Genomic DNA, 72089 nt, shown 5'->3' on the forward strand with positions numbered 1-72089 from the left:
ACGTGACACATATAGGGCTCCAATGAGGGGTTCTGGGTGGATTCTCAATCCTTGTAACCTGTGGTGATATCAAGTATTTGTCATAGTGATACTGTGCAACGTATCATTCTATTTTCTCCCAAGATTGCAAAACAATTCATGTTGATGTAGTGCCCATCGTTTATGAATGTTTCAATCTCTGTGTTAAGAAGTCATGTTTTTACCCTCAGTTTCTGGTTTCCAAACTACACTAAACATGAGCTTTAGTGTTTCTGACACCACAGAAAATGACCCTGAGTCTGTTCTAACCAGGGGAGAACTACTGCCATCTCTCATTGAAGTTGTTAGCAGAGAACAGCATCCCCCCTTATAGTGAATGGAAAAATGGCAATCTTTATGGTCAATCAGCGTGTAAATCAAAACATTTTTTGCAGACAATCATGATACCAATAATTGCTTCGAATACACCAGATGTGCTGAACCAGTCAAACGTTTGGACACACCTACTAAATCCAGGGTTTTTCTTAATTTTTACTATTTTATATACTGTAGAATAATAGTGAAGACATCAAAACTATGAAATAACACATATGGAATCATGTAGTGACCGAAAAAGTGTTAAACAGATCTAAATATATTTTATATTTGAGATTCTTCAAATTAGCCACCCGTTGCCTTGATGACAGCTTTGCACACTCTTAGCATTCTCTCAACCAGCTTCATGAGAGTCACCTGGAATGCATTTAAATTAACACGTGTGCTTTGTTCAAGTTAATTTGTAGAATTTCTTTCCTTGTTAATGCGTTTGAGCCAATAAGTTGTGTAGGGGTGGTTAACAGAAGATAGCCCTATTTGTTAAAAGACCAAGTCCATATTATGGCAAGAACAGTTAAAATAAGCAAAGAGAAACAACAGTCCATCATTACTTTAAGACATGGAGGTCAGCCAATCCGGAAAAGCACAGTGGCAAAAACCATCGAGCACTATGATGAAACTAGTTCTCATGAAGACCGCCACAGGAAAGGAAGACCCAGAGTTACCTCTGCTGGAGAGGATAAGTTCATTAGTGTTAACTGAACCTCAGATTGCAGCCCAAATAAATGCTTCACAGAGTTCCAGTAACAGACACATCTCATCATCAACTGCTCCGAGGAGACTGCGTCAATCAGGCCTTCATTGTCAAATTGCTGCAAAGAAACCACTACTAAAGGACACCAATAATAATAAGATATTTGCTTTGGCCAAGAAAGACGAGCAATGGACATTAGACCCGTGGCAATCTGTCCTTTGGTCTGAGGAGTCCAAATTTGAGATGTTTGGTTCCAACCACCGTGTATTTTGAGACACATAGTAAGTGAATGGATGATCTCCGCATGAGGAATGGAGGATGAGGGGTAATGGTGTGGGGGTGCTTTGCTAGTGACACTGTCTGTGATTTATTTAGAATTCTAGGCACACTCAACCATCATGGCTACCATCTGGCTACTATCAATTGTTTATCAACAGGACAATGACTCAAAACACACCTCCAGGCTGTGTAAGAGCTATTTGACCAAGAAGGAGAGTGATGGAATGCTGCATCAGATGACCTGGCCTCCACAATCACCCGACCTCAACCCTATTGAGATGGTTTGGGATGAGTAGGACCACAGAGTGAAGGAAAAGCAGCCAACAAGTGCTCAGCATATGTGGGATCTCCTTCAAGAGTGGTGGAACAGCATTCCTCGTGAAGAAGGTTGAGAGAATGTGCAAAGCTGCCATCAAGGCAAAGGGAGGCTACTTTGAAGAATCTAAAATCTAAAATATATTGTATGGGGTCAGCTGTGTATGGTAACTTCTCTAGCAAACAGAAATTGGAAACGCAGCACCTCGTCTAACCAACAACTGCCATGTTCCTCAATTATTTCCAAGTAATGAGTCCAGTGGTCATGTCACAGGTTTGTACTACTGACTAAACCTATTTCTTCCCTAACAGGTTCTACAATCCCCCAGGCCACAACCGCACAGACACCAGAGAGTCAGAGGTATGTACAAAATTACGTTAATTTTAAGTGGAAAATACAAGGTAAAATATATTTTAAAAGAGTACTGGCCAGTACGTAAATGACAACAAACAAAAAACAATAATGATAAAATGTTCCCAATGTTCTAGGGCAAAATTGTTCTGTTCCACCAAACTACACAATCAAATAAATGTATGCATACTCAAAAGTAGTGCAAGTAGTCCAGTGTGCGCTGTCCCAGGACCATATCTGCCAAAGTGTGGGAGTGGGGTAGGGTCACACTTGATTTGAATAGTCTGCATAGTCCATCTGTAGATTCTCTACAGATGGTCATACTATCAACAAACTACTTGTTGATGAGCTACTGCTTGCAAAGTTTACCGTCAAGCAGAGGTGGCACTTAAGGTTCAAAAGTGGCGTGGTAAAATTTGTACTTGTGTTTTCTGGAACCTGGAGTTTTTCCTGAACTCTGGCTCTTAGCCATAGGTTATTATTAATAATGATAGCTTCCTTTTTCATCTGTGCTATAGCAATATATAATATTTGTAATTAATGGTTCACCACAGAGACTTTTGTACATAAGTAAACATTTAGAACCACGTGAGCAGCATGTTGTTGGAATGTGTATGCTAAAAATGAGTTCCGGAACCATAACCTCGGAAAGAGGCCCAATCGGAGCCCTAGGGCAGTACCCTGACCACAAGGCAGTAGAGTCACTGTTTACCAACAGACAGTGGCAATCCCTGCTTTTTGTGGGTCTTTGTGACTCTTTCCCATGACTCACTGACAGTCAGTCAGAACTCTGCCTGAGGGGAAGGGATGACGCCATCTATGAGGCCAACATTTGAGGATGTGGCATGCCAGCATCGCACACCCCTCACTTCTCTCTCCTCATGCCTCACTGCACATCCATCTCCTACAGATGTGCTCAAATTTGTCGGTACCCTTACAGCTCATTGAAATAATACGTAATTCCTCCTGAAAGTGATGAAATTAAAAGCTATTTTATCATGTATACTTGCATGCCTTTGTATGTCATAGAATACAGCAAAGAAGCTGTGAAAATAGATTGCTTATTCTACAAAGATATTCTAAAATGGTCTGGACACATTTGATTATAGTGATTATAGTTTATAGATGATAGTTTATTTAATTAGTATCACACATGTCTCCAGTCTTGTAATCCGTTATTCAGACTATTTAAATGGAGAAAAGTGGTCACTGTGCTGTTTGGTATCATTGTGTGCACCACACTGAACATGGACCAGAGTAAAGTAGTCACTGTGCTGTTTGGTATCATTGTGTGCACCACACTGAACATGGACCAGAGAAAGCAAAGGAGAGATTTGTCTGAGGAGATCAGAAAGTAAATAATGGACAAGCATGGTAAAGATAAAGGCTACAAGACCATCTCCAAGCAGATTGATGTTCATGTGACAACAGTTGCAAATATTTTAAGAAGATTAAGATCCAGGAAACTGTACCCAACCTCCTTGGGCGCGGCCGCAAGAGGAAAATCGACCCCAGATTGAACAGAAGGACAGTGTGAATGGTAGAAAAAGAACCAAGGATAACTGCCAAAGAGATGCAAGCTGAACACCAAGGTGAAGGTACATCAGTTTCTGATCAGACCAGTTGTCACTTTTAAAGCGAAAGTGGGCTCCATGGAAGAAGACCCAGGAGGACTCCACTTTTAAAAAGAAAAACATAAAAAAGCCAGACTGGAATTTGCTAAAATGCATATTGATTAATCCTTCTGGGGGAATGCCCTTTGGACAGATGAGTCAAAACTGGAACTTTTTGTCAAGTCACATCAACTCTATGTTCATAGACGAAAAGTGAAACATGGAGGAGGCTCGGTTATGTTTTGGGGCTGCTTTGCTGAGCCTGGAACAGGGTGTCTTGAATCTGTGCAGTGCACAATGAAATCTCAAGACTATCAAGACATTCTGGAGCAAAACGTACTGCCCAGTGTCAGAAAGCTCTGTCTCAGTCGCAGGTCATGGGTCCTCAAATGGGATAATGAACCAAAAAACACACAGCTAAAAGCACCCAAGAATAGATAAGAACAAAACATTGGACTATTCTGAAGTGGCCTTCTATGAGTCCTGATCTGAATCCTATCGAACATCTATGGAAAGAGCTGAAGCTTGCAGTCTGGAGAAGGCACCTATTGAACCTGAAACACCTGGAGCAGTTTGATCAGGAAGAGTGGGCCAACCTACCTGTTAACAGGTGCAGAAGTCTCATTGAGAGCTACAGAAAAAGTTTGATTGCAGTGATTGCCTCTAAAAGTTGGCAAACAAAATATTAGGTTTAGGGTCCCATCATTAGTTTTATTATTTACAATATTACACTAAATAAAAATAAATAAAAAGCAAAGTCTGATTTCTATTAAATATGGAATTAACAATGGTGGATGCCAACTACTTGTGCATTCTTCATTTCTTGTTTGAGGACGTCTGCATCTACACTCCCTGGGGAGTGTGGCCTTGCCCTATCTGCTTCACACACCACCACCAACACTACCCACCAGCAGATGTCCAAGGGTTGTGTGTGTGTGTGTGCATGTGTCAGGCTTCTCTCAGTATTCTCTCACATTATGCCCTGCAAACCCACTAGATGACCAACAGTACTGAAGTTGACATAGAGTGAAACTGCTCTATTGACCTTTGCAATATCGCACAGTAAACCACAATAGAAAAAAATGATAGCTTACAGAGTAACGTGTCGTAGCAACATTAATTATACGATTCAATATTTTCTTGTCTTTTTTTCCCTTTTTGCATGCTGTTCACAGAACATGCTGCAATGACTGTTGCATGAAATGAAAAGCTCAATGACAAAACCCAAGTTAGACTGGTGTTGAAGAACAAACACAGATTGCAGTAGATAGAATATCTATCATCTAAACATCGCTGCAGAGAATGATAATCCTCCCTCACCACAGAGAGCTGTTCTGTGAAATACAAAATTAAAAGATAAACCAATACTAGGAGAAGGCTGCGATAAGATAGCTATTGATTCAATATAAAGCCAGATTTATAACATCACAGGAATATGAATAAGTAAACCTTAAGGGGACTTGTTATAATTGAATTGTATTATCAAGGCATATCAAGGTAATTCGCTTATAAATCAACTTCTGTTAGGCCAAATCACTTCACGAAAGTTGTACCTGATAGCTTGCTTCCCTGCTTCAAAGCAGTGTGCCTCAAATGACTCTGGAGTATCGGATTACATATCCACAGCCATTGGACGCTCATGAGTCCCACCTTAACGCTCATTCGCTGATTGGATTGTCCGTCAATTTGTGGCGGACCACCCCATACTTCGCTGCATAGCTCTGCAAAGTAGAGAGTCTACCGCAATGATAGGAAGTAGTCCCACAGATCTTTGACAAATACACATCGATTTACAGTGCATTCGGAAAGTATTTAGACACCTTGACTTTCTCCACATTTTGTTACGTTACAGCCTTATTCTAAAATTGTTTAAATGTTTTTTTCCCCCAAACAATCAACATACGATACCCCATAATGATAAAACAAAAACAGCTATTTCGATATATTTTTTAAAAATGTATAAAAACTTAAATATCACATTAACAGTACATAAGTATTCAGACCCTTTACTCAGCACTTTGTTGAAGCCCCTTTGGCAGTGATTATAGCCTTGAGTCTTCTTGGGTATGATGCTACAAGCTTGGCACACCTGTATTTTGGGAGTTTCTCCCATTCTTCTCTGCATATCCTCACAAGCTCTGTCAGGTTGTATGGGGAACGTCGCTGCACAGCTATTTTCAAGTCTCTCCAGAGATGTTCGATCGGGTTCAAGTCCGGGCTCTGGCTGAGCCACTCAAGGACATCCAGAGACTTGTCCCAAAGCCAATAGCGGGAGATAATCAAGCCTAGAGTGGAAAGGTTCAAAACAAGGAAACAATAAATCTGTAATATTGTATTCTTGGCTGTGTGTTTAGGGTCGTTGTCCTGTTAGAAGGTGAACCTTAGCCCCAGTCTGAGGTCCTGAGCGCTTTGAAGCAGGTTTTCATCAAGGATCTCTGTACTTTGCTCCATTCATCTTTCCCTCGATCCTGACTAGTCTCCCAGTCCCTGCAGCTGAAAAACATCCCCACAGCATGATGCTGCCACCACCATGCTTCATCGTGGGGAGGGTGCCAGGTTTCCTCCAGACGTGATGCTTGGCATTCAGGCCAAATAATTCAATTTTGGTTTCATCAGACCAGCGACTCTTGATTCACATGGTCTGCGAGTCCTTTAGGTGCATTTTGGCAAACTGTAAATGGGCTGACATTTGCCTTTTATTGAGGAGTAGCTTCCGTCTGATCACTACCATAAAGGCCTGATTGGTGGAGTGCTGCAGAGATGGTTGTCTTTCTGGAAGGTTCTCCCATCCCCACCGAGGAACTCTGGAGCTCTCTTAGAGTGACCATCGGGTTCTTGGTCATCTCCCCGACCCGACCAAGGTCCTTCTCCCCTGATTGCTCAGTTTGTCTGGGCAGACAGCTTAGTGGTTCCAAACTTCTTCAATTTAAGAATGATGGAGGCCACTGTGTTATTGGGGACCTTCAATGCTGCAGAATTATTTTGGACCCTTCCCCAGATCTGTGCCTCGACACAATCCTGTCTCTGAGCTCTACAGACAGTTCCTTGAAATGCACCATCAACTGTGGGACCATATATAGACAGGTGTGTGCTTTTCCAAATCATGTCCAATCAATTGAATTTTCCACAGGTGGACTCCAATCAGGTTTTGGAAACATCTCAAGGATGATCAACGTAAACAGGATGAACCTGAGCTCAAATTCGAGTCTCATGGTATAGGGAAGGGTCTAAATACTTATGGAAATAAAGTTTTTCTATTTTTAATTTTTAATACATTTGCAAAAATGTCTATAAAACCTGTTTTCACTTTGCCATAATGGGGTAGATTAATGATGAATGTTTAATTTAATCCATTTTAGAACAAGGCTTTAACTTAACAAAATGTGGGAAAAGGGAAGGGGTCTGAATAATTTCCGAATGCACTGTAAAGTCATTGTTTTTCAAAGTTGCCAAAATGCCATGTGTGTCCACTTATGTCAGTGCATTCGTAACAACCTAACCATTACGGAACATCTATCTGATCAAATAAGCCTCACGTAGCAAATTAACTCATATATTTCCATTGACTAAATTCGACACTCTCTTTGACCTCCATACAAAATACATTTTGGGTGGAGGGAAACCTCACTTCACCTCTTACTCTCTGACTCTTTGGTACATTGATAGAGACAGCAATGAATGAGAGCAGTGCACCAGTAATTGAGATGGATTTTCCCTGACAAATAATTATATAGAAAATTATTACAGTATTAAGGCAGCTAAAATCTTATAGCATGTCAATTGTAAAGTTGATTGTGAGTATAGGTAGACTATCAAAAAAGAAATGCAAGCCTTATTCCCCTATTTGTCATGAATAGGTTGTTCATAGCATATGACATTTGAAAATGAAATCTACAATGTACTATTTTTCTTACTAATACCTATAGCAGTGCATACTAGAGGAAAAAGTGCATACAAATCATTAAAAAAGTCTAAAATCAGAGCTTGATAACAGTATAAGGTATTACTATGTACTGTTCATGGCCCTCTCATGAAAATATGTTGTATACTGCCATCCACTTAACATTAACATTCAGCAGGTTAATATTGCTTTTTGGTAGCCTTCTGAACATATTTCATTCAGGTCTCTGGCCCCACAATTCTATTGGCCATTTGTAAATTGAATGGAACGTAGTTGGGTGTGAAAAGAAAACCTAAGATTGATCCATCTCTTATTTATGAGCTCCACAGTTCTTCTACAGCGGAATCACAAACATGCACCATTCTGCTCAACTATAGTTCCCACAGTCCCCTCTCTCTCTCATGCACACATATGCAAGCCTGCACACACTGCACAGATTGCACGCGCTTGCATGCGCGCAGGCAGGCATGTTCATTCAGTACACGCACACATGCACGCTCAGACACGCACACACGCATGCTCAGACACACATGCATGCACAAGCATGCACACACACACACTCTTTTCACTGTTGGCAGCAGAATATAAGATGACAAGCCTGTGGGCAGACGAAAGAAATTAGAATTAAGTCAGTCTGTAGCGTGACAATGACTGATCTCAAACAAAAAAGTATATAGATTGACATTTTTCTTGCAAGATCCATTGACGAACAAATGTTATTAACATTCATCTACCCATATCTATATGGGAGCACTACAACTGAGTGGCTGCCCCTTCCATTGCCTATCAGATATTCAATTCTGTCAGATTTTTTTTTTTTTCAATTGTACAAGCTTACATTGCCTATATGATATATAGTGGGGAAATGGGCTGGAGACTGCTCTGCTACAGTCTCTTCACACTACTCTGATATTTATCTCACTCTGCCCATTGATTCTGTTTATTTGATTTATGGATTTTACCCTGTGGGTATGAGATGGGCCGTTGTATGGATTCAAGCTATAACATTTATTTGTGTGATAGCCAAGGAATTGGCTTGAATTTCTGGGCTCATTTACGTAAAGGTAAAGAAATTGCACTGAAAACCTCATTATAAGCACACTTATTTTGGACATTTCCATGGAGCTGAGACCAGAGCTGGTATAGGGTGTCTGTCTGCTGATGGTTGGACCATTTTAGTATGAGACAACAACTTGGCAGTCCTTTATGAAAACACACACGTTGCTTGGCTGTTGATATTCTTTCAAAGAGATCCAGACTTCAGTGTGTAACACACCACTTTGCAATGTGAGCTGGAGGCAGTATGCATTTTGAAAACATATACTTAATTGTTTGAAACCTGAAAGTTTTACTTTGTATTATGAGGCATGTCTTACCTTGCCATAGGAACGTGGAGTCAACTTTTTTATAAAGACTCCCATATGCCATTGAAACCAGGAACCTATTTCTTGCATGTTCTATTGGTTTTCAAATCAACTTTCTTTCATTGTCCTGTAGACAAATGCATAATCCTAGTCATATTAACCACCCATGCTAGATGTTTAATCTTTAGATCTCGCCTCTTTTTACATTTCTAAGTGATATTTTCATCTATGACATGAAACCGCTTTCATGTGCAGTGCGCTTTTGACAAAGGTGTTTCCCACAAATTGTATTATGGAATTAATTTGAGCGTAGCCTACAGTCGTGTGCTCATTGCTGCACTTATAATGTGAATAAATAATAGTTTATCAACATATTAAGCTAAACGTTCTTATCTGTTGCATCATTCAATTACTGTTTATTTTTATGTACAGACCCAGAGTCTGTTTGGAATATTTCACTCTCGCACAGAACAACAAGTTTGCCAATAGAATAGGTAAACTTTTCTACTATGGGGGACAGTAGATTGACAGGCTACCAAAAAATTGGGCTGAGGAAAAGTGCACGTGGACAGATATTCTAACATCTTCAAAGTGTGAATCGGAATTCGGAAAGAAGGACGCATGCTGCTGCTTCCTTGAGTTACATGTTTCATTAACATGAATTACCATAATCGAATTGGGATTTCTGTCATTCTGAGCACTGTGGGTGGATTCCCTAATCAGGTTACCACCCAATGAATATAGGTCCGGTACATTTTTCAAATGTAAATTAAAATGCTGCCGTTCAAATGTCCGGAGGCCACATTTTCCTAATGGAAACCCTAAAGGGCAACTGGACATTTTTATAAATGATGAGATGTAAATTGCTTAATTAACTTTGAAACCACATCTGTGTGGAAGCACCTGCATCAATATAGGCTACTTTGTATTCCTCATTTACTCAAGTGTTTCCTTTATTTTGGCAGTTACCTGTAAATTAGATGCTAAATATTGCATTGGGTGTTTAATAGTAAACATTTATTTGATTAAATCCATTATAATGAAACACCACATTTCTATCGCTTACAGAGTTGCCATTAACTTCTAATTACAAACATTAAGATCCCAGATATGCATTTAAGGGTCTGCATTGCTATAGTCTGTGTTGGCAAAGAGCAGTGTATCATTCGGGATATAACAGACACCGTTCAGACAACCGACAGATGGATGGAAACTGACAACGATTAAGCCTACATAGAGCTGCTAGTCTATCAGTAATCACCAACAGTCAGTGGAGGCCATTTTTTTTAGCAATGTGCTAATTCCAGAACGTGTCTAATGAGCTGTGACAAAAACCTGAAAATAAGTCTTAAAAAATCACTCAGGGAAAGATGGGGGTAATCAAGAAAAAATTAGTTTGTCACTTAATCACAAACCAGACCTAGTCTAGTGACGGACATCACACTGTCTTAATTACAATGTTACATAGCATCCTGAGAGAGTGGTGAGGGAGGGAGGAGGAGTCATGTAACTTATAGTGCAACAAGTTAAAATTGTCATGGCCGTACTCTCTAAACCAAATAGTGTGGGCTTATTCAATTTGATTCTAAGCTCTTAGACCAAATATAATTTCCCCAGTATTTCCCATCCATATCACACTGGGTCATTCTGTGCAATATTTGTTTTACAGTATAGTGTTCCAATGCTTGTCCTTGACTCAGCAAAACAAATGATTAAGAGATTTCATGTGTCACACCCAAACACAGACCAATTTGCGCTCTTGGTCTTTTGAGATTCAGCCAGGCTAAAACTCAGTTAATTAGAAATGAACAAAAAGAAGGAAGTGGAGAGAGAAAAACAGTGACGTGGAGTGTGTTTCATATCCAGACAGAGATTAATCATTATGGTAATCTGTAGATTTCAACACTCTGAACTGTGTGGAGAGGCCAGAGTAGAAGAGCTCCAGACAGGTCAACTATGAACTCTTGAACATCTTGAAAAAGGATCTGGCTTTAATGGACACATGTACTCTTAAATCTCTACCCGATACAGCTGAAATAGGATTGTCCACCCCTAAGTGCCTGGTTTCTTTCTAGGTTCCTGCCTTTTAGGGAGATTTTCATAGCTACTGTGCTTCTGCATCTGCATTGCTTGCTCTTTGGGGTTTTAGGCTGGGTATCTGTATAGCACGTTGTGACAAGTGCAAATGTAAAAAAGCTTTACAAAATACATTTCATTTATTGATTGAATGAACTTGACAAAGATATAAGATGTCAATTGTTCAGCAACAACACTGAAGTAGATAGATACAGTAACATATTTGAGGTAAAGTGCAAAATCATTTTAAAAAACATGAATGAATTCCAGTACTTTGGACAGAGCACACAGGCACATCAACAATTCTATTATCAGTTTAGTGCACGGTGAAAAACTCCTTTGGCAGCATCATGGACAGCTGGCTCCTACGCATTGAAGGCTGCATTGCCGTAACATTGTCTGTGCAGAATATATGTTTTTGTGTGAATACTGCAGGCAGCGTAGAACGTTTTGAGAGATAGCAACAGATTTCACCCCTTTTCAACCTATTACATGATTTCACCCTGAAGTTTCATACAAAAATCCAACCTAAGGCCCAGTCAAACCAAAACTATTTTTGAAAACAGATCTCCCTTAACAGTGAATGTACAAAAAGGTGACTGGGATGTCAGAACGAATACTTGTACACTTTGATCATCTTCATCATCCCATCGATCAGCTACTACAGCTCATCCTGTGGTAGCTGATCTCTTGGGAAAAGCCTTGTCAAAAACAAAAACAGTGTTTTAACTTTTGCCCATAACTATTGTGTTGCCTATGCATATTTGTTAACTAAACCATTCAATTACATCACTTGACCTGAACATAAATTCAGTGGTCATCATCTATGTGCTGTTGTGACTGCGATGAAGTTCACACATATACCTTGATTTGATTTTATGCACTGCCATTTATCACCCTAGCTTGCTCCATCCAGTAATGTGCTGTTCTGTGGACAATGAGGGAGCTCGAACAAATCATATTTATTATCTTTTAACTCATTTAAATTCACTGAGCTTTAGATATCAGCTTAAGAGATGTTTAGAGTGCTACAGTCATATTTAGACTGTAAATGTGCTGGCTTGCAGTTATGTTTCAATTTATGGCTCCACCAGCCCTTTAAGACTCCTACTTGGTCCATCTTAATACTTTAAAAGCTTCATGGTGAAAGATGGGAAAGTTTATCAAGTTTATTAAGTCTGCCTCACTTCATAACATAGTCTAACTCCCACATGGTTTACTACAGTGATGGGTGGCGTGAAGCAGAGTGGATGTGAAATGTGGGCACAAGCTGTGGCCGATATCCACTTCCTGTGTCTCCATTGGAGATGACAGGGAGACAAGAAGGCCTGCTGCACATTAGAACATCACTAATTCAAGATGGTATCTGGAGTCAGAGTTCCTGGTAACTTGTGATAATGTTTGTGAGGAGGACGAAATGTCTGTTTGGAACATCTTTAAGAGGCACTCTGTATCATTTTTGGCTTGATGTGGCATTGTCCTCTACCATCTGTCCCCTCTGTGGTGATAGAGTATTACTTTACTAATGTTTACCACTTTAAAAATATTATTGTGGACCAGCATATCTAAACTTATTTGCCTTGGGATGCATAATTTACTCCCTGATTAATGTTTATTTTGCAAGTCTGTAACACCAGGATAGATCTCTAGAAATGTGGAGCCATTGTAATACAGACAGGACCAGGATTAGCCGGATATGCATAATTTACTCCTTTGATGAGCTCGGCACTTGCAGAAATTACAAACAGAGGCTGCCACCAATATTACCATGAATTCATTGAGCAAATGGACTAGAGCAAATGGAGTCAGTCTTATACTGAGTCTGGTTGAGTCAGTGTATGAGAACAACTTAACACTTTATAATAACCATGCAATAAAGCATTTATAATGGATTAGTAAATAGTTTTACTCATCATTTATTAACCATTACACCTTTCATAAAGATGTTTAATATAGGTCCTAATAAACCATTTACTAATAATTAGTTAAGTATTTTTGTGTGGCCTAATCTAAAGTTTGAGCTATTTATACTTTATAAATACTTTTCAAAATGTTTTGGGGGACCAGTGTAATTTCTTACAAAAATATGGTGTCATGACTGGCCTGTTCTGGTCAGGTTACCATGGACCACACTCCTACAGAGACATCGCTCACACCCACCAGAGGGGGAGAGATCGAGACGTATGGAAGTTGGGGGGGTTTAATGACACTTCACACCCATTGTAAATCTTAAAGCAGCAGACAAAATCCCTTTGTTCTCTCACTGTGGAGGAATGCCTATGGAGAACCTACCTCAGAACAGTAACATGCTATAAATGGACTTTGGGACAATATGTTTTGTCAGCCAAAATGGTGGTAATGACAATAGATGGAATATGAAAATTAATGTTATTTTTTGTTATGTTATTAAAAGTTAAATGACGACTTATAGCAAAAACATTGTAACTTGAAGAGTTTTCACAATATGGATTTGATGTTTGCATACTGTACGTTGTGTGGAAAATGTCCAGATCAAATAGAATGTTTTTGTAAAGATGAAATGTGAAGTTGGTGGTCTAAATTGGACCTTGTAAAATCCAGACCTTGCCTCGTAACTAGTGATGCCCAGAGAACTTGCCATAAAGACGGAAACACACCTTTCTGACCCAAGGTTATAAAACATGTGAGTTAAGAATTAACATATCAGACTAGGTGACCCCATGCTGCAGCCAAGGTCCGATTAGTCGCAAACCCAAAACGCAACACGAGGTTGAAGAAGACAAGGGAACCTTTTAACAATCTATGCTACGGATGAGTAGCTGTGTCTAAGAGGGTGAACTCAAGCAGGACCACCCAGTTACCACTCTCTAAGGAATCGTGTGTCTACACTGATTTCATTCCTACGCTGGAGCCCTGAGCTACACGGCTGACCATACTCAGAAGACCCCCTTTCAGCACAAGGGTGAGGAAACAGACCACTATGAGAAAGGACACTGACATAGTGTGGACAATCAGAGAGTTACATGCGGTAACCAAAGAAGTGCCGTCATCAGAGGAGAAGGCAAACTCGGTCCACGAGGAGATACCCCATCAGAGACCTTCGACACATAATTACATCATTATTTTCTGAGCCATAAGAGCGGAGGTTCGGGGCAAGGTTAGGGCTAAACTAAGCAAACTAAGCAAGTGTGCTTTTCTCTCGTGCATTCTTTCTCTCTCTTTTAAATCCCCATGTTGTGTAACGCTTGTCATATTGTGTTGGCTCGCTAGGGACCTGTTTCATTGTACTAAGTGCTAATCAATAGCCTAGACTGTGTGTTTCTGTAAGTGTATCTTATTGTATCATTTTAGCTTGTTAGTAAATAAATAATCAACTCAATTGATGTGGTACGGACTTATTTAATGGGACTCAGGTTTGTGCAGATTCCCGGATTATGCGACGTTCAGGATGAGACTGCAGAGGAAATTAATTAATTAGCGACTGTTAAATAAATATTAATTTGGGAAATATAACATTTCCCATGGTGCCCCAGGTTACTGAGTCAATAATTACCTGATTAATTTAATCACGTAATCATAAACAGTTAATCATTTGATGAACTGCAGCTATCACATTAATCAATACAACGTCACGACAATGGACATGCCAATGGTAGACATTCCAGCAGGACCTATTGCTCCTTAAGGTCTCAAAATAGCTTAGAACATATAAATGGTAAAATAATAAGCATACAACACAGTATGTTAATGGAAATATGAAGAGTTTGATTCCCCTTGGATTCCCATCTGAAATTCCCTTTGTATGTGCATGAACTGTGGCTGTTCTCATGCTTTTAAAACATTTACTTTAGATGAGTTTTCAAGTGTGTTTTTTTTTCAAAACTCTATATCTAACACATTGTTTCATACAAAAATTGGCTATATCCAGAGTTATGTGTTTAGAGAGTTGGGCCCATAGAGATCCTATTAAATTAACCCAAAGTATTGTCATATAATTATAAATATTTATTTTTTATACATTTTGTTGGAATAAATAGCATCAAAAATATATGTAAACAGACTAAATGCCTAAATTTGTGTTTTCTTGGAAAGCTGTGAGTACTATTGTCACGAGCTCCGCCGAGGTCAGTCCCTCTCCTTGTTCGGGCAACGTTCGGCGGTCGACGTCACCGGCCTTCTAGCCATCGCTGATCCACTTTTCCTTTTCCATTTGTTTTGTCTTTGTCTTACACACCTGGTATCAATTCCCCAATTACTTGTTCATTGTTTAACCCTCTGTTCCCGTGTTTGTTTGTGAGTAATTATTTATTGTATTGCTGTCCGTATTTGTGGCCTTGTATGTATACAATGTGTGTTGTTATATTATTGAGAAAAATTGCTTTCATTACTCATATCTGCTGTCCTGCACCTGACTCATCTCACCAGCTACACACAGACGCATTACAACTATTATATGGCATAATATCAGTACTTGTTACATTAAGTCCTATCATCAACTGATTTCAGCTACTGTATGGCTGTGGACTGACTGCATTTTTCAAATGTAATGTTTGCAGACTGGCAGTTAATTAGAAAAAATCTGGAAAATTCCTCAAACTGTCTGGCTATGTAGCTAAAAACATACAGCGCAGATACATTCTTAAAATTATTTATTTTACACAATACTTAATTTGGCAAACCATGGTTGACCAACTCCCTGACCAAAATGGCTGACCTTTAGCCCATCACTATGGTTGGGCCATAGTCCCAGTCGATATTCATGTAATAATAAGGAATTGCCCTCGACCACGCACACAGATTGGGAAAAACCAACATTCTTTCCTATTGACCCCCATTGTAAAAGAGGCAACTTCGTCATTGAAATAACAAAACATGCTGAAAAGCTGCTGTGTTGTTCAATGTACATGTACACTGTACATGTAGCAGTGATGCTGATATCGGTTTGCTATATTGTTCCGGCTATATCGGTGCACTAATACTGGATACTTTTTTTACTATTCTTAAATGTAGTTTTGGAATCGACTAATTAATACATGCAGACAACAAGAAAATTGCGTTTGAAAATTGTCCATTTTTTACTGTGAGTCAATTGAGTAACCTTGGTAACCACTGGTTGTTTTCCCCACAGGCGGACAGGGTCACTACTTTCTATCTAATACCGACTGGATCTATTAAGGGTTTCTGCATTATGAAATCTTTACATGCCACTGCAACATTCTATGGCAGCCATGTTAGCAGCCGTTAACATTACAAAGTGAATATAATGTCTAGAATGAGCATTATGTAAGAGATAATCAACAAGGGGCTAAGCATTGTATAGAAAAATGTAAACATGGTGGAAGGTGTTCCGTGGAGTGGACCTAACCTTCCACAGAGTTCCACAGAGTTTCCGGAGAACGCATAGAGCCCCAAGTTGATTATCTCTTTTATACCAGGGCTATAATTAAACATTTTTTCAATAGAAATGTGTTCATTTACCTGTAGAAATGTGTTCAACATCCACAGAAGTAGCTAGCAAGTTTACTAGATACAGTAGTTGCCTTGGTAACCAAACAAACATACTTGCTAGCTTAGCTAACCAAACCATCAACCCTTGCTACGCTGAACAAAAATATAAAAGCAACATTTAAGGTGTTGGTCCCATGTTTCATGAGCTGAAATAAAAGATCCCTGAAATCTTACACCCACAATAAAAGCTAATTTATATCAAATGTTTTGCACAACCCTGTTAGTTAGGATTTGTCCTTTGCCAAGATAGTCGATCCACCTGAGAGGTGTGGCATATCAAGAAGCTGATTCAACAGCATGATCATTAGACAGGTGCACTCTGTGCTGTGGACAATAAAAGGCCATTCTAAAATGTGCAGTTTTGTTACACAACGCAATGCCACAGATGTCTCAAATTTTGAGGGCGCGTGTGATTGGCATGCTAACTGCAAGGATGTCCACCAGAGCTGTTGCCAGATAACATTAAATTAAGTTCTATACACCAATGTCATTTTATAGAATTCGGCAGTACGTCAAACAGGCCTCACAACCACAGACCACGTGTAACCACGCCAGCCCAGGACCTCCACATCCGCATTCTTCACCTGCGGGATCATCTGAGACCAGCCACCCGAACAGCTGATGAAACTATGGGTTTGCATAACTGAATAATTTCTGCACAAACCTCAGGGAAGCTTGTCATCCTCACCAGGTCTTGACCTGACTGCAGTAATTAACTTATTTAAATGGACTGATTTACTTATATGAACTATAACTCAGTAAAACCTTTGTTGCATGTTGCTTTTATATTTGTGTTCATTGTATTATGAAAACCGTCTGCAACATTGCCAATAGTGTTTTAAATTCAAAGCAGCTCAAACATAGAACATGTAAAAATGAACTTCATATACATTGAATTATATCATGCATTATAGGGAAATAATGCATGCTCTAATGCCCTTCAATCTTTAAGTCATACCACAGATTCTCAATTGGATTGAGTTCTGGGTTTTGACTAGGGCCAAAAAGCTCAATTTTAGTCTCATCTGACCAGAGTACCTTCTTCCATATGTTTGGGGAGTCTTCCACATGCCTTTTGGCGAACACCAAATGTGTTTGCTATTTTTTTTCTGGCCACTCTTCTGTCAAGCCCATCTCTATGGAGTGTATGGCTTAAAGTGGTCCTATGGACAGATACTCCAATCTCGGCTGTGGAGCTTTGCAGAACCTTCAGGGTTATTAATACACCACTCTTAGACCTCTCCTTATTTCCATCTCTCCTGCTATGAATGTACTTGTCTTTGCTTGTCTCCTGACTTTAAAAGTCTGTCGTTTCAAATCAAATCAAATTATATTCATAGTTGAATGCTTACTTAAGGGCCCTTCCCAACAATGCAGAGAGAAAAAAAAATGGAAAAATTATAAAAAAAGTCACACAAAAAAGAAGAACATACACAATGAGTAACGATAACTTGTATATATACAAGGGGTACCAGTACCGAATCAATGTGCAGGGGTACAAGGTAATTGAGGTAGATATGTACATATAACTAGGAATAAAACGACAGATAGTAAATAGTAGCAGCGGCGTATGTGATGAGTAAAAAAAGTTAGTGCAATAAGTGTCAATGCAAGATAGTCCGGGTAGCTATTTAACTAACAATTTAGCAGTCTTATGGCTTGGGGGTAGAGGTTATTCTGGGTCTTGTTGGTTCCAGACTTTATGCATCGCTACCGCTTGCCGTGCTGTAGCAGAGAGAACAGTCTATGACTTGGGTGGCTGGAGTTTTTAACAATTTGTAGGGCCTTCCTCTGACACCGCCTATTATAGAGGTTCTGGATGGCAGGGAGCTCGTCCCCAGTGATGTACTGGGCTGTCTGCTCTACCCTCTGTAGCGTATTGGGATCTAATGCCAAGAAGTTGCCACCCGGTGATGCAACCAGTCAAGCTGCTCTCAATGGTGCAGATGTAGAACTTTTTGAGGATCTGAGGGCCCATACCAAATCGTTTAAGCCTCCCGAAGGGGAAGAGGCCATGATAGATCCTTAGTGATGTTGACACAGAGGAACTTAAAGCTCTTGACCCACTCCACTACAGCCCCGTCGATGTGAATGAGGGCATGCTCGGCCCTCCGTTTCCTGAAGTTCACGATCAGCTTCTTTGTCTTGCTGACATTGGGGGAGAGGTTGTTGTACTCTACTGACACCAAATCAAATTTTATTTGAAAGGTGTGCCAAATAGTCTTTACTGTGAAATGCTTACTTAAGAGCCTCAAGAGCCCTTTCCCAACAATGCAGAATAAAAATTAACAATAACATAAAAATATACAAGGAGTTCCGGTACTGAGTCAATGTGCAGGGGTATGAGGTACAGTGGGGCAAAAAAGTATTTAGTCAGCCACCAATTGTGCAAGTTCTCCCACTTAAAAAGATGAGAGAGGCCTGAAATTTTCATCATAGGTACACTTCAACTATGACAGACAAAATGGGAGAAAAATAAATCCAGAAAATCACATTGTAGGATTTTTAATGAATTTATTTGCAAATTATGGTGGAAAATAAGTATTTGGTCACCTACAAACAAGCAAGATTTCTGGCTGTCACAGACCTGTAACTTCTTCTTTGAGAGGCTCCTCTGTCCTCCACTCGTTACCTGTATTAATGACACCTGTTTGAACTTGTTATCAGTATAAAAGACACCTGTCCACAACCTCAAACAGTCACACTCCAAACTCCACTATGGCCAAGACCAAAGAGCTGTCAAAGGACACCAGAAACAAAATTGTAGACCTGCACCAGGCTGGGAAGACAGAATCTGCAATAGGTAAGCAGCTTGGTTTGAACCAGAACCACACGGGGGGACCTAGTGAATGACCCGCAGAGAGCTGGGACCAAAGTAACAAAGCCTACCATCAGCAACACACTACGCCGCCAGGGACTCAAATCCAGCAGTGCCAGACGTGTCCCCCTGCTTAAGCCAGTACATGTCCAGGCCCGTCTGAAGTTTGCAAGAGAGCATTTGGATGATCCAGAAGAAGATTGGGAAGATATCATATGGTCAGATGAAACCAAAATATAACTTTTTGGTAAAAACTCAACTCGTCGTGTTTGGAGGACAAAGAATGCTGAGTTGCATCCAAAGAACACCAATACCTACTGTGAAGCATGGGGGTGGAAACATTATGCTTTGGGGCTGTTTTTCTGCAAAGGGACCAGGACGACTGATCTGTGTAAAGGAAAGAATGAATGGGGCCATGTATCGTGAGATTTTGAGTGACAACCTCCTTCCATCAGCAAGGGCATTGAAGATGAAACGTGGCTGGGTCTTTCAGCATGACAATGATCCCAAACACACCACCCGGGCAACGAAGGAGTGGCTTCGAAAGAAGCATTTCAAGGTCCTGGAGTGGCCTAGCCAGTCTCCAGATCTCAACCCCATAGAAAATCTTTGGAGGGAGTTGAAAGTCTGTGTTGCCCAGCAACAGCCCCGAAACATCACTGCTCTAGAGGAGATGTGCATGGAGGAATGGGCCAAAATACCAGCAACAGTGTGTGAAAACCTTGTGAAGACTTACAGAAAACGTTTGACCTCTGTCATTGCCAACAAAGGGTATATATAACAAAGTATTGAGATAAACTTTTGTTATTGACCAATTACTTATTTTCCACCATAATTTGCAAATAAATTCATAAAAAATGCTACAATGTCATTTTCTGGATTTTTTTCTCATTTTGTCTGTCATAGTTGAAGTGTACCTATGATGAAAATTACAGGCCTCTCTCATCTTTTTAAGTGGGAGAACTTGCACAATTGGTGGCTGACTAAATACTTTTTTGCCCCACTGTATTTACGGTAATATATACATTAACCCGTCTCATAGTCTCACGTCACTGGGCAGCTCGCAGCTGGGTTTCTCTTTGTAATCCGTGATAGTTTTCAAGCCCTGCCACATCTGATGAGCATCAGAGTCGGTGTAGTAGGATTCAATCTTAGTCCTGTATTGACACTTTGCCTGTTTGATGGTTCGTCAGAGGGCATAGCGGGATTAGTGTCCAGATTAGTGTTCCGCTCGTTGAAAGCGGCATCTCTAACCTTTAGCTCAATGCAGATGTTACCTATTCTCCATGGCTTTGGTTGGAATATGTGCGAACGGTCACTGTGCCAGCATGGTTTGTGGTGGTAAAATTGTTTGTGAAAAATATAGATGAAAACTATATTGGTAAATAGTATGGTCTACAGCTTATCATGAGGTATTCCAACTCAGGCGAGCAGAACCTCGAGACCTCCTTAATATTAGAGATTGCACACCAGCTGTTGTGAACAAATGCATAGAAAATCCAGCTAAAATATTATCCATGTCCTTTTACCCCGTTTTCTCCCCAATTTCGTGGTATCCAATTGTTTTAGTAGCTACTTTCTTGTCTCATCGCTACAACTCCCGTACGGGCTCGGGAGAGACGAAGGTTGAAAGTCATATGTCCTCCGATACACAACCCAACCAAGCCACACTGCTTCTTAACACAGCGCGCATCCAACCCGGAAGCCAGCCGCACCAATGTGTCGGAGGAAACACCGTGCACCTGGCAACCTTGGTTAGCGCGCACTGCGCCCGGCCCGAGACAGGAGTCGCTGGTGCGCGATGAGACAAGGATGTCCCTACCGGCCAACCCCTCCCTAACCTGTACGACGCTAGGCCAAGATTCTTCAGGTCCTGTTGATAGGATAGTCTCAAATGGATCTTGTTCAGTTTGTTCTCCAGTGATTGTACGTTCGCCAATAGAACAGAAGGTAGAGGTAGATTATTTACTTGCCGCACATCGGCCTCTATATAACTGTCCTGGCTGAGCAGTATGTCCTGTACTGCAGACTCATTGAAGTAACAATCTTCATCCAAATCAAGGTTAGTGATCTCTTTTCTGATGTCCAACAGCTCTTTTCAGTCATAGGAAACGATGGCGGAAACATTATGTACAAAAAAAGTTAAGATCAGTGCAAAAAAAACACAACAAATGGCAGAATTGCTCAGTCCCCCTTAAAACGTCCGCTGTACATTCCAACGCCATTTTGAACATTGAAAATATCAGCATTAATATTAGCAAGATCTACTTGCCTTTTCCCAATAGTGATGAAGCCTTCCTTGAGTGGCTGTCATTATGCTGGTGCTGTGTTTGTTTAACACTTGACTGGAATAGCTTTGATTCAGTAACCTCAGGTTACCCCTCATTCACAACCATTTAGCAGAACTTTGAAAAGGACCTGTGATTTCAGGACCCTGTCAATAAGTCACATGTGGAGAGATGAGACTGTTTTCATGGAGAGACCTACTGCTGGGAATAGAGGAAAAGCTCCCCCAGAGTGACGGCTTTGATAGATCCTGTTAGTCAAAAGGTGCTTTAACATGAGTCCTCGAGAGTGTGTGACAGGCCCAGTCGATGTTGGACTATCATCACTCAGCTCAAATTGATGAAACTCTGCTCTCTGACTCCAGTCCCTCTCCTGGAGTTACCTGGCTCAGAGAAAGGGCTTGGTCCTGTTCTAGTTTGGTGTGGGCTCAGTGAAGGCCTCAGTCTTGTTCTAGTCTGGAGTGGGCTCAGTGAACACCTCAGTCCTGTGCTTGTGAAATTAGCTCTAGCTGTTATGAGAGATGAACGGCTATGCATGCTCTCTGATTGGTCAACTTCCTCTCATTAATCAGAGCCAAGATCTAGGACCGAGGAGCTGCAGCCCAACGCACGGCCGCTGACAGCTACTCCAGCCAGAGTTCTCTGGGCTCCTCAGCCATTTACATTTTTGTTATGGACCGATTTGTCTTCTTCTGGGGCAACTTCGTTTCACTGGCTTCATATAATTCTGGCAATTCATAAAAGGCTGCAATATCCAGCAATATCCTTAAGTAATGGATGCTTGCAATCTAATTTGCCCTATTTGAGCTGGCTGAGGGGAACAGCAGAATAACTCCAGAGTGGAGAGTTTTTTGGGAGAATACTTAAGTCCCCGGGGCATTCGCAAGGATACACACAGTCCCTTTATTAAGCACAACAGAGTCTCTGTGTTCAAACCATTCATCAACAGAAACAGGAATGAGCCATTGGCTAGGCTGTAGCTAATATTTCATAGGCAAACTCAATAGTTTTTCTTTCTTTTTTTCGTTTGGGCTGACCTAGCTAGACTAGATTATGTTGGAGAGCCTCCATTGATTCCAAATGTTGCTAGCTGTTTAACTATGAATTTGTAGAGGAGTGTTGCTAGTTGAATAATAGCTTGGCTATTAATGGCTATCCCTTCTTCCATAAATTCTTCTTCATGTCACATGAACCATAATATTGTACCAAACCTGTGGAGGGCCTTTAACACATGCATCTTTTATTATTTATTTGTTTATTCCTTATTTTACCAGGTGAGTTGACTGAGAATACATTCTGATTTACAACAACGACCTGAGACATAAATGTGTTATTATATAGCCTACAGTCAAGGATATATTCTTAGATAAACCACAGATAAAGGTGAAATAAAATAAATACATTTTCATGAGAGAGAGGAGATATAACAGAGACAGAAGGGAGAGAAGGGATTGGGGTGGTCTCTGTAGGATAGACCCTCTCTCTGTCTCCACAGTAGAGTATAGAGGAGTAAAGCGGAGTGTAGGGAGGCCACACAGTCTTATCAGTGTTGTGCTGACTCAGCTGAACTCTCCCTCTGAGAGGCTGATGAGGAGGAATGGCCTCGTGGAGGAGCCGGCGATGTGCATCCATAGCTGTCATCATCAACTCCATACAGGACTGTTGAGTGAAAACATAATCTAGGCCATGAGACTGCTTCATTGTGCTCTGACCTGTTGATTGTGAGGCATGGTGCTTTCAGGAGCTCAGCAGGAACATGTCTATGGAATCTTTCAGTTCCAGCTGCTGTGGTCTGCCAAGCTGGCTTGGACCTCAGTATTGGAGAGGGGGCAGGAGGTGGATAGGATGTGTTGTTGGCTACTGGCCCATGAATGAAGCATTGAGTTGAGAGCCTCAGGGAAGAGTGAACAGGAATATCTAGAGCACTGTGAATATGTGTACTTTGTTTCATGTGCATGTTTCTCTTTCAAGGAGATCAGAGTGAGCCTGAAATTCACAGCCCTACTGTTTGGATGATTTCACTTTTATGTATACTTTTGGGTTTGGAAAATAGTATGAAAATAGCAACCTGTTTAAGTTATTGGGAATGTACAGGTAGATTTGCTTACTATACGTGCCCTAATTAATTGTTTACAATCAATGTCCCACTGTCTCAGAAATTGAAAGATTCTGAGATGAAACCCGGATGCTTCAGCAAACCAGCCTCTCAACCTTTCCCCCAGCCACTCAAATAAATACACATGAATTAAAAGTTTTAAAAAAGCAATGATTTGTATATTATATGATTGCAGTTTGTGGACCGAATCCATATTTATGGGCGTCTGTCAGCATTCTTTGCCTTCAGCATTTTGTGCTGAGCTGTAAATCGAATTCTGTCATGGTAGATCTCTTTGACAGAAAGCTAAGTAAGTGAAAGGATCTAAAATTAATTGAACAGGTTGAACCGAGATCAGCATATAATACTGAATATGAGCGATATTTAGCTAATTAAAGCACACATGACACCTGGCAGTTTAGTGGAATAGTGATGGGGCCTTAAGGGAGAGCGAAACACATTTTTTGTATTTGAACTTCTTTGTGTATTGACTATATTGTGAGGTCTGATACGTTATTATTGAGTAATATGAATTACGGTTCAGCTTTTTCTACCTTGATTAACTATTGATGCTGTCTATCAGACACAATTTCACCAAACATCGTAATCTCTACTTGGCTCAGAATTGTACCGCAGCATTATTGATATCAATAGGATTGCAATTGGTGTAGTCTGAAATAGCCTGAAATAACACCATTGACAGTAATTAATAATAGATAAGCAACAACATAAAACTGAAGCTCACAATAAGACACGTTTCCTTGTTCCCCTGAATGTTCTCTGAGAACATTTGCAATGTTTTGCCATTGAGGAATCTATTGATCTGTCAGATTTCTTAACTAAACCCTGTATCATCAAGAGCTTTGCTTTAATCTTACTGACACCGTCTTTGCAAATACAAGATCACATTTCACTAACATACACACACAATGCCCTTTGGTAATGTAGAATAACCAGGACTGATTGGAAGAGATTCCTTGTGCTGTCAACAAATCAGAAAAAAAACAGCAACAAAATTAAAGTAGCATCTCCAGAGAACCATTGTAACATTTGGCTAAAGGAAACATTTTGAATGGGATGTCATCAAGTAAAACAAAAGGATTTAGCTCAACAGCCTTAATGGGATCCACTTATCAGCTATTGATTGACAGAAAGAGAGTTGAGGTGTCAGCAGAGAGCTAATACGGCTAAACCACTCTCTCCAGGGCGACCGTGGGCAGTGGTGTAAGTAAAAATACTTTGAAGTACTATTTGAGTAGTTTTTGGGGTATCTGTACACTACTTTACTATTTATACTTTTGACAACTTTTACTTTTACTCCACTACATTAATGAAAATAATGTACTTTTTACTGCCATACATTTTCCCTGATACTCAAAATGACTCATCACATTTCGAATGCTTAGTAGGGCAGGAAAATGGTCCAATTCACACACTTATCAAGAGGGAATCATAGGGTCATCCCTACTGCCTTGATCTGGCGTACTCACTAAACATAAATGCTCTGTTTGTAAATTATGAGTGATTGTTGACTATCTGTAAAGAAATACAAATATTTATACTTTTGATATTTATATTTGAGCAAATACATTTACTTTGGACACGTAAGTGTATTTAAAAGCAGATACTTTTAGACTTACTCAAGTAATATTTTACTGGGTGACTTTCACTTTTACTTGAGTAATTTTCTATTTAGGTATCTTTATCAATTGAGCATGTCCAAATTGTACACTCCCAAAAGAGAAGACACTGTAAACTCTCTTTACAAAATTCAAAGGACCTGCTAATCACTACACTTCCTCAATGACTGTGTTGTATCTACAGTATGCAGGTATTCATTGACTCTAATAAACTACTGGGGGAGTGTTTAAGAGCAATTAAAACAGCTAGAAATTATATTGATCACAGACATAGCCATTAGTCCTTATCTAGGCTCCTCAATTACCCAGAAACCCCCTCACAACTTTCCTCTATAAAGGCTAATGTGTGAACACTGAAGAGTGAGGAGTAGGCGGGAATAAAGCTTTCATTAATTCAACTGTGGGGTCTTATGTATAACATATACAGTCAGTATTGTATACATGACACATGATTCTAGAGGCTAAAGAAGCCATTTAAATGCATTGCATTATAGAGAGTGTGTTGGCAGAGGATCGATTCTAACACTGGAATATGCAATGCAATACTGATGTGTGGAGTAGGTCACATTACTGGTAAGTAGCGGTGAGCGACTCAGTGAATAGACATGTTTCTACTCTTTAAGTTAAACTAGTAAGATTTACTCACTATTCAGGACATTCCCACTATGTCTACATTATTCAGTGTAGGTCCATCTGCTAAATGTGGGTCATCGAAGGGAAACCTACAATGGAAGATATGGAAAATAAAAGTTGAATCTATTCCGTTTTTCATATACACTGAACAAAAATATAAACGCAACATGGAACACTTTCAAAGATTTTACTTAGTTACAGTTCATGTAAAGAAATCAGTCAATTGAAAAAAAATTCAATAGGTCCTAATCTATGAATTTCATATGACTGGGAATATGTTGATTACAGATACCTTAAAAAAAGTTTGGGGTGTGGATCAGAAAACCAGTCAGTATCTTGTGTGACCTCCTTTTGCCTCAGGCAGCGCAACACATCTCTTTTGCATAGAGTTGATCAGGCTGTTGATGTTGTCCCACTCCACTTCAATGGCTGTGTGAAGTTGCTGGACATTGACGGGAACTGGAACACACTGTCGTACATGTTGATCCAGAGCATCCCAAACATGCTCAATGGGTGACATGTCTGGTGAGTATGCAGGCTATGGAAGAACTCAGACATTTTCAGCTATCAGGAATTGTGTACAGATCCTTGTGACATGGGGCCGTGCATTATCATACTGAAACATGAGGTGATGAATGGCACAACAATGGGCCTCAGGATCTCGCCACAGCATCTCTGTGGATTCAAATTGTCATTGATAAACTGCAGTTGTGTTCATTGTTCGTAGCTTATGCCTGCCCATACCATAACCCCACCGCCACCATGGGGCACTTTGGTCACAACGTTGATATCAGCAAACCGCTAGCCCAGGCGACGCTACTTCTCCAGCGTGCCAGTGGCCATCGAAGGTGAGCATTTGCACACTGAAGTCGGTTACGAAGCAGAACTACAGTCAGGTCAAGACCTGGTGAGGACGACAAACATGCAGATGAGTTTCCCTTAAACAGTTTGTGAAGAAATTCTTCCGTTGTGCAAACTCACAGTTTCATCAGCTGTCTGGGTGGCTGGTCTCAGACAATCCTGCAGGTGAAGAAGCCAGATGTGGAGGTCCTGGGCTGGCGTGGTTACATGTGGTCTGTGGGTTGTGAGGTCGGATGTACTGACAATTCTCTAAAAACGACGTTGAAAGCGGCTTTAAGTAAATAAATGAATATACAATTCTCTGGCAACAGCTCTGGTGGACTTTCCTGCAGCCAGGATGCCAATTGCACACTCCCTCAAAAAATTTGGGACTGTGGCATTGTGTTGTGTGACAGAACTGCACATTTTAGAGTGGCCTTTTATCCCCAGCACAAGGTGCACCTCTGTAATGTGCATGCTGTTTAATCAGCTTCTTGATATACCACACCTGTCAGGTGGCCATAAGACTCCTGAACAGCTAATCAAAGTGCTACCAAGACTATTTTCCCCCCCTCCCCGTCAATGCTTGCGCTACTCTCTGTTATTATCTATGCCTAGTCACTTCAATAACTCTACCTACATGTACATATTACCTCAATTACCTCGACACAGGTGCCACGCACATTGACTCTGTACCGGTACCCCCTGTATATCGCTCCGCTATTGATATTTACTGCTGCTCTTTAATTATTTGTTAATCTTATCTCTTACTTTTCGGGGGGGTATTTTCTTAAAACTGCATTGTTGGTTAAGGGCTTGTAGTAAGTAAGCATTTCACCTGTTGTATTCGGCGCATGTGACAAATAAAATTTGATTTGAGTAGATGTGACATTGTTCTTTCTCAAGATTCCCGAGCATGAGATGTCACAGGGGATGTTCAGGGCAGGCCTCTGCACTCCAGTTATGAATGTGTCTCCATTTGCCAAATGGACAAATTGTATGATACACCGAGAGCAACTGACAGCAAAAGAGCTGACCACAGAACTCTGAGATATACTGCCGCAGGTAACTTCCATTGTAAACTACATCAAACCACATCCGACGGTGGGCAGGCCTCTGCACTCCAGTTATGAATGTGTCTCCGTTTGCCATATGGACACATTGTATGATACACCAAGAGCAACTGACAGCAAAAGAGCTGCCCACAGAACTCGAAGATATACTGTCGCAGGTAACTTCGATTGCAAACTACGTCAAATGATTAATTTCAGCTTTTATTTCTTTCATCACATTCCCAGTGGATCAGAAGTTTACATACACTCAATTAGTATTTGGTAGCATTGCCTTTAAATTGTTTAACTTGGGTCAAATGTTTCAGATAGCCTTCCACAAGCTTCCCACAATAATTTGGGTGAATTTTGGCCCATTCCGCCTGACAGAGCTGGTGTAACTGAGTCAGGTTTGTAGGCCTCCTTGCTCGCACACACTTTTTCAGTTCTGCCCACAAATTTTCTATGTGGTAATGACCACTCTAATACCTTGAATTTGTTGTCCTTAAGCCATTTTGCCTCAACTTTGGAAGTATGCTTGGAGTCATTGTCCATTTGGAAGACCCACTTGCGACCAAGCTTTAGATGTTGCTTCAATAAATCCACATAATTTTCCTTCCTCAGGAAGCTATCTATTTTGTTAGGTGCACCAGTCCCTCCTTGCAGCAAAGCACCCCCACAACATGATGCTGCCAACACCATTCTTCATGGTTGGGATGGTGTTCTTCAGCTTGCAAGCCTACCCCTTTTCCCCTCCAAACATAACAATGGTCATTACGGTCAAACAGTTCTATTTTTGTTTCATCAGACCAGAGGACATTTCTCCAAAAAGTAGGATCTTTGTCCCCATGTGCAGTTGCAAACTGTAGTCTGGCTTTTTTTATGGCGGTTTTTGAATCAGTGGCTTCTTCCTTGCCGAGCGGCCTTTCAGGTTATGTCGATATAGGACTCGTTTTACTGAGGATATAGATACTTTTGTACACGTTTCCTCCAGCATCTTCACAAGGTCCTTTGCTTTTGTTCTGGGATTGATTTGCACTTTTCGCACCGAAGTACGTTAATCTCTAGGAGACAGAATGTGTCTCCTTCCTGAGCGGTATGACGGCTGCATGGTCCCATGGTGTTTATACTTGTGTACTATTGTTACCTTCAATCCTTGCTCCCGAGGATGAACAAGACTTGTGGAGGTCTACATTTTTTTCTGAGGTCTTGGCTGACTTCTTTGATGTCAAAGAAAGAGGCACTGAGTTTGAAGGTAGGCCTTGAAATACATCCAGAGGTACACCTCCAATTGCCTCCAATTATTTCAAAAAGCCATGACATCATGTTCTTGAGTTCTCCAAGCTGTTTAAAGGCACAGTCAATTTAGTGTATGTAATCTTCTGACCCACTGAAATGTGATACAGTGAATTATAAGTGAAATAATCTGACTGTAAACAATTGTTGAAAAAATTACTTGTGTCATGCACGAAGTAGATGTTATAATCGACATGCCAAAACTATAGTTTGTTAACAAGAAATGTATGAAGTGGTTGAAAACGAGTTTTAATAACTCCAACCAAAGTGTATGTAAACTTCCGACTTCAACTGTATTTACAACAGGAATATAGCCTACCTGGCTGGTATGAAAAATAACCTCCATTCGCTATTTAAGTGCATAGATGACATGTGATTTTTCCCGCTTACCCTGTTTCGATACAGGTGCATGATAATGGTCCATTCTAAATCAAAACAAATTTCAAACAAATATTATTTAGTATATGTAAAGACAAGATTAAATAAAATAATAGTCTTATTTTTGACAATATTAGCCTATCACTTGTGAATGATGCCCGGGATAAGAAACTTTTTCCAATCATAGTCGCACACCTCATGTAGCCTAGCTGTCTACTCGTCACCGGTTTTATAACCAGAGGTCCTGGCAAGTATCATTATGCGCACCTGCTCCTCATAATTAGGCTCACCTGGACTACATTTCCTCTCTCATTACCTCCCCTATATCTGGCACTCCCTTAGGTCTATTCCCCAGGCAGCATTAATGTTGGTCTATGTCCATACGCTACTCATGTCTTGTATTGTTCTCTGTTTTGTTTATTATTAAACTCACTACCTGCACTTGCTTCTCTTTTCCCAGTGTCGTCGTTACACTAGCCCATAGGTCAACTGTTACGCTCGTCGTTTGAATGAGGAGACCAAGGTGCAGCGTGGTAGGCGAACATCTTACTTTTATTAAAATGAACACCGAAAAACAACAAAATTCAAAACGAACGTAAAGTTCTGCAGGACACACAGTACCTATACAAAATCAATATCCCACAAACTAAGGTGGGAAAAAAAGGCTGCCTAAGTATGATCACCAATCAGATACATCGATAGACAGCTGCCTCTGATTGGGAACTATACCAGGCCAAACAAAGAAATAGGAAAACTAGATTGCCTACCCTAGTCACACCCTGACCTAACCAAAATAGAGAATAACTAGGCTCTCTAAGATCAGGGTGTGACACCAACATGGTTTAATAAGGTTTGTAGCACAACTAAAGTGGCCTAATAACTTCTTAAAATTAAGCACATGAATCCGCTTTACAATGGGTGTAGAGCCTAACTGGCATACATAAGCAGAGAGTGAGTTTCAAGTTTGGGGAAGATCATTTTCACCATAACAATTCACCTTTATAATTAAAGCATTACATGCATAATTACATTTGTGATCACTTTTGATAATGGTGTTTTCCGCTAGTGGAACATATGCCTGCTACCATTGCTACACTTATAATGTGAAGAAATAGCCTCATAATTTATAGCTAGTGGTTGTATTAATTTGGGATCTATCGCATCCCACAACTGTCCCAGACTACTCACAGAATAGAATAGGTCGACCGTTGTACTATGGAGGATAGTAGATTGACATAGGCTAGTGCTTTTGCTATTCATCAGGCCTACTCATATTGTTGGCTGACAAAGTAATTGTGGACAGTTCTTCCAATATCTTCAATATGCACCTCGAAACCAGATAATGACACGCACAGTTCCATCCCCGATATGTCTGTTTTCACTTCTAGCCTGTAAGAAAGACCCGATCACGTGATGGAGTGCACAACGGCCACTGGCCGCAAAGTGCATGGATTTATTTTAGGGTGCATTACGGCCACACAAAGGGGATGTCGCCGTGAAATTCTAGGCATTATCAAGTGCTTTTCAAATTGTGAATGAGAGAATGATGAAGTGTGTACAGCCTTCGCAAAAAAAACTAAGCAGAGCTCATGCCTTTCAAGCAACTTTTTTCAAATCATCATTAGAGTCGCATCATGCAGCCTTACAATGTATTAAAAATCAAAACATGTAGCCCATCGTTTGTAGAACAACTACAGTTGCATTAATAACTCTAAATTAAGCATATAGTGTTGGGTACTAACTTCAAAACATGTTACCATATCCGAATGGAGGGTATGGAAATCTACTGTGTGAGAAAGGGGAGTGCAGGAAGACCATGTTATTGTTAAATCTCAAGTATTTTATGGAGAGGAGCAGGGCCACAGTCTGGTTCCAGTCAACAAATAAAGTAGGACAGCCATGAGTTGGGGAGGAGTGAGGAATTTGAGCAGAGGTTAGGTCAGATGAAGTGAGAAAGAACAGGCATCACTAAAGTCCTGTCTAGCAACAGAGATGTATTGGCTGTCCAGATGTTCAAGGAGACTCAGCATAAGAGGAAGGTATAAATATACGGGCTAGTATAAACCCGTCTTTGTTTTATGCAGTTGTGTGACCCAGTGGGTGAATAAACGTGGTTTGAGCTTTACTAGTCATCCGTGAGTTGTACTTTTGTTTATTCAGAATCTAAGAATAGGAGTACCTATTTCTTTGTTAACTGCTCAACACAGAATAGCCGCATGTGCGCACTCCTTCAAATCGTTTGGAGAAAATATCCTTTCTATTTTTTTCAGCTTTGTTCAGTTGTATTTCTTCATACTATAGAATATTTCCACGGAATTCTAAGTAAGCAAATCTTGTCTGCTAAATGAACTAGTGTAGCCCACAGCCATTTGGCACAGCCACATCAAGACCTAACATAAGGACTATTCAGAGTGTGCTATTCTGTTCTTCTGAAATAGACTATATTTTCTTCATATCATGCTTCTTTAGACCTGTCTAAAATAAATAATGATTTATTGTGAAGGTGTAGGATATATTACATGGATTCATTAGACTTTTAAAAATGCAGATGTTCCTAAAGGCTGCATCAGTGGCTTTTAGGCTGTGTGGAAGCCAGGAGATGCTAAATTTGTTTATGTTAACGGTCAATTACCATGAGATCGACAGTTATTTTCTTGACAATCACCGGCTGATGAAATTTTGTGACCGCCACAGCCCTAGATGTGACAGCGGAGATGAGGTGAGCACTGTTGACCACGCCCCCTGACTTTGAGAAGCTCTGACGCATCATGCATCAAGCAAATCCATCTCATTAGTGGTAGTGAGATAAGATACATTGTCAGACTAATTTGCAATTGACTGTCATTGCCCCACATTATAAGTATGTGATGATGGTCAGTTCAGAAGACAATCATAAATACTATTAAAATGTTTGTCAATTGACTGCCATAACCCCAAATACAAAAGTAAATATTGGCTGTTAATAATAAAAAATTAAAAAATAACATTGTTGGGGTCCTGAAATTGTACAGATACCAAAATGTGTTCATGGGCCCAAAAAGTTTGGGAACCCCTGCATTACCTCCTTATATCCCGGTACATTGTTCACTAAATCACCAAATAACAATATACCTTGTCTCTTGGCACAAGATAAACTGATAGGCCAAGTGTCACATCTAGGCTTAGGAATCATCATTTCAGACACATGACAAAACACAGAAATCATAACAGGCCCGAGCTAGGAACGCCCCGTAAAGCAGGAAATGCCAGCCCGTGGTCATCCATTTCCGTTAGTCTTTTATCTGAGGAGGGAGCCACTTGTTGTTGCTGTTGTTTGGGCCCAGCTGCAGGGTAATTAATGGCACTGCTCAGACAGGAGCAGATGAAGAACGGGGAGAGGAATAAAGGTGAGGGATTGAATTGGAGACGCTGAGAGATCGAACAGGCTTACACGTCCGTCAGCACACAGATATTGATATAGTTCACTTGGGCATGGCCGACGTGAGCTGTTTCCCTGAGAGCGGAACCCAAGCAGCCAGAGTCAGGGGAGGAATACAGTAGTACTACCTCACTGTGTGGCTCTGGGCCACTGTCTCACACCACACTGGACTCAAACTGTCTGGGTTGTTCTGGAGCACTTCATCCACTAGACCAGGGATGGGCAACTTCTGATGGGGGTAGGGGCCACAGAAAATCAGGACTCTTCAGGGACACAGTGGCTCGCGGGTCTGCGTACCCACATCCATACCCACACATGCAGTCAGAACCGGCCTCAGCCTTTTGGTGTCCTGACCTGAAATTTTGTTGCCCACCTCCTCTCACACATTGGAGTTTTATTTCCTGCAATTGTAACCAGCAGAATATTGCTATGTGATGCTATTTTCCGAAGTCTAGAGGCTCTTTTGTAAACATTTCTGGTCCATTTCAGCTGCCGGGCTGTCTGCAGAGAGAGAGGTAACAGGGAAAGTGAAGAGAAAGAGCCAGCCAGTAGGAAGAAGGGAGAGGTGTCTGGTGCAGTTCAGAACTTTAGTAATGGTGTTTACATAGTATATTCTGGCCCAGTATGTGCCTGAGTCTGTGAGTGTGCATTCATGTGTGTGGGTGTGTGTGTGTGTGTGTGTGTGTGTGTGTGTGTGTGTGTGTGTGTGGGTGTGGGTGAGGGTGAGTAAGCAGGAGAGAAAGAGTTGTGTTGATGGGAGGATGCAGTGAAGAAGAAGACTGGAGGAGCAGATGGTGTTGAATTCTCAGTGTTTATTTCCAGAGAGTTCAGTCTTTACGGCTCATATACTGACTTAATTATGAGACAGAGGGAATGAACCCCTGGAAGAGAGAATTAAAAAGGGAAGAAAATCTTAATTAAGCGCCCACCAGGTGCTAGCAGCACTGATAAAAATGACTTTGCACTCCCCCCATGATCCCTTAAACTTTAACAATACAGTGGTTGTAAAAGAAGTCACAATAGATAATACATTGATTTGTACAACAGTAGTTAACAACAATATATGTCTGTGAGGGCCTTCAATTGGGGCAAGTAGAAATTATAGTAAATATAAAACACCCACTAAAGTAAAAACAAACAAACATTGATATCAGACAGTACTGCAGAGTAGATCAGGAAGATGATTGGAAATAAAATTAAAAAACACTATTCCACAACATCACTTTACAAAACAATCAAGATCTCACTACAGTAGCTACCTAATTTGGACCTTTTTGATGTGCGATTGCTCACAAATAGAACAGGTTTTGTGTCATTTTATCGCTGTGTTGTTCTTCACACAATTAAATAAACGAGGGCGGGATTGTGAAATAATCTTTCTTTATGGAGATTCCATCCACAGTCACAAATATTCCACATATATTATGGGAATATGGGATATTTGAGGAAACAAAGCTGAGTTATGCGTTGATTTCAGGTTAACATTTTACTCCACAAGAGAAAATTTGCTTTTAAAATCAATAGTACAATAGAAGTAGAATTGAAGGAGTCACAATATTGGTACCACAAAGAACTATCCTTTATGAATCATGAACAGAGTAAGGCTTATGCTCAAGTCTTTAAGGGGTAAAATACATCCAGTGCTTCTATTCATCTTGTTCTATGGCCTAATGTGTTCCACTACATGGTACTGTTTTGGAGAGGCTGAGATTCATGGGAATCCCGTAGCCTGCTGGATTATGCTTATGTGAATTGGTCAAGATAGAGGAATGTGATAATGGGATCCTCTACTCATCATCATATTTTAATGCACAGAAGATGCTGCCTACAAGAATCTCAGCCAATGCTTAAAATGGGATGCTTGTTCTGATGCTTGCTCTGCAACTGTTGACTCGTGATTAATGCTGAGTGAAAATGTTCAGTGAGAGAATGAGGGGATATTCAGAGAGACCATATACAGTATTTTCCAGGACATTTGTGCCTCACTCATTTGTATTTCATATGTGTACAACTTGGTGAAGCAGAGTGGGAGTTGCAGTAGTGGATTTCAGTGCTGTCTGAGGGAACGAGAGTTCAATGCCCTCGACTTGTCTGTATGAGCTCAAACTCTGTGCTACATTATTAATACCTTGTTCAGCAGACAGTTATGAAAGTTTTTTCTCCTCTGCAACATCCAACCTTAAGAGCACTGCTAACAGTCACAAACACACACAAAGACTGGCATGTACTACGTCCTCTTTTTCCTCTGATGAAATATGGAAAGGGGCATACCTAGTCAGTTGTCCAACGGAAATGTGTCTTCTGTATTTAACCCAACCCCTCTGAATCAGAGAGGTGCAGGGGGCTGCCTTAATCGACATATACGTCTTCGGCGGCCGGGGAACAGTGGGTTAACTGCCTTGCTCAGCAGGCAGAATTATTTTTTACCAAATCAGCTCGGGGATTCAATTCAGCAACCTTCCGGTTACTGGCCCAAAGCTCTAACCACTAGGCTACCTGCCGCCCCATGATATACAGAATTAAGGCACATGGTCACATAGTGCAGTCTATCACTACAGAGAAAAATATGTGGTAACCTTATTTTCTCCAGAGAGGAAGAAAATCCATAGTTTAATGTTATCAGACATCCTACTATCAGCCAAGTACTGATCTAGACAAATAGCCAACTAAAGGAGGCAGATTAAAAGTGTGTGTGTGCGTGTGTGTGTGTACACATGCGAGACAGAGTGTGAGAGAGCGAAAGAGAGGCCTCAAAATACAAACTCATATTAAACGAAATGAACTGAAAAAGAAACCGCAGACTTGGCGAATGACTTAAAAGGTAGAATCCTTCATTGAAACAAGATCAAAGCGGTCACCTCACCTCAGTTTGTGCAAAAAGCTGAGAGATGGACCTGGAGAAATGTAACCACTCAAATTCATAGAGCTATGGATGCAATGATGTCAAAATTATAGTTTTACCCATGTTTTTACCCTATATAAAGTTAGTTTACATTTACATTGCTTACAAAAAATGCTGTAAAACAAGCTTCTATTTTGGTTTCTGATGGCATGGCAGTTGAAGTAAGCTCATGAGGCATTTCTAAGTTATATTCTTCAAGAATCAATGGGTATATATCAATAAGTCCAAAATGGATGTAGCAACTAAGGATTCTAGCTTTAAGGACAAATTTGGCTGGCATTTAGAGATTGGATTACTTTTACAGCGGTCTATTACCCACAAATTGATGTGGACAAAAGCAAGTCAGGCATAGCCATTACAAAAGGAAATAGGTCATTTAGCAAAATTAGAAAGCTGGTGTAAATACCACACAACAAAATGCCACAGCCCTTTTTCACTTGAACCATATCTGAGAATCACAATCCGTGAAGAGAATTCCTATGCTCATAATTCACTGTACCTATACATTGACGTGATTTAAGACAACAGCAGCGGCAGTCTGCAAAACTCGCTATGTGAACTCCTTTATCTCCAACGTTTGCGTATAATTAGCTGTTTAAAAAATCCCCAATGGTAAATCACATTTCATGGACAAGTAATCTGAGGTTGATGATGGTTCTCAAGGTAAACTGTCTTTCACAAGAAGAATATGAATATTTACAATTCATATATGAATAAATAATGTTGGAAGCACTTTCATTGAAAGAACTCTCACCAGAAGCACACGCTTTTAACGTTAGCCACCACGGACACCCACTAATGGATGAGAGTTGTACTTATTATCATCCACATTGTTGCCATCTAAAACGACACAAGGTGAGACCCAGATGCAGTCACAGGAGGCAGATGGTTATAGTCTCTGATATTTATTGAACAATGAGGGGCAGGCAAGAGGCAGGTCGAGGACAGGCAAGAGTTCATAACCAGGTCAGAGTGCAAACGGTACAGGGCGGCAGGCAGGCTCGAGGTCAGAGGCAGGCAGAATGGTCAGGCAGGCAGGCTCAGTGTCAGGGCAGTCAAAAGGTCAGAACCGGAAGGACTAGAAAAGAGAGACTAGCAAAAACAGGCGCTTGGAAAAACGCTGGTTGACTTGGCAAGACAAGACAGACTGGCAACAGACAAACAGAGAAGACAGGTACCCTGATACACTGAGGGTAATAGGGAAGATGGGTGACATCTGGAGGAGGGTGGAGACAATCACAAGGACAGGTGAAACAGATCAGGGTGTGACACCATCCAACCGTAAAATGGCACTCTGAACTTGATTTGCATTGAGCGGGGTTAATCAACTTAAATGACCTAACTGACACTAAAAAATGCAAATGCCAGTTATGTACAGGCATGCTAATGGATCAAATGGAAAAACAGCTGAAATGAACCTATTAGTTTTATTGAGAATGTTCCATGATGACCAAAGGCATGTACCAGTACTCAACCTACATATCAAAACACTACTACAAGAACATGTCCTGTGCACTATTAGAAGAAAAGGTGCTATGTGGAACCTAAAGGGGTTCTTCAGCTTTCCCCTTAGGAGAACCCTTTGAAGAACCATTTTTGGTTCCAGTTAGAACTCTTTTGGTTAAAGGTAGACCTTTTGCACAGAGGGTTTTACATGGAATTTTAAAGTGTTTTAATTGAAACAAAAAAGGTTTTGACTTGGAACCAAAAAGGGTTCTTCTATGGGGACAGTGTGCCTACATCCTATCCCTTGTTCCTATTGCAATTCTATATTTAATTTCTACTTTTTTTTGTAACGACTCTCCTCTTCTTCTGACGAGGAGTAAGAGATGTCGGACCAATGTGCAGCGTGGTAAGTGTCCATAACAATACTTTATTTACATGAACACTAAATTACAAAATAACAACGTGAAATCCCGAAACAAACAAAACAGTCCCGTGTGGCACAAACACTGACACGGAAAATAATCACCCACAACTCAAAATTGAAACCAGGCCACCTAAGTATGGTTCTCAATCAGGAACAACGATTGACAGCTGCCTCTGATTGAGAACCGTACCAGGCCAAACACAGAAATTCCAAATCATAGAAAAAGGAACATAGACAACCCACCCAACTCACGCCCTGACCATACTAAAACAAAGACATAACAAAAGAACTAAGGTCAGAACGTGACACTCTTGGTGCTTTTCTGAATTGAAACTGAACATAACCGACACAAATACTCTATATTATTGAGAGAGAAAATACACCTTTCTGTTATAAAAACATTTAGATTACCTTTCATATTGCGTCAAGGTATTGATTTTCCAGTCACATAGATGATGATGGAGAAGAGAATGGCTTTTTAAAGACCAATAGTACCTGGTAAGGGACATATTGCAAATTACTGGGGGGGTAGTGTTTTATTCCTGGTTTACATTCACTCTTTGCAGGTTTTCCATCCTCGCAAAATGTCCTATTCCGCTTGCATGCGCCTCACCTATATCAATGTGTTTTGGTACTTGCCTTACTATACCACAGGTCAGTAGTCTACCAGTGTAATGGTCTATCCTGCCTTCTATCCACCATTCAGAGTGACAATAGTGGTAGGTGGATTGTTTGTCCAGATCTGCAATAGGCTGTCTAGCAATCATGCCGCACATAAAAACATTAAATGCTGCATCCATTTTTTAAACGAATCGACAAGAACAAATAGGAATAGCTGATAGGCAGCAGAGAGGCCAGATGCATCATTGAGCATGAAAGAACAGCTTCACTACTGATCTTGTTTTAGGGACAATGCAATTATCCTACCTTGACTAGCCTACAACACCATAATGTGATGAATAGTTGCATTTTTGTTTTCAAGCGAGTACGACATTCTAGCCTACTCCAGTGAACATGTCATTTGAATAACAGCTCAAAAGCCCTGTGATTTGAATGTTTCATTTGATTTGGATCAGTTGTGGCTCTACGCTCAACAGTTTATAAGGTCTAGAAAGGCACAGGAGCAGGCCAGTCTGGCTGTATTTTTTTTACTTCTGATACGGAATGCGCTGTCTGTTGCAGATCATCATAGGCTACTTCAAAAGTATCCTGTACGCATGCGCACGTTCATCCAAAATATAATTCCAACATCCTCAAAATGTCTTGACATTAACCACATCAATGCACACTATACTACTCTATAAACTGGTCATCTCTGTATACCCGTCGCAAGACCCACTGGTTGATGCTTATTTATAAAACCCTCACTCCCCCCATCTGAGATATCTACTGCAGCCGTCATCCTTCACACACAGCACCCGTTCCGCCAGTCACATTCCGTTGAAGGTCCCCAAAGCACACACATCCTTTGGTCGCTCGTCTTTTCAGTTTGCTGCAGCTAGCGACTAGAACGAGCTGCAACAAACACTCAAACTGGACAGTTTTGTCTCAATCTCTTCATTCAAAGACTTAATCATGGACACTCTTACTGACAGTTGTGACTGCTTTGGGTGATGCATTGTTGTCTCCACCGTCTTGCCCTTTGTGCCGTTGTCTGTTCCCAATAATGTTTGTACCCTGTTTTGTGCTGCTACCATGTTGTGCTGCTGCCATGTTGTGTTGCTACCATGCTGTGTTGTCATGTGTTGCTGCCATGCTATGATGCTGCCTTAGGTCTCTATTTATGTAGTCTTGTGTTGTCTCTCTTGTCGTGTGTTTTGTCCTATCTTTTTATTGAATTTATTTATATTTTTAATCCTAGCCCCTGTTCCCACAGCAGGCCATTTGCCTTTTGGTAGACCGTCATTGAAAAATGTGCAAGCTGTTGGCTAGATTGCACATACCAATACCAGAGTAGGCACATTCGCTATACCTTGACACATTTTTTTTTGCGTGTGACAAAACCATCAGTATGCCTATAGTTGAAAATGAAGGAAACCATTTAACTAGTATTTGGGAATTTGGGAATTTCACCTTAAAAGGTATGTTTATGTGCACTATATGTGTATCGATGTACAGACTTTCATCTGCGACAAGTCCATTTGATGGAAAAAAGCTCCAGGGTTTCCCTTAGCTGGTAATTGCCTGCATTTGGCCTATACAACAAATTCAGTTCCTGCTATGTTTGCCGCAATATAATAGCCTGTTTGTATTTTCCCCATAAACAATGGCCTGACCTACTTCTGATATTGCCCCAATACAGTTTAGAAAGTGTTGTGAAGGTTTGGTGTGGCTTTTATTAAGCTTTAACTACTGCAATCCTTTGACATAAAGACAGTGTGCACTGACGCTCCAACTGGCACCGACAATTGAACTTGAGGTGAGGAAGAATGTTTCAGGCCTTCGGTTGCCCCTATAATGTAACAATATAATGATTATCTTTTTACAAAATATTCTGATTGAAAATTAACAAATTACCCTCCTTCTGTACACCTATGTCGGTATAGCAGACTCGGTAGACATCTGACATAAAGAAATGCATGTTGGTGTCGTTGAATGACGGCGGCAAATCTCTATCTCTCTCGGGCTAGGCCTAATTTTCTCTTCCTTTTTTTACAGTATATTTCGAAAGTATTCAGACCCCTTGACTTTTCCACATTTTCCAACGTTATAGCCTTATTCTAAAATGGATTAAATTGTTGTTTTTTCATCAATCTACAAATAATACCCCAGAGTTCCTCTGTGGAAATGTGAGAACCTTCCAGAAGGACAACAATCTCTTCAGCAGTCCACAAATCAGGCCTTTATGGTAGAGTGGCCAGACGGAAGCCAATCCTCGGTAAAAGGCACATGACAGCCTGCTTGGAGTTTGCCAAAAAGCACCTAAAGGACTCAGACCTGATGAAACCAAAATTGAACTCTTTGGCCTGAATGCCAAGCGTCACTTCAGGAGGAAACCTTTCACCATCCCTACGGTGAAGCATGGTGGTGGCAGCATCATGTTGTGGGGATGTTTTTCAGTGGAAGTGACTGGGAGACTAGTCAGGATTGAGGGAAAGATGAACAGAGCAAAGTAGAGAGAGATTCTTGATGAAAACCTGCTCCAGAGTGCTCAGGACCTCATACTGGGGTGAAGATTCACCTTCCAACAGGACAATGACCCTAACCACACAGCCAAGACAACACAGGAGTGGATTCGGGACAAGTCTCTGAATGTCCTTGAGTGTCCCAGCCAGAGCCCGGACTTCAACCCGATCAAACATCTCTGGGGAGACCTGAAAATAGCTGTGCAGCGAAACTTCCCATCCAACCTGACAGAGCTTTAGAGGATCTGCAGAGAAGAATGGGAGATACTGTACATGTGTGCCAAGCTTGTAACTTCATACCCAAGAAGACTCAAGGCTTTAATCAATGCCAAAGTTGCTTCAACAAAGTACTGAGTAAAGTGTCTGAATACATATGCAAATACAATACAATACAAAAAACGTTTTTGATTTGTCATTATGGGGTATTAAACTATTTAATCAATTTTAGAATAAGGCTGTAATATAACAAAATGTGGAATAAGTCAAGGGATCTGAATACTCCCCGAATGCACTGTATTAACGCTCCTCTAAGCCTGTTGGGGTGGCAGGGAAGCCTAGTGGTTAGAGCATTGGACTAGTGACCGGAACGTTGCAAGTTCCAACCCCCGAGCTATCAAGGTACAAATCTGTTGTTCTGCCCCTGAACAGGCAGTTAACCCACTGTTCCTAGGCCATCATTGAAAGCAATAATTTTTTCTTAACTGACTTGCCTAGTTAAATAAAAAAATTAAAACTGCAGGTGATGTGGCAAACCCCTGACTAAAGTTATGGATAGAATAATGAAAAGGATGTGCAGTAAGCCTGTTTTTATACTTTTGTTAAGTTAGACATAAATTACTATATCTTGCGACTCCTCAACCTCCAGGAACCCCACGTAGTGCACAACCCCACGTAGTGTACATCCTGTGGCGGACTGCACTAGCATCGAATAGTCCCCGCGATATGCAACTTTTCAGGGAAGTCAGGAACCAATACACGCAGTCAGTCAGGAAAGCAACGGCTAGCTTTTTCAAACAGAAATTTGTAGTCCTGTAGCTCTAACTCCAAAATGTTTTGGGACACTGTAAAGTCCATGGAGAATAAGAGCACCTCCTCCCAGCTGCCCACTGCACTGAGGCTAGGTAACACTGTCACCACCGATATATCCACAATAATCGAGAATTTCAACAAGCATTTCTCTACGGCTGGCCATGCTTTCCTCCTAGCTACCCCAACCCTGGCCAACAGCTCCACACACCCCGCAGCTATTTGCCCAAGACTCCCCAGCTTCTTCTTCACCCAAATCCAGACAGCAGATGTTCTGAAAGAGCTGCAAAACCTGGACCCGTACAAATCAGCTGGGCTAGACAATCTGGACCGTCTCTTTCTAAAATTATCTGCCGCCATTGTTGCAACCCCTATTACCAGTCTGTTCAACCTCTCTTTCATATCGTCTGAGATCCCTAAAGATTGGAAAGCTGCCGCGGTCATCCCCCCTCTTCAAAGGGGGTGACACTCTAGACCCAAACAGTTGCAGAACTATATCCATCCTGCGCTGCCTTTCTAGTCTTCAAAAGCCAAGTTAAAAAATAGATCACTGACCATTTCGAATACCACCGTACCTTATCCACTGTGCAATCCGGTTTCCGAGCTGGTCACGGGTGCACCTCAGCCACGCTCAAGGTACTAAACAATATCATAACCGCCATCGATAAAAGACAGTACTGTGCAGCCGTCTTCATCAACCTGGCCAAGGCTTTCGACTCTGTCAATCACCGTATTCTTTTCGGCAGACTCAACAGCCTTGGTTTCTCAAATGACTGCCTCGCCTGGTTCACCAACTACTTCTCAGACAGAGTTCAGTGTGTCAAATCGGAGGGCATGTTGTCCGGACCTCTGGCAGTCTCTATGGGGTACCACAGGGATCAATTCTTTTGCCAACTCTTTTCTCTGTATATATCAACAACGTCGCTCTTGCTGCGGGTGATTCCCTGATCCACTTCTACGCAGACGACACCATTCTGTATACATCTGGCCCTTCTTTGGACACTGTGTTAACAAACCTTCAAACGAGCTTCAATGACATAAAACAGTCCTTCCGTGGCCTCCAAATGCTCTTAAACGCTAATAAAACTAAATGCATGCTTTTCAACCGTTTGCTGCCCGCACCAACCCGCCCGACTAGCATCACTACAAATACCTAGGTGTCTAGCTAGACTGTAAACTCCCCTTCCAGACTCATATTAAACATCTCCAATCCAAAATTAAATCTAGAATCGGCTTCCTATTTCGCAACAAAGCATCCTTCACTCACGCCGCCAAACATACCCTCGTAAAACTAACTATCCTACCAATCCTCGAATTCGGCGATGTCATTTACAAAATAGCCTCCAACACTCTACTCAGCAAACTGGATGCAGTCTATCACAGTGCCATCCGTTTTGTCACCAACGCCCCATATACCACCCACCACTGTATGCTCTCGTCGGCTGACCGTCGCTACATATTCGTCGCCAGACACATTGGCTCCAGGTCATCTACAAGTCTTTGCTAGGTAAAGCTCCACCTTATCTCAGCTTACTGGTCACGATAACAACACCCACCCGTAGCACACGCACCAGCAGGTATATCTCACTGGTCATCCCCAAAGCCAATACCTCCTTTGGCCACCTTTCCTTTAAGTTCTCTGCTGCCAATGACTGGAACGAATTGTAAAAATCGCTGAAGCTGGAGACTTATATGTCTCTCACTTACTTTAAACATCAGCTATCTGAGCAGCTAACCGATTACTGCAGCTGTACATAGCCCATCTGTAAATTGCCCATAAATCTACCTACCTCATCCCCATATTGTTTTTATTTACTTTTCTGCTCTTCTGCACACCAGTATTTCTACTTGCACATCTTCATCTGCACATCTATGACTCCAGTGTTCATTTGCTAAATTGTAATTGCTTCGCTACTATGGCCTATTTATTGCCTTACCTCCTCACGTCATTTGCACACACTGTACATAGACTTTCTTTTTTTATATTGTGTTATTGACTGTTTGCTTGTTTATTCCATGTGTAACTCTGTGTTGTTGTTTGTGTCGCACTGCTTTGCTTTATCTTGGCCAGGTCGCAGTTGCAAATGAGAACTTGTTCTCAACTAGACTACCTGTTTAAATAAAGGTGAAATAAAAAAATGTAAAAAAATCAGGAGATGGGAATTTGCCACTGGTGGAGTTGACAACACATGATGGAAGCATCATTTAATTGTCTTGCCCCAGCCGCTGTCCTCACAGGTCCCACTCCAGGCACAGCCTTTAGGAAGCAAAGCTGAATTGTCTACAAAGAACAAAACAAGCATCTGTTCAGCACCATAGATACAACGACATTCAGGTTACCCATCTCGGTAACTCTCTCTCGATACCATCATTACCATTGATACAATGCCTTCAGAGTATTCAAACCCCTTGTCATTTTCCAAAAAATAAAATGTGTTACAGCCTGAATTTAAAATGGATTAAATTGAGATTTTGTTTCACTGGCATACACACAATACCCAATAATGTCAGAGTCAAATTATGTTTTTAGATATTCTTATAAATTCATTAAAAATGAAAGGCTGAAAAGTCTCGAGTCAGTAAGTATTCAACCCCTTTGTTATGGCAAGCCTAAATACGCACAGGAGTAAAATGTGCTTAACAAGTCACATAATAAGTTGTATGGACTCCCTCTGTGTGCGATAACAGTGTTTAACATGATTTTTTAATGACTACCACATCCACAGTAACTGCGGACATGCAAGGTAACGTTACTCATTTCAAAACCTTTATAGTGTTATACTCAATGCATAGGTAGCTAGCTACATTCTTCTATTAGCTATGGAAAACAATGCCAATTGCATCAGAGAAGTATTAGCATGTGTTGTATTTTGAAGCTACCCTGGCCGTATGGCTCCCAAGTGGTGCAGCTGTCTAAGGCACAGCATCTCAGTGCTAGAGGTGTCACTGCAAACACCCAGGTTCAAATCCAGACTGCGTTTCTATCAAAGCCTTATTATGTTATAATAGTTTCTGTATGTCGTGTTATACCGTTTCTACTGTAGCTCACTGTGTGTGGAGCATAATATATTTGTGTATATTCCTTATAACCTTGGACACGCAAAGTAATGTTACTCATTTCATAACTTTTATGGTGTTATATTCAATTGTGCTTATGTACCTAGCTACATTATTCTGTTAGCTCTGTAAAACAATGCTAATTGTGTCAGACAAGTATTGGCTAGTTGTATTTTGAAGCTACCCTGGAAAAATAAAAAATATATATTCTTATACCACATGGTCGTTTTCTGAGTGCATTCCACAAAACTGTTTATCATGTCTGCATTATCCCCTGCCCTCATTTTGAGGTTATAGCCAAGCACGCAGTCTGGTTAGATTTTTCTCTCTCCCGTCAGGTGGTCCACCTTCCCTGTGGCCCACATGGTTGCTGTATGGAAAGGACATGGATGTCTCGTATGTCATGCCACTTTACTGCCAGCTGTTGATATTTCTTATTTTATATAACAGGTCATTTAGGATGGCAGTAGCATTGTTGATGAAATGCAGTCATCGCAGCAGAACTAGGAAGCAGTCTTGGGAAAAGAGGGTGGCAAAGAAGGAAGTTGCAAACATAGGATCTGTGCTCCAGTATTCTCTTAGGGAGTTATTCTTTACTATCCCCATGAGAAGGACTGTCACCAGGAAGGTATACATTTCACTAATGGTGGTTGTCCCCCCCACTCTTGGCTTTCTCTTCTCCTGTAGCTCCAAGGCATAGCGATTGGTCTCTACTATGTCTCCCACCAGCTCCTCTGTCAGAAACAACTTGAAGCACTCTGCCTCAGATGGAAATGGCAAGGGGCGTTGCACTCCAGACTGGGACTCATCAAAGCAAACAGCAGGGCCAGGAGGGGTGAAATGGCTGGCAGCCTCCCAGCTAACACAGAACTCCTGTACTTCATCCACTGTCTGTCTGCCTTCATGACCACCAGCATCTTCAAAGAGAACTGAGACTTTGTCAGTGGACAAGGGGTCTTCAGATTCAGGGTTCTCAATGGCTGGGGGGCAGCTCCTCACTGTCAGAATCTGATTCCTGACTTTCAGACTCATTGTCAGAATTTTTTTAAATCTCCAGATTTTCCACATTTGTGAGTTGTCTCCTTTTGAAAGACATTGCTAATGCTACAGCTTAGCTCACTAGCTACGTACATAAACAACAACACTGAATGGTTCAGAGTGGATGAGAGAGGTTACGCGATTGACTGCCTGCATGTGCCATTTGAATGAATAAATCACTAACAGAAAATGTTTTGTGTGTTAATTATTGATATATTTACTGTTTTATTCACATATTTTTCAATTACCAGTGATAATTAATGCATTCCAATTTTTGCATAGATTGTAATGGGCACATAGTATGTGTGTAAAATATTTTTTTGAAGGATGTACTGATTATGATGAGCAAAGCTAATTCCAGCTATGTGTGGAGCCATGTTTGTTGACATACAATGCATTCTGGGTTTCACATAATCGTCTGTCAGACCAAAGAGGCTATAACAAAATGAGGTGAGTAAGGGTTCACTAATTTTTTGAGAACTTCAGGAAGTTAATTGTGGGATGTGAATGATGGTAGACGACACACCCCTTCAAAATGCATACCACAAATAGACCAAACTCATCTTGTCTTCTCTTATCTTTGGTTTACGTGAGAATAAAAAGCATGGCTGCGCACTGAATCTAATCATTTTCGGGTTACTTTCGATTTCTAGAATGTGTTTTACGCAATTATTTCGATCAATGGTGAGCTCACCCGTGATGTGATTAATTCTACATAGTAATTGCTGTTATTGCTATTAAAAAATATGACCGCTTGTGTTTCGTCAATCTTTCCTCAGTTAGCGCTAGGACAAATGTAACCTACATTTTTCCGGTTTGGATGATTGTGCTACGCTATAGATACTTCTGTGAATATCTGAACATTGCATCCAAAAATAAACTGCTCACATTCTGGACATAACTTTGTAAGGACTGTGTTTGTATTTAAATATAATTTTTACTTCGATTTTATTGGACTTTTTCAATATAAAAACCGAGCATCAGAACAAAAATGCATAAATTACAAAAAAAACATTGATTACATAATTTACCTAGACTTCTTCAGAAAGGCGTATTGGGCTAGTTGAAAGAGCGGGTGGAGTCTTACCACATGGAGTGTCACAAGCAGTTCCTGTACACACTTGCATCGTCAATGCCCGCAGGGGATGAGGAAAACACCAAGATCGTCAATATCTCTCACTGGCACTGACTCTTAAGTGTGACGCTCTATCCTTCAACAATTTTCCTTCTTCTCCTTCCTGCAGCGGCCAAAATTATGGTGTGTCTGGACTCTTCAACAGAAACCAACATTAATAAAAAGAGCCAATTTGTTTTTTTTAAACGCTTCACTGTCCATATACATATGGAGAGGAGATGATGTTCGAGCAGGAGAGGGGGGTTCTGTGTCTGGAATATATGTATATATATATAGAGAGAGAGAGAGAGGAGGGGAGAGAGTTGGGGAGGAGAGAGAGAGAGAATGGGAGGGGAGAGAGAGGGAGATGTCAAAAGAGATAGGGCTGACAGACTAACATCCCACTGGGCACAGACAGATGTCTGGTTTTGATTTACATTTGGTTGAGTTGGCAACTAATATGAAATCAACAAAAAATGTTACCATGTCATTGGATTTGGGTGAAAAAATGACTAAATTCCCTTACGTTGATTACTTTTTACAAATCCCCCAAAATATTAAATGCCCTTACATTGACGACTTTTAAAAAATCCAACCTGTTTTCCAGGTTGATTTAATGTCATCACATAGATTTTTGGAGTTGAAATTACGTGTAAACAACGTTGACTTCTCACCAGTGGTGTAATCATAACCAGTAACCTTTTCCACTCAAGGTCAAGCCCAACTCTCCTCTGCTCTCTCTCTCTCTCTTTCTCCTCTCTATTTCTCCTCAGATCTTCAGGCTCAAAGCATCAGTCCACTAGATATGAACAGTTGACCGGCCAGATAGGACCAGTCAGCCAGCCAGATATGAACAGTTGGATAGGAAAAGTGGGCTGGACCAGTCGAAAGGACTAGCATGCCAGCTAGATGGGACAAGTAGGCCGGTCAGATTGGTCCAGTCGGTCAGATGGCCAGATAGTACCAGTTGGCCGGCCAGATATGAACATTTGGCCGGCCAGATAGGACAAGACAGCTATAGTACCAGATAGTACTAGTTGGCCGGCCAGATAGGACAAGAGAGCTATAGTACCAGATAGTACTAGTTGGCCGGCCAGATATGAACATTTGGCCGGCCAGATAGGACAAGAGAGCTAAGGACCCGATAGTACCAGTTGGCCGGCCGGATGGGAGAAGTCGGCCAACCAGATAGAAGGGACCAGTATGCCGGCCAGATGAGACCCAGATGAATTACCTAATTATTACATTATTATGTCATATGTACACAACACACACAAACACACACACACACTGTTATATATCAGACGTGCACTATGTACTAAGCTTTCTCCCTAAACAACAGATCATAAGATAATAACATTAAATACTATGAACAACATCATTACACTAATCTACAATCATCATAATCAATATCATAACATTTATAATCAACAGCATCATCAGAGATAAACTCCAACAATAAACCAAATTGACTTGTGAAAAACATGACTCCTTTTTTTATGATCGAATGCAATGTATACAACACAAACCAGACGAAAATGTACCTAGTCTCTTAATAAACTCCATGTTAAAAATTCTGGGGGGAAAAAAACAATACAAAAAGGAATAATGGTGGTTGTAGTCACTCCTTTTAGACTTCTTCCAGGGTTATAGAAAGATAAACAAATTCTGAACTTGTGTTATTAAAATACGAACAAGTCAGTTAAGAACAATGACAGCCTAGGAACAGTGGGTTAACTGCCTTGTTCAGGGGCATAATGACAGATTTTTACCATGACAGCTCGGGGATTCGATTTAGCAACCTTTCGGTTACTGGCTCTAACCACTAAGCTACCTGCCGCCACATTTTATGCACCAGTGCTCTGCTGACCATACATTTTAAAACACAAAACTGACCTAAGATTAGCATGTAGGGTCAGCATCATTCTTGTCCTACTCCGTCCCCTGGGCTGCTCTCTCCTCTCCCGGACTGGCTTCAGCTCTGGAGCTCAGCGAGACCATCTCCATGGCATTGACATTGTCATAAAGATCCATGCTGCTCACCCTGTTCACTCTCTTCTGCCTCCTGGTGGTCTAGGAGGCACGCTCTCCATCTAGTTCAAATGACTTGTCACATCTGAGTAAATGTCTTTACCTTGAAGTACAATGATGGCTGTCAGTAGGATCACCAGCACTACAATGTGTCTGATGAGCAAGGTTGGTAGAGGAGAGGCTGCAAATAGAAACAAGTTTGATGAAGGGACTGATCATCATCAGTTAAATATGTGGGAAATCTATCAATGAAAAAATGATAAGTCTGAATTATGTTCAGTTACCTGAAAGGGAGAGTTATGAGAGAAAACATAATTCTCATAAACACAGCTGTAGTTCCGTTGGTGGGAGTCATCCGCAGCAGGGAAGAGGAAGGCAGAAGAGTGATTGACAGCTGTCTTGGTCTGGGTTCTGTTGGAGCCGGTGAAAGTGAGGAGGAATGAGCTTCCTGTGTACTTTGGCTGAGTGGAACAGGTGATGGTGAATCTGTGGCCCCTGAACACCTCGGGCCCCTAGTGGCCCCTGGAGACCCCTCACATTTAGTAATTTAGGACGATATGAGGCTGGACCAGAAGATCTGTAACAATAGAAGAGAACAGGAAAAACCTCTTCGTCTAGTTTCCTATAGATATGACAATAACATCAGCATTTACCAGTGCTAGCCACCCTCCTTCACAGGGCAACTTGAGTAGTGTCACTGAGACACCATATGTTAATATCAGGTTTACGCAGGACATCTGTAACAAGAGGAGAGAAAAAGAAAATGTAGCTACTCAACTACTTTCCTCCGTTGGATATGACAATAACATTGTTGTGTCAGTGCTAGCAAGCAGCGACGTTCATTAAGATGTGCAGAGGAAGTTGTATGCATGAAGGAAATCAGTTGAATATAATGTCACATATCAATGTTATTACCTGAGCAGATCACTTTGTATCCAGGAAGGAGATCATAAGTCCTCGATTAACAGTGGAGCCACAACCCAGTCCTATCTGGCTGGCCGACTGGTACTTGCTGGCCGGCCGAAACGACTGGTCCAAAGAGTTCCTCTTTGGGATGTGAAAGGTAGTTAGTTTCCCTCTGTCTGTGTGGGGGCCAACGCTGGGGTGTGCGAAGAGGCATGCAGCCTCCTAAATCTCTGCTAGCTGTCCCTGCCCCTGTGCACACTCTTGACAACAGAGGCATTCCTCATCTGTGACCATCACCCATTAGGGAGGTAGCTATGGCTATGACGTTGCTAGGTAGTTGTTGGTTGCTGGGATGGGACTTTAACTCTAGATCCTGCTAGCTAGCAGCAGTTAGTTAGCTGCTACCTAGCTACAACATAAGTTAACAGAAACATATTCAATTAAAACATTCTGGCTTTAATAAAATTGTAAATTGCTGAGAATAAAACAAAATATATTGAGCGTCAATGTCAATGGCATCAATTGGGTATTACAGTCACCATGCTGATGGATGCCTGGGAGCGGAGGGAAGGCTGGAGTGTATTCATTCTGACGATTCTGTGGCAAAATGTTTCATAAACAGCAGCAAATGGAATGGGGAGGGACCTACCTGAATTTGTCCAATAGAAACTCTTGTTTTGCTCTGTTTGCTTCCATTTGGTAAACGGTTTCTTATGAACACGCCCCTGTTTGTTTGGCTGGCTAACTTAATGGAGAGAGCATCGATGCAGCTGCAGGGAACAGTGTGACTTTTTCTCAAAATAGTACAGAGGTGTAGATGGCTTTGGCTTACTGCTATTTGACTTGACATGAAACTACACTAGAATTTTAATCCCGGTGCTGAGTTAGTGCATAGCAGCTAGTTCTTGTATGACATGTATTTGTAGAACGTTAAGTCCCCTATTAACTAAGGTGAATGAAGCGACAAGATAATAATGGCTGGAGTAAATGTTGCTTGTTTTTGCTGTTCTCCAAAATGCATTTGAGTTTTTAGCTTTCCTTCATTTTATTTATGGTAATGATAGCAGGGAAAATATTTATTTTAATTACATCAACAACATCTTTCTCAGATATTCAAACGGAAGGCACTTCTGATATTTAATCTTTCTCTATGATTTGAATGTCACTGTTGACAACTTAATGGAATTTCTTAAATGTCTCCTGAGATCTTGCTTATGGGATAATGCTAATATTTCAACCTCTCTTTTTGCAAGAAAACTAGCGAATGAACCGATGCGCAATCTGGTGACCATTAAGGGGATACAGTTCTCAGCTGAGGTGCAAAATTTAGTTCAGGAATATGGAAACTCACTTTAACATTCATTGGCCAATCAAAACCAAATATTTTCTGGACTATCATCGATGATGTTCTCTTTCCAAGAACTAGACTTTTCACTTGAGAAACAGATATGACTAGCACTGTTGATTATATAATATTGCACTGAAAGCTGCAGAACATACAGTGCACTAACAAACTGTGCTTCGGAGTGAATTTAGTGTGTGTTTCTTCATCTGGACAAATGTATTGTGGTGCTAAGAAAAGTAAAGTACCTAGACGAAGGCCTTGGGTAATTCTTCTCAGAACTGTTTTCTGTATAAACACTTCTGGGTTAACGTCAGCTGTCCTCCAGGCTACTGGAACCACAGAAGGACACTTGATGTTACCATAGCAACTTGCTGCCTTCCTCAAACTCCCTTTGTATTCATTTGTTATTATGCAAAATGAGAGGGATTAGAACTGGAGTGACTGCAGGCAGACATTATTGTTTTTGTCCAACACCCATCATTATACAAAGAATGCAGCCTTGATTTGTTCAAGTCTTTTATTTTCATATACTGACAGTTCCTTCGTTTCCTTATGCCCCCAGAGTAATTACAAGGTAATACTAGAGTAAGTAAAAAAAAGTTTCAGACAATATGATGCTAATATGATAGAACCATATGTATTCTGCTCTATGAAAGCATAGAGGTCACTGCCTGGGGAGACTCATTAAAAAAAACTCTTATAAAGCTCCTAAAACCAGGCACCCCAACGTTATAGAAAATATAAGTGTTGTGACTGTGGAAGGTTTTCCCTGACACTTGTGAAATGGATGCTGTTGATGTGTCTCCGTCTTACCTTTCACTTGGGGGAATGTGAGAGAAGAGAAGGACCAGACAGACAGCTCCTACTAGGCTGGGCTCTCGGAAGCCAGAGCTCTGATGTAAAGGTCACTTATGCTCTGAGATAAATAAAACAACACCTGGCTCTGAGAGCAGCTGCAGGCCTCCAGCCAAGTCCTACAGAGAGACAGACAGGTCTCCCAGGTGCCAAATACAGCAGCGAAACACTTTATCCTTGGGGACGGCTGAGAGCTGGGTGCTGCTCTCCCATGCTAGATTATCTAGGACATGGTTTAAAGTTGAAATGAAGCCACTGTCTGGCTGTCTAAATAACTAGTCCATCATCTCTAGAATGATTATTCCCTACAGGCTGATCTACGCAAATCTGAAGGATTTGGGCCAAAACACGGTTCATTCTGTGCTCAGTCATTCTCTTAATGTTCAATACACTGAGTGCTCCAACGGTAAAAACCTTTTGAATCCAGTCTAATTTGAAATATTGAGCAAATGTCTCCATCTATTTATAGACATGGTGCCTCGGCTGAAAAAATGTTCTCCATGTTTCATTGAATTGTGTTAGCCTTGAAATGAACTAGATTTGTAACAATTGTTTGTCATGCAGAATGGAGCAAATTAACAAAAAGAAAGAGACAAAGTAAGAAAATAAGCAAGTTCCCTCTATTTTGTGAAATATCTGTAAGGGAAGAGTCCATAAGTAGAGGGGTTCCAGACTCAGGGAGGAGAGGTGTCAGGTCCTCTTGAAGTTCTATGCATGGAAACCTAGGTGGACAGCTGCTGATGTCGGGATGCATACAGACACTGAAAATACTGTATGTGAGGAACACACACAGATCTGACCCGAGAGAATAATAGTGAGTGACAGGCAGCTCAACCGCATTGCCACATCACACTCACACACTGTTGTGTCTGAGTAAAGATAAGGCTTGGGGAAATACTGACAGACATCTTATGCTGCAAGCGAGGAAAGAAGTGATCATGGCATGTATTGATGAGTAACCATGTCTATGATTGTTTTAGTAATATTCTAACTGCCTTCTTATAGTGGGTTGTAAGGTCAAGGCCTCTGGAAAGACACAGCTAATAAATGCCTAAATGTTTTTATTTTGTCTGTGGGGGGTGGGGGGTTCCGTGAGTTTCCCTGACTACTTCCTCTCCTGTCCCGGTGAAATATTTCTGAAAAACAGCACCTAAAGAGATAGTTTGGGGTTTTGTCAATGAGGTCCTTTATGTACTTCCCCAGAGTCAGATGAACTTGTGGATACCATTTTAATGTACTTAAGTTTATTATGAAGGGAGTTAGAGGTACAGTACCAGTCAAAAGTTGACACACCTACTCATTCCAGAGTTTTTCTTTATTTTTACATTGTAGAATACAATGTACATTGTACATTTCTACATTGTAGAATAATAATGAAGACATCAAAACTATGAAATAACACACAACCAAAAAAAGTGTTAAACAAATCAAAATATATTTCAAATGAGATTCTTCAAAGTAGCCACCCTTTGCCTTCATGACAGCTTTGACCATGAAGGCCTGATTCACGCAGTCTCCTCTGAACAGTTGATGTTGAGATGTGTCTGTCACTTGGACTCCGTGAAGCATTTATTTGGACTTCAATCTGAGGTGCAGGTAACTCTAATGAACTTATCTTCTGCAGCAGAGGTAACTCTGGGTCTTCCTTTCCTGTGGCGGTCCTCATGAGAGACATATTCATCATAGTGCTTGATGGTTTTTGCGAGTTCTTGACATTTTCCAGTTTGACTGACCTTCATGTCTGAAAGTAATTGATGGACTACCATTTCTCTATGATTATTTGAGCTGTTATTGCCATAATATGGACTTGATCTTCTCTATACAACACCTACCTTGTCACAACACAGCTGATTGGCTCAAACACATTAAGAAAGAAAGAAATTCCACAAGTTAACTTTTAACAATGCACACCTGTTAATTGAATTGCATCCCAGTTGACTACATCATGAAGATGGTTGAGAGAATGCCAAGAGTGTGCAAATCTGTCATCAAGGCAAAAGGGTGGCTACTTTGAAGAATCTCAAATATAAAAAAATATTTAGATTTAACTTTTTTTGGTTACTACATTATTCCATATATGTTATTTCATAGTGTTGATGTCTTCACTATTATTCTGCAATGTAGAAAAATAATCTATAAAGAAAACCCTTGAATGAGTAGGTCGGTCCAAAATTTCATCAGGTACTGTAGTTTTCAAGCCCATGACTATTAGCTGTTCCCATAGACTTCCAGTCAACGTGCTAACGCTAGTTAACAACATCCTTCAAACTTCCTTCACTACTGATTTGAAACTGATTTGAATCTATAAATGATGTCTCCAAAATCTAGCATGGGTAGGATGGTCATCTGAATCAGGGTTAGTTTGGCAGCTGGGTTGAAATAGGAGCGATTACGATAGAGGAAACCAAGTCTAGATTTAACTTTAGCCTGCAGCTTTGATATGTGCTGAGAGAAGGACAGTGTACCATCTAGCCATACTCCCAAGTACTTGTATGAGGTGACTACCTCAAGCTCTAAACCGTCAGAGGTAGTAATCACACCTGTGGGGAGAGGGGCATTCTTCTTACCAAACCACATGACCTTTGTTTTGGAGGTGTTCAGGACAAGGGGACGTAATTTGGCTGCTCTAAATTATTTTGACCAGCAGGTGCCACGTGTACACTGTTTTGATCAAAGCCTCGCGTAATTAACATATTGTCTGGAAAACCTCAGTGCTTCATGTAAGCTTGTATTCACTATAGTGTTTTTGTTTCATCATCTTTGACATAGAAATGGAGGCTTTCTCCTTGAGGAAACCCACTGGAAAAAAATGTAATGGGAGATGGGTCTGGGGTTTGAACAGATAGTTCTGCATGTCTGCTCTTTTCTACAACCTGTAGGAAACACAATATATGGTCTTTAGTTGGCATGTAGGTTTCCCACTTATGGGTGGCACAAATTGGGGAAGGGGAATAGGCAGGGTATATTCAAATTAATACTGTAGTATTTACTATAGTTTAAAAACTCTGTACGGACTCGGGAGAGGCTAAGGTCGAGAGCCATGCATCCTCCAAAACAAAGCCCTGCTATGCCACATTGCTTCCTGTCACTCCTCGCTTAACCCGGAAGCCAGCCGCACCAATGTGTCAGAGGAAACACCGTACAACTGGTGACCGAAGTAAGCATGCAGGCCCGCCACAGGAGTCTACAAGGGCATCCCGGCCATCCTAACCCGGACATTAAATATGTAATGAGCCAGACTATTGAAGGAAAACATACATTTGCAGTATAGAAACTTAAAATTATTAAAAGGAATGACATTTATTCTCATGTGGCCAAAAAGAGCTATCTGAAAGCCACGCCACAATAGGCCACACCTCCTGGAAATAACTTGATTACCCAAACAATGGTTGTGACCCAACTGTGTTCTGTGTTACTACATAATTCTATAGTAAGTACTGTAGTATTCGAAACTAAACTGTAATATTTTTTCAAATGGGTTTCTTTGTATATGCCTATAATCATTTTATTAGTATGGGGTAGCCAGAGTGCAAAGGCTTAAATGAATTCACCCTAAAATGCAATGACACCATTAGTTCAAATTGTCCACTTGAGTGTTTGTAAACAACTATGTAATTTAGTTGAAGATTATGCAGTACAAACTCACATGCTTTGTGCTCATTTTGTAGTCTGAAAATCTGTTTAAGTGCAGCTGATGGAAAAAACGATTTCTATAGTTGAAAACGGCCTATATTGATATTAGTTGTAAACATTGTACTAGTTGCAAAATTGACAAAATTGTAAGTGGTAGAACTTTGGACATAAAGTCAGTGTCTTTCAAAACAGAGATTTGACTCACTGTTCAAAGTGTGTTTGTCACAACTTATTGGAGTGTTGAGTACCTCTTGCCCATCAACATGTGTGACAACCCCCAGTTACCATGCGGAACACGTGTGGTCTCCTCCAGCAGCAGTAACACCACATGTTATACATTATATTAACCAGGTACTCAATTGGCCGCTCTAACAATGAAAAAAGGAAGGGAAGAGACAAGATCAGGTGGGACCATTCTAGCTGATGAGAGGGCAGATATTAGTGTGAACAACAGACACAACTTCAATATGAAGTGTTTTTTCTGGGATGTCCCTTGTCCTACTTATATCAGTACACTCGTAACAACCTAAGCACTATGAAGCTTCTATTCGATCAAATAAACCTCATATTTATTTATTTTATTTAACCTTTATTTAACTTGGCAAGTCAGTTAAGAACAAATTCTTATTTACAATAATGGCCTAGGAAAAGTGGGTTAGTTGCCTTGTTCAGGGGCAGAACAACAGATTTTTGCCTTGTTAGCTCAGAGATTCAATCTAGCAACCTTTCGGTTACGGGCCCAACGCTCTAACCACTAAGCTACCTGCTGCCCCAAATAAGCAAATAACATTTTTTATGACCTCTCACCTGCTGAAGAATACAGACTTTGGGCCGAGTTATCCCTCTCGCTTTGCCTCTTCCCCACTAGTAGCAGCTTGGTGTGCAATGCATATAATACTCAACAATCTTGAGCAGATGGCCAGGACCATGCCTCAGGACTACCTGGCCTGATGACTCCTTGCTGTCCCCAGTCCACCTGGTCATGCTGCTGCTCCAGTTTCAGCTGTTCTGCCTGCGGCTATGGAACCCTGACCTGTTCACCGGACGTGCTACCTGTCCCTGACCTGCTGTTTTCAACTCTCTAGAGACAGCAGGAGCGGTAGAGATACTCTGAATGATCGGCTATGAAAAGCCAACTGACATTTACTCCTGAAGTGCTAACCTGTTGCACCCTCTACAACCACTGTGATTATTATTACGGTGGCTAGGAAAAACTCCCTAGAAAGGCCAAAACCTAGGAAGAAACCTAGAGAGGAACCAGGCTATGTGGGGTGGCCAGTCCTCTTCTGGCTGTGCCGGGTGGAGATTATAACAGAACATGGCCAAGATGTTCAAATGTTCATAAATGACCAGCATGGTCAAATAATAATAAGGCAGAACAGTTGAAACTGGAGCAGCAGCATGGCCAGGTGGACTGGGGACAGCAAGGAGTCATCATGTCAGGTAGTCCTGGGGCATGGTCCTAGGGCTCAGGTCCTCCGAGAGAGAGAGAGAAAGAGAGAAAGAGAGAATTAGAGAACGCACACTTAGATTCACACAGGACACCGAATAGGACAGGAGAGGTACTCCAGATATAACAAACTGACCCTAGCCCCCCGACACATAAACTACTGCAGCATAAATACTGGAGGCTGAGACAGGAGGGGTCAGGAGACACTGTGGCCCCATCCGAGGACACCCCCGGACAGGGCCAAACAGGAAGGATATAACCCCACCCACTCTGCCAAAGCACAGCCCCCACACCACTAGAGGGATATCTTCAACCACCAACTTACCATCCTGAGACAAGGCTGAGTATAGCCCACAAAGATCTCCGCCATGGCACAACCCAAGGGGAGGGGGGCGCCAACCCAGACAGGATGACCACAACAGTGAATCAACCCACTCAGGTGACGCACCCCCTCCAGGGACGGCATGAGAGAGCCCCAGTAAGCCAGTGACTCAGCCCCTGTAATAGGGTTAGAGGCAGAGAATCCCAGTGGAAAGAGGGGAACCCGGCCAGGCAGAGACAGCTGTAATATGGATTACAGCCGTCACTAGCTACTATTTCTGTGGGCTGTCAACTGTCAAACCCGAGACTGGTGTGTTGTTGGTGAGTTTGTTTATGTTATAGCTAGCTAACTACATAATTTGGTAATGCTAGCGAACCAGGCTGACTATGATACTGTGATGTAACTAGCTAAATAATAGCTCTCCCTAACATGTAATGTCATAGAGGAAGATTGACAAAGCTAACGTTACACCTGACGAAAGGTTGATAAGATGTAGCCAGCTTGCTTTCAATAATGTTTCACCTCAAACTGGGTAGCTAAGATCCCTGCTAGCTAACATCAGCTAGCTAGCTCAATTATCAAGAAAACCTGAAGACATGTTTTACGCATATAGCCAGCTTACTTTCAGCAATGTTTCAACTCGAACTGGCTAGCTAAGCTAGCTACCTCAAATAATCAAGCAATGCTGATGACATGTTTGATGTAGCCAGCTTGCTTTCAATAATGTTTCAAGCTAGCCAAAAAAGCTAGCATTGGGGAAGCTAGGTAGGTACCTAAGCTAGCTTGTCTCGTCTCTCCTTAAGTCTGCTTTTAGATCTTTCCCGGGGACAAATCTCAGATTTCAGAAATGAGTCAGGAGAGGAGAAATCATCAACTTTAAAATGTTTCTCCATAGCAAAGCTAGCTTCGCTTACCTCACTGTCACTAGTCACTACTTACCTTTGGTTTGATATGACAGGGCACCAACGAGCAGTTTGGGATGTGAATTCTCAATTCAATCACCTGGTAATAAATATTAGTGATAGCAATATCACTCAACGTAGAAGTTGTATTTTCTCCTGAGATTGCAAGACAATTCGTATGTTGATGTATTGTTCATCGGTTATGAATGTTTCAACCTCTGTGTTGACAAGTAATGTTTTTACCTTCAGCTTCTGGTGCAAAGAACACCAAAAACTACACTAACCAGGAGCTTTGTGGTCTGTATCGTCCAATCACAGAGCAGATACAAGTCACAAGATCTGTGAGGGAACACACCTGTGTTCGCCAACTGAGCACGCCACTTGCATCTGCTCTGTGATTGGGCGATACAGCAGCTATCAAGCAGCATCATCTGCTCGCCAACAGATCATGTTTCTTGCATCGTCTCAGTGACTAGAGGACACAGACCTAAATGCTGTATGGGATGAGTATTTTGTTTGCCACCTAACTCTGGTTTGTACAGTCTTGTACTCTTAACTTTTTTTAAGGCAATTTCTACCATTTTGTATTAATGGTTCACCCCAGAGATTTTTGTACCTATTAAATGTTAGGAACCATGATAACCAGCATGTTGTTGAAATCTGTATGCTGAAAATGAGTGGCCGTGTCAATTCCGGAGCCATAACCACGAAAAGAGGGGCACGACCCGTTGAATGACACCCAAGAAACACCCACATCAAACGACATCCCCAAGACCACTCACGTTAGGCTTCAGTCATGGCCACTAGCATTTCTTAATGAGCAAGCTAAAAAACGAGGCCAAAGTTCAGCCCTCGTTTAAAGAATGAGGAAGAGTGCCAATGTGCCTGCTACATTATGTGAAGTTTCCCTCCATTTCTCCCCACACAATGTTTGTTTGCTAACCTACAGTAGCTACTATGCTATCACTAATTAATTCAAACATTGTGTTTAGTATCACAAACATCAAGTAAAAGCACAAATGGCAGAGTTAGGTAATCATATAATGTAGGCAATTTAAACGTATATAGGCTATTTCTTTTGTTCAACTACAAACCAGCTTTCCTCACCAATGAACTGGCTCCTAGGTGAGCAAGCATAGGGTAGAGGTCACATTTTTAGCCACAAGCTGTGCGCCTCTTGTTATTTGGTTTCTCCCGTTTCATTCAAAGTTAATCAGAAACATTCATGTTTATGCAAATTCTGTTTTTGTTTTGATAGAAAATGTAATTGTTTACCATTGTAATATAGAGTGAGCATAAATATTGCCTTTCAAGCGAGTTATCACTGTTTATTAAGAATTGAGGCTACCTGTGTAGGTGATTGAATGGTTAATGGCATGTTATAGTAGATTTTTTTTTAAAGACGCCTGTTCTACTCATTCATCCATTGATGTGAACACAATTATACAAGAGCTCCTGTTCATCTTATAGAATATTAGCGCATAAGTATTGTGGAGCTCCTGCACCAAAATATAAACAGTACCAGCACCCAAAATCAGTACCGGAACCTACAGTATTACAGGCTGTAGCCTAATAAACTGCATTGGTTTCCCAAGTCGTAGTGGGAGGACCACACATCATAACAACACACGAATCTAAGTTTTTACGTCTTCAATATGATGGTTATTATATCGACAGTTGCACATAAAACCGTTTCCACCACCATTTCTCGCATAATTAATTTTACGAAATAACAAATTATCTGTAGGAATTTATACAATTGTACCGAAACTACTTATTTCCATCAAAGATGTTGTTTGTTTTTATACGGTATGACTTTATTCACGTAAAACTGTGGATGGAAATGTGGTTAATGGCTGTGAAACAACTTTAGGACATCACCATAGGACAGGGGGGCCATAGGATCAAAAGGAAGACGGTGGTGGGTCCCCTCATAATTTTAGACTATAGTGTGTGTGTATGTGTGTGTGCCTGCGTGCGAGAGAGAGATGGTAGACACTGATTTGTATGTATACTATAAATGCAACAGGTAAAGTGTTGTTCCCATGTTTCATGAGTTGAAATAAAAGATCCCAGAAGTGTTCCATACACACAAAAGCTTATTATTCTCAAATTTGGTGCACAAATGTGTTTATATCCCCGTTAGTGTGCATTTATCCAAAGCCAAGATAGTCCATCTACCTTACAGGTGTGGTATGTCAAGAAGCTGATTAAACGGCATGATCATTACACATTTGCACCTTGTGCTGGGGACAATAAAAGGCCACTTTTGTCACACAACACAATGCCAAGGATGTCTCAAGTTTTGGCAATTGGCATGCCTACTGCAGGAATGTACACCAGAGCTGTTGCCAGAAAACTGGTGGTTCATTTCCCTACCATTAGAGAATTTAGCAGTACGTCCAACCGGCCTCACAACCGCAGACCACCTGTAACCACCCCAGCACAGAAGCTCCACATCATGCTTATTCACCTGCGGGATCGTCTGAAACTAAACCTCCCGGAGAGCTGATGAAACTAAGGAGTATTCTGTCTGTAAGAAAGCCCTTTTGTGGGGAAAAACACAGTCTGATTGGCTGGGCTTTTGTGGGGAAAAACACAGTCTGATTGGCTGGGCTTGCTCCCCAGGTGCTGGGCCTGGCTTCCAAGTGGATGGGCCTTCCCAGGCCCACTCATGGCTGATTCCCTGCCCAGTCATGTGAAATCCATAGATTAGGGCCTAATTAATTAATTTCAATTGACTGATTTCCATTGTTGTATGTTGTGTTTATATTCTTCTTTGAAATTCTCTTTAGGCTGTTTTTTTAAATTAAAGGTATTATGTCCATGACATGGTAAAAGTACAATCCAATAATGAGGAGGCAGGAAGGTAAGTTTAGGCTAATGACTCTATGGTGCAGGCAATGTACATGAACGTCTGGTCGGCAGGTGACCGTAAACTTCCACATCTATGGGGTGCGCACGCTATGGAAGTGTCTGTGCACGTTCCATAATGTGCCCACCACCACTATACGCAATACACAACAAAAGGGACACATGCATTAATGATTGATCATAGTGCAGTCCAAAATGGAAAGCACATCCCCCTCTCATCTATCCACCATGAATCCATTCTTTCAACCTTTCACAGTTGGTCAGTTATGGGAAATAGCCTTCTTTTTGCAATCAGTCAATCATGACAAACTGTAATTTTTAAAAGAAGGAGGGAGTCTTGGGGAAATGGGGAAGAAAAATGCATGCAATTGGCACTTGTCGAGCGGGTATAGTGTATTTCAGACCGTATTTCACTGTATGTTAATGTGAGATAATATGTAGCTTGTGTGGGAGTTGCAGGACTTTAGAGATGAATTAATTAATTAAAAGTCCCTAATGAAGAATAATTCAACATGAATCATGATTCATTGATCTTTAGCACAACAAGGACAGTTAGGAGTAAAAAGGCACAGCCCAGGTGTAAGGACTCACTGTACCACACGTTGATGGGCGGTGTTACTACACTCATTACTGGGCCTGTGGGCCATGATACTGAAGGCACAATCATGGCATAGCCCAAATAACCTACAAGTCACCTTCTGCAGCTTACTGTATCAACCTCAGTAATGAAACATGATACCGCAGCCCAATAAATGTATATTCTACTGAGGGCACAGTAACAGTCTCACCAGCTCACTGGGCTGTGACAAAACGCTTGGGCTATTTTAGAATATATCTGCGTAAACATTTCTCATCTAATGCAATGTTCAGCCACTTCTATTTAAAGGAGAACACTGCCGACCCAAACACGCTAAATTATACTGCCGAAGAAGGCATGACAAATGAATGTGGATTCTCAAAGAGCTGCTTAGCAATAGCAGTATTCAATGGGAATTAACTTGGTTTAGCTTCACTAGTGTATGGTTGGAAGGACATTAAATATGGTTGCTTTGCCCTGTGCCCTGTGTCTGTCTGGCTAGAGGAAAGAGAAAAATGGGGTTGACATGATTATGCCCTCTGGTTTATTAATACGCATCATTTTTTAATTCCACATAATAAATAATGTATTGGAATTGTGACAATATGCACCTTGGCCATTCCCCACGGACAATCAGATTGATGGCAGAGGCTAGCACCAGGCCTTGGCCCCTGCTGACAACATTAGCCATAAATTAATGTTCAGACACTAACGCAGAAAATTTATGATGTGAAAAACACAAGACTTACTAAGAACACTGCAGCTGCTGCCCCTGACACCAAAGGCTTAGCACATAATGTCCTTAAGTGGGATACTGTACATTTACTTTATTTGTGCAAATATGCAGCAGAAGTTTTGCATGTGGGTAGACAGTATTCTATGATACCAGGGAAGCTGACGGTATTCTCAGAATATGTGTGAGTGTGTATGATTTGCGTTGGCACCAGAGCTACTGTAGCTGAGTGTATTATCAGTGTGTGTGCGCGTATGTTAGAGAGAGAGTGTTTTTGAGTAAGTGTATGTTCTATTTTGTCCTGGGGTACAGTACTAGTGAGAGCCAGATGTGTTTTGTCCTGGGGTACAGTACTAGTGAGAGTCAGATGTGTTTTGTCCTGGGGTACAGTACTAGTGAGAGCCAGATGTGTTTTGTCCAGGGGTACAGTACTAGTGAGAGCCAGATGTGTTTTGTCCTGGGGTACAGTACTAGTGAGAGCCAGATGTGTTTTGTCCTGGGGTACAGTACTAGTGAGAGCCAGATGTGTTTTGTCCTGGGGTACAGTACTAGTGAGCATGATCTGTTTTGTACAGAGAGCCAGATGTGTTTTGTCCTGGGGTACAGTACTAGTGAGAGTCAGATGTGTTTTGTCCTGGGGTACAGTACTAGTGAGAGCCAGATGTGTTTTTTGGGGTACAGTACTAGTGAGAGCATGATCTGTTTTGTACTAGGGGTACAGTACTAGTGAGAGCCAGTTGTGTTTTGTCCTGGGGTACAGTACTAGTGAGAGCCAGATGTGTTTTGTCCTGGGGTACAGTACTAGTGAGAGCCAGATGTGTTTTGTCCTGGGGTACAGTACTAGTGAGAGCCAGATGTGTTTTGTCCTGGGGTACAGTACTAGTGAGAGCCAGATGTGTTTTGTCCTGGGGTACAGTACTAGTGAGAGCCAGATGTGTTTTGTCCTGGGGTACAGTACTAGTGAGAGCCAGATGTGTTTTGTCCTGGGGTACAGTACTAGTGAGAGCCAGATGTGTTTTGTCCTGGGGTACAGTACTAGTGAGAGCCAGATGTGTTTTGTCCTGGGGTACAGTACTAGTGAGAGCCAGATGTGTTTTGTCCTGGGGTACAGTACTAGTGAGAGCCAGATGTGTTTTGTCCTGGGGTACAGTACTAGTGAGAGTCAGTTGTGTTTTGTCCTGGGGTACAGTACTAGTGAGAGCCAGATGTGTTTTGTCCTGGGGTACAGTACTAGTGAGAGCCAGATGTGTTTTGTCCTGGGGTACAGTACTAGTGAGAGCCAGATGTGTTTTGTCCTGGGGTACAGTACTAGTGAGAGTCAGTTGTGTTTTGTCCTGGGGTACAGTACTAGTGAGTGCATGATCTGTTTTGTACTAGGGGTACAGTACTAGTGAGAGTCAGTTCTGTTCTGCACTAGGGGTACAGTACTAGTGAGTGTCAGTTCTGTTCTGCACTAGGGGTACAGTACTAGTAAGAGTCAGTTCTGTTCTGCACTAGGGGTACAGTACTAGTGAGTGTATGTTCTGTTTTGTACTAGGGGTACAGTACTAGTGAGAGTCAGTTGTGTTTTGTCCTAGGGGTACAGTACTAGTAAGAGTCAGTTCTGTTTTGTGCTAGGGGGTACAGTACTAGTGAGTTTATGTTCTGTTTTGTACTAGGGGTACAGTACTAGTGAGTGTATGTTCTGTTTTGTACTAGGGGTACAGTACTAGTGAGTGTATGTTCTGTTCTGTACTAGGGGTACAGTACTAGTGAGTGTATGTTCTGTTCTGTACTAGGGGTACAGTACTAGTGAGTGTATGTTCTGTTTTGTACTAGGGGTACAGTACTAGTGAGTGTATGTTCTGTTTTGTACTAGGGGTACAGTACTAGTGAGTGTATGTTCTGTTCTGTACTAGGGGTACAGTACTAGTGAGTGTATGTTCTGTTCTGTACTAGGGGTACAGTACTAGTGAGTGTATGTTGTGTGTGGTACTACTGTAGGCATAGCTGGTGAGGCTTGGTAAGAGCATCTGTTTCAAGTATAATGCGAGTCCCTCCCTCCTCTCGCACACTCTCATCATTAACAGTGTTTATATAAATCTGCAGCCCACTCCTGTGGTTGGTGAGGGTGCTGTTAGGGAAAGTGAGGGGTTAGATGACACACACAGGGATATCAAACTCTATCAGTTCCGGGGATGAGCAGCCTTAAAGCTGGAATCCGTTTGGGAAATTAGAACAACAAAGATGTTACTTCAAACAACGACCACTGTATTTTCTCTCTGACATCATTGCACGCTGGATAGAACAGCAGAGTATGCTCTACAATGTATTTTTTTACAACAATGCTGGATGCTCATTTCCTCAAAACAAAAACAATAACAAAAGGCACCTGGGGCGGTCAGTGACACTGTCAAAAATGTTATCAAATCAAATGTTAGTAGTCACATTCAACGACATACAACACTTTGGGGACGGAGGGCAGCCTAGTGGTTAGAGCGTTGGACTAATAACCGAAAGGTTGCAAGATTGAATCCCTAAGCGACAAGGTAAAAAATCTGTAGTTCTGTTTGTTTATTCCATATGTAACTCTGTGCTGTTGGTGTCGCACTGCTTTTCTTCATCTTGGCCAGGTCGCAGTTGTAAATGAGAACTTGTTCTCAACTGGCCTACCTGGTTAAATAAAGGTGAAATAGAAAAATAAACTTGCGCCAAATACAACAGGTGTAGACCTAAGAGTGAAATGATTACTTACAAGCCACTAACTACCAAAGCAGATAAAAATATGAATAAGAAAAAGAAATAAAAGGACCAAGTAATTAAAGAGCAGCAGTAATATAACAATAGCGAGACTACAGTTGAAGTCGTACATTTACATACACTTGGAGTCATTAAAACAAATTTTCAACTACTCCACAAATTTCTTCTAAACATTTTATAGTTTTGGAAAGTAGGTTAGGACATCTACTTTGTGCATGACACAAGTAATTTTTCCAACAATTGTTTACAGACAGCTTATTTCACTTATAATTCACTGTATCACAATTCCAGTGTGTCAGAAGTTTACCTACACTAAGTTGACTGTGCCTTTAAACAGCTTGGAAAATTCCAGAAAATTATGTCATGGCTTTAGAAGCTTCTTATAGGCTAATTGGCATAATTTGAGTCAATTGGAGGTGTATCTGTGGATGTATTTCAAGGCCTACCTTCAAACTCAGTGCCTCTTTACTTGACATCATGGGAAAATCAAAAACGTTTTTTTTTTTTTTTAAAAAGCTTCTGCCAGTTCATGTAGGGTAATCACTGTTCTGATGTCCAGATGATATTTTCTGTCAAAAGAGACTGTATCAGCAACATTATGTACAGAATACGTTTTAAAAAGAACAAGTTACAAACAACGCAAAAAAAAACACAGTTAGTTAGGAGCACGTAAAACATCAGCCATCTTCTCTAGCGCCATGATAAAGTGTTGCGCCCATCACGAATCTCAGCTTAAAAATTGGTGATCGCTTCAACAGTACCAGTCAAAAGATAAGATACGCCTAATCTTTCAAGGCTTTTTCTTTAGTATTACCATTTGACATTGTAGAATAATAGTGAAGACATCAAAACTATGCACTAACACATATGGAAAAAGTTAAATCAAAATATATTTAATATTTTTGATTATTCAAAGTAGCCACCCTTTGCCTTGATGACAGCATTGCACACTCTTGGCTTTCTCTCAACTCTTAAAGGAATTCCCACATTTTTTGGCTGCTTTTCCTTCATTATGTTGTCCAACTCATCCCAAACCATCTCAATAGAGTTGAGGTCAGGTGATTGTGGATACCAGGTCATCTGATGCAACACGACGTCACTCTCCTTCTTGGTCAAATAGCACTTACACAGCCTGAAGGTGTGGGTCGTTGTCCTGTTGAAAAACAAATGATAGTGGGACAAACGCAAACCAGATTGGATGGAGTATCGCTGCAGAATGCTGTTGTAGCCATGCTGGTTAAGTGTGCCTTGAATTCTGAATAAATCACAGACAGTGTGATCAGCAAAGCACCCCCACAGCATCACACCTCCTCCTCCATGCTTCACGGTGGAAACCACACATGCGGAGATTATCCGTTCACCTTCTCTGTGTCTCACAAAGACACGGTGGTTGGAACCAAAAATCAAAAATTTGTACTCATCAGACCAAAGGAGATATTTCCACTGGTTTAATGTCCATTGCTTGTGTTTCTTGGCCCAAGAAAGTCTCTTCTTATTATTGGTGTCCTTTAGTAGTAGTTTCTTTTTAGCAATTCAATCATGAAAGCCTGATTCACGCAGTCTCCTCAAAACCGTTAATTTTGAGATGTGTCTGTTACTTAAACTCTGTGAAGCATTTATTTGTGCTGCAATCTTATGTGCAGTTAACTCTAATGAACTTACCCTGTGCAGCAGAGGAAACTCTGGATTCTTTATTTCTGTGGTTGTCCTCATGAGTGTCACGCCCAGATCTGTTTCACCTGTTCCTGTGATTGTCTCCACCCCCTCCAGGTGTCGCTTATTTTCCCAGTGTATTTATTCTAGTGTTTCCTGTCTCTCTGTGCCAGTTCGTCTTGTATGTTAGTCAAGTGAACAAGCATATTTTTCCCCGTACTCTTTTTGCAATTCTTTTTTCAATTGTCCTCCCGGTGTTGACCCCTGCCTGACTCTGGACTTCTTTCCTGCCTGGCCTTCGGTACCTTTAGGACTCTGAACTGGTTTTGACCCTTTTGCCTGTCCACAACCATTCTCCTGACTTCCCCTTATTGGATTAATAACTCTTGTAAGACTCCAACCATCTCCCTCCTGTGTCTGCACCTGGGTCTCGCCTTGTGTCATGATAGAGAGCCAGTTTCATCATAGCGCTTGATGGTTTATGCTACTGCACTTTGAGAAACTTTCTGCATTGACTGACCTTCAAGTAATGATGGACTGTCGTTTCTCTTTGCTTATTTGAACTGTTCTTGCCATAATATGGACTTGGTCTTTTAACAACTAGGGCTTTCATCTGTATACCACCCGTACCTTGTCACTACACAACTGATTGGATCAAATGTAATAAGAAGGAAAGAAATTCCACAAATGAACGTTTAACAAAGCACACCTGTTAACTGAAATGCATTCCAGGTGACTACCTCATGAAGCTGGTTGTGAGAATGCCAAGAGTGTTTAAAGCTGTCATCAATGCAAATGGTGGCTACTTTGAAGAATCTCAAATATAAATATATATTTTGATTTGTGTAACACTTTTTTGGTTACTACTGTACATGATTCCATATGTGTTATTTCATAGTTTTGATGTCTTCTATTATTCTACATTGTAGAAAATAAAGAAAAACCCTGGAATGATTAGGTAAGTCAATTCATGTTAGAATCACCTTTGGCAATGGTTACAGCTGTGAGTCTTTCTGGGTCTCGAAGATCTTTGCACACCTGGATTGTACACTTTAATTAAATATATATTCTTCAAGCTCTGTCAAGTTGGGTGTTGATCATTGCTAGACCGCCATTTCCAAGTCTTGCCATAGATTTTTAAGCCGCTTTTAGTCAAAACTGTAACTAGGCCACTCAGGAACATTTAATGTTGTCTTGGTAAGCAACCCCAGGGCATACTTGGCCTTGTGTTTAAAGTTATGGTCCTACTGAAAGGTGAATTTGTCTCCCAGTGTTTGCTGGAAGCAGACTTAAATAGGTTTTCCTCTAGGACTTTGCCTGTTCTTAGCTCTATTCCATTTATTTTTATTAAATACAACTCCCTAGTGCTTGGCAATGACAAGCATACCCAAACTCGGTGATGTGTTCTGTTGGATTTGCCCCAAACATAAAGCTGTGTATTCATGACTAAGTGAATTTCTTTGCCACATGTTTTGCAGTTTTATGTAGTGCCATATTGCAAACAGGATGCATGTTTTGGAATATTTGTATTCTGTACAGGCTTTGTTCTTATTATGTGACTTGTTAAGCAACCTTTTACTTCTGAACTTATTTAGGCTTGCCATAACTAAGTGGTTGAGTACTTATTGACTCAAGACATTTCAAAAAAGTAGAATCCCACTTTGACATTATGGGGTATTGTGTGTAGGCCAGTGACACAAAATCTAACTGTAATACATTTTAAATTCAGGCTGTAACACAATAAAATGTGGAAAAAGTCAAGGGTGTGAATACTTTCAGAAGGCACTGTATTGCTCTCATTCTCCCTCTTCCAGAATTATCTTAATTAATTATGGAGCTCCTTTCTTTCTCCCCAGAGACTACTGGCTGTCACATCAACATACTGCTATGATTAATTGGAGTCTCATTTACATTTAGACCTGATGTGTATGAGCATTTAAACCACTAACATTTAAACCACATATTTCCATTTGAACACATACCTAAAAATACCCCAAACCTTTTAACAAGATGCTGTGATCAGAGATGGTTCATTTCTAAGTGTGAGAAAAATGGTTACGTGATGACATAATGGATGATGTATATTAGTGGTTCCCAACCTTTTTCGATTACTGTATCACCAAGTACTTTTTGCTCTGCCCAGACTTCAACTGAAGTCTCCCCTCATGTGCATTTTACCAGTAAGCCTATGGTCTCTTGAGTCTTCTCAAGTACCCCCCGTGGATAGGCCAAGTACCCCCAGTCCTAGTACCTCTGGTTAGGAAACACTGAGCTAAAGGACAGGTCCTCTTTGAGATTCAGAGGGCAAACCTCGCCTGTCTTTCTCTGCTCATATCAAGCTGCTGATTAAAACCTGCCCCCACACCTCTCCTCTCCCAGTGTTGACAGAACCTCAGGATGGGATGTCTGAATGCCCTGGAACTGGAAACCTGCAAGGTGTGACACTGATTTACTGCATGCATGGTGTTCTACCTACAGTACACAACATACACTACACTGCTATCACTTACATGTGTTTACCCTAAAGATTCAAGGTTTGGGTTTCCATGGATTTTAGTCACCCACATCCTAGGTTAGTCTCTCGCTAGTCCCTGGTGTTTAAATCAACGGACAGGTTCAGCATTAACCCAGATTGTGAACATAAAGGGCACAGAATCCTACATTATCTCCCTCCCACAGAGCGGGGACATGGCACATTAATCACAGGCAAAGCTACCCACAACACATGCACGTACGCACCCCCTTCAATTCACTGGTCAATTCACTCCACGTAACAATAGGAGTACACAGCGCCGCAAGGGTCAAAGATGATGCTCTTTAATTACAAGCATGGATGAAAGGTTTTCTTCCTCCCTTTTCTCCTCAATGAAATGCAATCACACCATAATCAGCCATTCTGAGGTCAAAATGTACCGTATAGAATATAACTGCTGCTATCAAATGCCCTTAGGATTATTTCATTCTAATGCAACGGGGCTCTTTGTAATTTGAAAATGAAAAATAACGTTTCAAATGTCAGTGCCTGATTCAGTCGAACATTGCCTTCTCGGGCCTTTGTACCTATCTACTGGAAATGTGTATGAAATGTTGATTTTCAATTACTTATGGTATTGACCTTATGATTGAGAATTGTAACTGAGAATTAGCTAATGACTACTTGTTAAATATTCCAAAAGTTTCATGGTGGGATAATTAATGATGTAATTAAATGCAGAGGGTGCAGTGCAGAATTATCTGAAAATTCATGGGAGTATATTTCATACATTACCTCTGTCTCCAACAATATCTGATTATTGTAACATTATTACATTTGTTGAAAATGAATGTGCAGGCTCCTTATGTACCTCTTTTCAAGCAACCATCTGGAACATCCACACATATTAATCAATCACAGACCGGTATTGTGGAGAGATTGGCTACAGATGGTTGGTAGAGCCGGCCTTCAGTTCATTCAGATCCATAATTTGACCATCTTTATACAAATCAGACACAGTCCAAACTCTCATTTTAGAATACTTCAGATTGTACAGGCAGTCAAGTCGGCAGATAGTACAATTACATTTAAACATGTTTCATAAAGGATGCCCATTCCAAAACCCACCTGCATCCAGGGTCTATACATTCTTAAACTAAAAAACAAGGGGACTAGACCCTCCCTATAAACATGGGAGATTATTATTCAAGAAATTGAATGGAAAAAGGTGTGGACATCTTTTTTTTAAGTGAAGAGAATCTAAAACACAAATGGTTCAGTACATTATAATAAATATAACTTACTGGACTCCTAAAATGTACAAGGCATAAATAAAAACGGACAGCAAATGTTGTAATGTTAATCAGATGATGGTGGACTTGGACATAAGTTGGAAGCATGCTGGTATTTCTTTCTCCTTGACAGCAGTTTTATTGTGACTGCAAATGTATCATGATGACCAAATATATCATTATTATATCAATGACGTATTTCATTATTATTGACATTTTGTTGCAGCCCTCCCATATATGCAACATTCTTGTTTAGACTTTTTGTTAGGTTGGAATTGTGATATCTAAGGGAAGAAAAGTATAGATAGTGTATGTTTGATATGTTATATGTGTTGTAAATAAATCGTTGTTATTAAAAAACAAACAAAAATATTTTCACCTATGTCTTTCTCTCTTTGTGTATTTTCTTTGGCTTTTTAAACAACGACCACAACAACATACTTGAATTAATATAATATGAATGATATTGCAAGTAAACATGTTAATTATGGTCATTAATGAAAATGCTGGGCGAGAATTCTTTTGGTGTAAACCTGTTAATAATACCTCATCATTGCTTCTGTCACACCTACAAGCTTTAAGCCGTCTTACATAATGTCACGTTGACAAAAGCCTTATATAATGGACAACCTAGCACATGGATAAGCTTCTCTTTATTGGAATGGCCCTCTGTGTATATGTTTTTGGCAATAGCGTCTTACAAAAAGTAGTACAGTTAGTCTGGTAACAGAACAACAATGGAATGAGAATATCATGTTACATTCAACATTTCAATGACTTTGTTTTGAATTACATTATTACTAAGATGATGTATGCAGTTGGCAAAATCCGTGATCGTTGTACATAATGAACTGGGTTTAATGTTTTATGCAGTTATAGTTCCCCAGTTTTTCTTTTATGTGTCAAACTCTAACACCTACTAATGAAGCACACTCCATTTTAAGTCACTTTTTAACAGTGCATAAACATTGCTGTTGCAGTCACAATAGAGGCATGGAATACTGTAGGTAAAACATTTCCCGGCCCACATTCTCTAAAGCACAGTGTAATTATACAGGTACACTGCTGACTTTACGTAAAGTGATGAGGAATGATCTTCTGATGAAGACCTTGCCTGGGGCGGCTTAGTGGATTTATGTCTTGCTCTATGGGGGAGGGAAGAGGGGAGCAGGCGGGAGCAAAGGGGAGAAAGGACAAACGCACTTTATTTTAATAAGGTGTTGTCACAGCAGATAGCCAGGTCCTATATCAGCTATGCAGTGGCTTTGGGAGCTCTGCCAGCCAT

The sequence above is a fragment of the Oncorhynchus tshawytscha genome, linkage group LG20 (genome assembly GCF_018296145.1).
Source record: "Oncorhynchus tshawytscha isolate Ot180627B linkage group LG20, Otsh_v2.0, whole genome shotgun sequence".
Taxonomy (NCBI): domain Eukaryota; kingdom Metazoa; phylum Chordata; class Actinopteri; order Salmoniformes; family Salmonidae; genus Oncorhynchus; species Oncorhynchus tshawytscha.